Here is a 60080-nt window from a genome sequence, read left to right as displayed (position 1 = left end):
CTGGGCGACGGCAGCTCATCGCCTTTTTTAAAAAAACTTTGGACTAGAATTGAGACAGTCAACTGTCATTTGTGCTGAGTCACTTGGAAACAATTCTAGATAAGCTGTCGACGTTAAGCAGCTGTTTACACATATAAAAACTCAGTGTTAGTTCTATCATGTAACTCTTTGATATTATTATGAACTAAATAATAAATGACAGTATTATTACCTCCCCTGCTGTATATTTGGAAGAAACATTATCAACAGATATTTTCATAACCATTGCCTCTGAAAACGGATTTCCAAAAGAACATGTTAATGTAACTTACTTCTTCAACAACCCCTCGGGATCCGGTATTCAGGCTCACTGACCTACTATCCCACTGTCACAAGGCAGCTGAGACGCCAAACTACATGAAAATAGAACCCTGCTTCAGAACAAGTGTAATGTGTGTATTCCATTCCTTCATCGCTATGATTCAACATTTGATGGTTGCCTATAAAAGGATGGACGTTGACCACACAAACCAATGATTGATATTATGAACAACAGTCAACACCAACGCGGTACACAGGCACACATCCTGACCATTAGTCGCCACGTATGCAGTATAATGTTGCTTTGGTTCAGAATTCTCATATGCATGCTAATATTTGCAATTATTTGCATGGAAAACTACCAGAACTAAATTGCCCGTACTTAATATCCCTTATCGGTTTGGTCAGCATGGTTAAGTGAAAACACAATCGCATATTACATTGAGTCATATAGATCGATGCTCATGCTACGTATCACTGAATTGTCTGGTCCAGATTTGATTGTTTACAGACCGCCGCCATGAAACTGGAATATTGTTTAAACAAACAAACTAACGCAGCAAACAAGTTCATGACTTATCACCAGTCAGACGAATACCTATAATGGTCCAGGACTCCTTTCCACAAATTGGTCTTTGTGCTGAGGTGTCCGTAGTGTCCTTATTAAAACAACACATGGCAGTCGTAGCTCTGATATCTGATTGTATTGGCCGGCAGCTTTTTGTTTGTGATCAGGAATATTTGACAAGGTTACCAAGAACAAAGACGCCTTCATTAGTATTTGCCGACCAGTTTATTAACATGTATCGCAATGTGCAGTGAATCTAATGTGACACATGATGAGAATGCTTCACTTATTGCGAGCAAGGGACACTCATTCAGTGAAAAGTTTACTATATGTGATCCAATCTATGGCCAGTTTTGACATGGCCACTACGGCAGCCATATTGAAAATGTTATTTTAGATAGGTACACAGTCATTTCTTTATGCATCGTTATGAATTAGTGATATCCAGTAATACGGTAATGGATAATAATAATGGTTTACTTTTTCCGTGGAGTCACATTTTGATAATATGTGACTTTCATGTTCTATATAAGATACCTTTCATTCCATTTCTTCCTGAGTTGTTGCATTTAGAGTAAATTTAGGCTTGCCACGTTTTTAATCGTAAAATATGTGTGCTTTTAACTTATAGCTAGATTTCTCTTCTGTTGCCAATGGCTGAAGGGATGGTGTAAATCCAACTAGGGTCCATGCAGGTAGCAAAAGTAAAGTAAGTCCCCATGGTCCCTGGTATGGTGATATACCTTCAGTTATTGGCGATTTATAGCCCATTTTTATACTGTATTGTTTTTCCCCTATAGTTAAAACGTTTTAGATTTAATTACTAGTTTTACATACATATCTGTGATATTCTAGTTGTTTTACTGTCCTTTGTCGGCAGGTGTTTTATAATATACATATATTTCATTTCAATATCAAATGTTCTCGTCACGATATGGCTGAAATATTGCCGATGTGACGTTAAATATTAACTCACTCACTCACTCCTGAGTTGTTGCTAAGTGTGACAGACCTCAAAGCGCTGGAAACATTCCATGTAGTGGTCTAACCATCACAGGCCCTCGTGTCTTTGCGAGGATTAGAGATTAAAACAAATATATAGAAACAATTGAGATGACCCCCGACTCGAAATGCTTCCCAGGGGCTCCTTTCACGAAGCAACATTTACTAAGGTTAACCTTAACCCCCATCCTGTAACGTTGCACTGAGGTTACCTTAGTGACTTACGATCACCTTAGTGCTTTGTGAAATGAGGCCCAGTACAATAAATCATGATTTCTTGAACTGGCAAGTATTTTAAGTCGGGGGTCATCTCAAAGCTTTTTCATATTTAAAGGAAAATAATTAATAATCGCAAAGGCATTAGGGCCTGTGCTCACCATCTGGACACTTACAACTGACGACATGGAAGCCTTAAAAATTATGCTTTCTCTAGATTACAACTACACAGTAGTTGTTAAAACTATGACAATAACAGGCGTAAAAATTGATTATAACTTTGACAGAAAAAGGACTTTACCCCTTCACGCCGCAGGTTTAAGTGCATCGTGTCAAGGTCTTGTACGTGGCTATTCAACAGACTGCGAGAGAGGTTGTTTATCAGTTTGGTAGTGCATGCTGTCAAGGCTGTACGTGTGACCTTGTAGTTTGGGTCAATACGTTCCCCCAGAGCAGAGAGTGAGGTCACTCTTGCTATTAATAGTTTACATTAGACAAGGCCAGTGTTGTGGCAAAGGCCAAGGTTAAAGTAATCGTTTTGGAGAGATTTTAGATATTGAAGTCATTCTATTTGTGGCTATTAACCTGTTCTTATGTCTTTCTGTGGGGTAAATGGGAAAGAGGCATAGTAAGGTAACTGAATATGGTGGCTAAATATATAAATAAGATTGCTATTTTTAGGAGATATTCGTCCGATTTAATGGAAAATATAAGTGGTATGTCATTGTAAATGTCCGTGAAATATCATGTCTGGTCTGACTAGACCAGACATGATAATGGACATTTACAATGACGGTGACCGATATAATGAGCGTCATCTCACAATCTTCATGCATTTATTTAGCTTTGTATTTATAGCTTGCTTCCTGCCTTCAGCAGCTGCAACAACTGTTATAAATTAATATCGAGATTTTATACGGTTCTCACGGGTAAAGATCCCGAAGACCTCCTGTCCCGTGCTTACCATCTGATGCTGCAAGGTCACGGACATCGATCTACGCAATTGGGATACGAATTGGTTTTCAGCAACCAATTTCAACAACCAGATCGATGCCTATGCTATTGATTATTGGATTGTCCTTTCCGCCATATTGCTGGAATATTGCTGAGTGCGGGGTACCTGGTGTAGCCACCTCTTGCATGAATAACATCTGAAAGTTTCCTCCTCATACTGGCAATCAAGCATGGAATTCTTAGCATCGGTCTCTTCTGCCATTCCTCGTGGAGCGCCTGCGCCAATTCAAGCAGATTTTTGAAGAACAGGATCTCTAGCTCAAACTTGGCGTTAAACATAGTCCCAACATAGTCCCAAAGATGGGGTTCACATCGGCTCTCCTTGACGGCCATAGTAATATTTCGATGGATTCGTTCTGAAAATGCGAGATGACAGCAGGAGATCTAGCGTTGTCATCCATAAACATCGGACGACTTGCAAGAGGATGGTTATCAAACTGTGGCACGACGGCGGTATCCAGTACTTCCGGTTGATAACGTTGAATACGAAGCGGGTACTGTAATGGGATCAACTTGAAGCCATACAAAACGCACCATCACTGAACCATCACCAAAGGGGTCCTGGGTCGTAGAGAATAGCGACTATCACCAGACCAATGTAGCCTACGCTATGTCCTAAAGTTGCGGTCCTCAAGTTGCACGACGTCAGTTGTTCCGACGAATCTGGACGATCGATCCTTTCCTTCACCGGTGGCCACGTGCCTCCTCACAAGTCGACTAATAGTGAGTGAGTAATTGAGTTTGATTTTACGCCGCTTTTAGCAATATTCCAGCAATATCACGGCGGGGGACACTAGAAATGGGCTTCACACATTGTACCCATGTGGGAAGTCGACTAATAATCGTGTGGTTAAAGATCAACACCTATGCAGTGTACGAAATAGTTTCCAAATTTTGCTAGCCAGTCAGGCTACCTATGCCCAAAAGTTGCTATCCCACAAAATGATTCCCTAGATGAGAATAAGATATTGTCGGCGATACTGGCTTCATCATTAAGCTGCTAATGTGATGAACATTTTCCTAACGACCATAATGTTGTATGATTTAAAATTTTCGGAGAGGGTTATGTATTAACAAAATGAAAATTCAGTAGCAAGTCGGGCCAGTGATTGTGTTGATTTACTGGTCAGACTGGATCTTTACTAGCCACGGGCAAGAGGGGCAGTGGCAATTTCGCACACTGTACCTATGTAACGCAATCCCTGCCTCGCGCACTTTTCGTGAAAGTCTACGTCTTACCATGTGAAGAAACAACTGCCTGCATATCCAGGGGTTGCTTATTTAAAGCTCATGAGTATAGCATGCACATTGTTATCAATGACATGCAGCGTATGACATGGGCCGACCTCATTTCATTTCTATTCAGTCACGTAACACTTCTGTCTTTCCCAGGCAGGAAGTATGGCGTTGAAAGATATTCTAGTCAGATGGATCTCCTTCGGACTGGGTTGTTTGTATTCAGCATGGGTTTTGTTCGTTTTAACTGTGTGGATTGTGAAACACCCTATCGCATTTTTCTCCGCAAGAAACGAGACGTGATGCCATCGGTTCTAAACGACCCGGACTTGGGAACACATGGCTACGTGCACTTGGAGGTGAGTGAACAAACTGTATAAACGGGGCTGATAAATTCTTTGCTAATTATTTATGCTTAAAGATGCAGACATTTCAGATATGTATTTTATGGTCAGTTTAGAGACCATGGCATAGAGCTGGAGAAACACCGGTCATAATCGCACAACCTATTATGGAAAACCTGAAGCTGCCGCGCCAAGCGATACCGGTATTTGTTGGACTTTGTACACACTCACTTTTGCTGAATCATTTAGAAATCATGCCTGCATACTCCGTATAGTTTAGCATGAAATGCATGTGGACCCGTTTTTTTGTAAATATCTCTTCATCCAATGACCCAATCGATCTCAAACTGTGCAAGTGGATGTTTTGTCAGACAACCTAATCACATTGTAAATCACCGATTTTATGCATTTGTATTAAAGAATCTGTCTATGTAACTGTCAACAAAATAAACAGCAGAACGCAGACGGCTTGCAGAGGGAGGGAGCCAATGACCTGTAACAGCAGCATTTGTATCCGCACCCCGCGCAGGTTCAAATTCTGTCCTGTAATGTTTGCTAATGTACTGCACATAAATAATATGTACACCAGTGATGATGAAGAATTAAGAAGGAGTTAACTATACTACCACTGTTTATACCATCAGTCACCAAGTCAATTCTTTAAATAGTAATAAATACACTTATTATCTTTGATGGATGTCTTTACTCCCGTTGTTTATAAAATATAAATGCGTGGTGGAAATTAAAATCTCGCCTGAATAAGAGATACAGCTGGTCTGGGCTAGCTATCTAACGCTATTTTCCGTCACCGCTACTATCAAAGCTGCACCACGTTTTTCTTATTTCAGGATGTCAGGATCCACTATGTTGCCCAGGGAGACGAGAACAAACCGTTGATGCTGTTTGTGCATGGATTTCCAGAGTTCTGGTACTCATGGCGATACCAGCTGCGTGAGTTCAAGAAGGATTACAGGTGACCGGAGTTGTATTTCTTTGGCTTTGCCATTAATGTATGATAGGGTGTTCAAATCCCTGGCCTACTCTGATTATGTTAAGATTTGCCGGCACTGTACCCTTGCTCGTGGATTTCACCTCATTGGTAGGTCCCCCCACATTAAGTTCAAAGACCATTTTCAATACGTATCAGAATATTACTGGCTGCAACCTTGAAGGTAAACAGTCGAAATGCCCTAGATATAAATTGCCCACCCAATCAGATATCCTCAGATTTTACAACAGTAGACTATTAAAGAAAGATTGCCTGTATTATCAGATAGTAAAGGACTATCTAAACGTAACTACCCAGGCCTTTAGAAAGCGACCCGTGAGGATCCGGGGTAGAATAGGTCTTCATCAACCCATGCTTGCCACAAAAGGCGACTATGCTTGTCGTAAGAGGCGACTGACGAGATCGGGTGGTCAGGCTCGCTGACTTGGTTGACACACGTCATCGGTTCCCAATTGCGCAGATCGATGCTCATCCTGTTGATCACTGGATTGTCTGGTCCAGACTCGATTATTTACAGACCGCCGCCATATAGCTGGAATATTGCTGAGTGCGGCGTAAAACTACACTCACTCACTCCTTTAGAAATCTACCCATCGCGGAATGTTATCCACTCATTAAAACTTACCAACACCTATCACAAAGTAACAAACTACATGGATCAAACATAAAACTTTCACAAAGTTATCTACTCAACATGATCAGACAGAGCGGGTTTGTTATATTTACCACTCTTACCAGACACTCGCACTATAACAAAGTTCTCATTTCTGTTGGTGTACCTATGATCTTTGTTTTTCCTGGGTTTTAATAATTATGAGACTTGCGCTTTTCCCCTCCAGGGTTGTGGCCATTGATCTGAGAGGCTATGGCGACTCTGACAAGCCTTCCGGTGTTGACAATTACCAGATGTCCAAGATGGTGGGCGATCTGAAACAAGTCATACCAGCTCTAGGTAACAGGAACATTTCGAAGTGTTGTGAACAAATCTATCAAGTAGAAGAATGAAAGATATATTTTACAAGTGTTTTAAGTGGTAGAAGATCTTGGTTAGATGTTAGAGTGAGTGAATGAGTGAGTGAGTTTAATTTTACGCCGCACCCAGCGGTTGACAGCCAGCCGCTTACGTCTATAATAGCGGAAAACCCCCCCAGATAATAATAATAATAATGAGAATATTTATAACGCGCCTTTTCAAGGCTAGATATCCTGCTCAAAGCGCACAACCTGATCATTATTACCCCGGATAACCCAAGCTGCCTGTTAGGCTCTAGAAGGTTAATAGTCTAACGACTTATTTCACCGGGTACCCATTTCCTACTGGGTGAACAGAGACAATTGTGAAACAAACTCACTTGCCTTAGGTGAGACCACATGTATCACATGTGCTTCGTTGTGGGGCAGGACTGAAGTCCTAGAAACTTTGTGACCTGAGCGCTATGCACAGGACCACGTGCCACCACCAGATATGGTTCTACTGAATTCCAAGATCTGAAGGATATTCATTCGCTGGGAATAAAAACGATACACATGCACTACAAAACAGTGAGTGAGTGAGTGAGTGAGTGAGTGTAGTTAGTGTTTCGCCGCACTCAGCAATATTCCAGCTAAATGACGGCAGTCTGTAAATAATCGAGTCTGGACCAGACAATTTAGTGATCAACAGCATGAGCATCGATCTACGCAATTAGGATACGAGGACATGTGTCAACCAGGTCAGCGAGCCTGACCACCCAATTCCGTTAGTCGCCTTTTACGACAATCATGGGATACTGAAGATCAATTCTAACCCGGATCTTCACGGTCGGTAGATTTTAGAACAGATGCTTGTTGTAAGAGTCAACTAACATCATCAGGCGGTCAGTTTCGATGACTAGGTTGATGCATGTCGCTGTATCTCAATTTCGAAAATCAATGCATATGATTTGACTCACTTAATAATAAGGTCCAGCATCGATTATTGACAGAACTTCAGTTATTTACAGGGGGCGGTGGGGTAGCCTAGTGGTTAAAGCGTTGGCTCGTCACGCCGAAGACCCGGGTTCGAATCTCCACATGGGTACTATTTGTGAAGCCCATTTCTGGTGTCCCCCGCCCTGATGTTGCTGGAATATTGCTAAAAGCGGCGTAAAACCAAACTCAGTCAGTCAGTCAGTTATTTACAGATCATCATCCTTCTACCATTTTAACAAATAGAGGATCTATGTTTGTCTGCTAAGTAATCTAACAGCTTACAGAAAAATGCGCTTTATCATGTAATATGTCAAACGGAATTACAATAACTGGGAAACCTGATAAATATTCGGATACACAGATGTGTGTTTTGCTTTTCGTGTGCTGTGTGGAGTAAAGACGTGACTCTACAGGACACTCCACCTGCTTCTGTTTCCCAGGCTACAAGTCCTGCGTGCTGGTAGCTCATGACTGGGGAGGCGCCGTTGCTTGGTCATTGACTGCCTACCACCCAGAACTGGTCGACAAGCTGATCATAATGAACTGTCCATCTCTTGACGCCTTTCGCAGCTACTTAGAGACGCATCTGTCGCAGTTCAAGAAATCTTGGTAATCAAATTATATTTAGTCTATTATGCAATGACTAACAAATTAATATAACAATGCTCAGGATACATGATCAACAAGTAGTTATGTAGAATGGTAACCATGGTAATTATTGATGCCTGAGACCTTTTATTGTGCTTCCACGAGCAGTAGAAAGGGAGGAAGGGTTTCCATGTTGGATAATGATTCTACCCTGAGATAAGGAATGTATTTGAGGATAACGTTACGTTTGACATCAGTTTCGACTCTTTGGAAACGTTTGAGTTGTTTTTATTGAACGTATGTGTACAGAACTTCATGGCATTAATGCATCAACAAATTAATGTGAGTACGTTGCCGACCATGAATCATGAACATTTTTTCAACTTCAAATATATTTGACATTCAATAATACTGTTTGTTGAAACATCCATGATGTGTTATGATGTGGTAGCAGTTTCATGAAATACTGTTTTCTTCGCAAGTTTCTTTTTGGCATATTTTAGTGTTTGCATTGGCAGTGGCGTATGCGTTTCCACCCACCCTATTCTCCGAGCCAAAACATGAATGCCATTCTTTAACCGCATTGCTTAACAGGTTACTCGGTACCTTTTCAGCCTTGATACTTTAATAAAATCTGATTTTTATGTTTCCATAAAACAACAACAATTTGGAATTAGTCTCAAACAAAGATAGGGTTTGCAACTGGCTTTCAATAAGTTTCGACATTTTGGACATTTGTGCTCATGTAATGCTTATCAGCTTAACTGTTGCCTTTTGGAGTTTTGCAATTTTGCTGCCATATAACTTGTCATGTTTTCTTGGGACATATTTTGGCCTAAATAACTTTAGCATGTTTTGGTTTCGTTTCAGGACCTAGATTTTCGAAGCTCTCCTTATGTTAAGATGGCCGTAAGTGCCTTACATTAACATGAACTTACGAGACTTTCTAAGCTTCAAGAGAGCCTCGAAAATCTAGGCCCAGAACTATAACTGTTAAACTGATCCATATTTTTGAAATGAAAGTAACTAGTGGCATTTGTTTCTTGCCATCGTCATTTATCATCATCTGAACTGTTGCCTTTTCAAATTAATATTTTCTCACATGGGTAGAACATATATCGAAATATCTAATTGTGGCTGTTTATTTAACGTCAAGTTTGTGATTTCGTGAATATTTGTCTTCATGATCTGTTCCAGGTACATGTTCTTCTTCCAAGTTCCATTTCTCCCAGAGTTGGCACTGCAAGTGAGGGACATGAAAGCTCTGGAAAGACTCTATACGAGCGTCAGTGTGGTCTCACGTCAGGGAAATTAAGTGCTGATGATGTAGAGGCCTACAAATATGCTTTCTCTATGCCAGGTAATTAATGTGTAGAGTTTAAGAACTCTCTGAAACTGTAGTTATTGGTGGACGAGTAATGGAATTGTGTTTTTACATTGAGAAGAGGACTTGATTTGAAGGTTGTACATACTGCCACGTTCAATAGACAGACTGAACGCGACGTGCTTTGCAGAGTACACAGCGGTATGGCGTGGCCCAGCCAACACACAACGTTTTCGCAACGTTGTGGGAAGGTTAATAGATTGGTAACGTCATGACACAACGTTGTGGGTAGGTTGTAGATTGGTAACGTCATGACACAGCATTGTGGGAAGGTTCTAGATCGGTAACGTCATGACACAACGTTGTGGGTAGGTTCTAGATTGGTAAAGTCATGACACGGCGTGTGGGTAGGTTGTAGATTGGTAACGTCATGACACAACGTTGTGGGTAGGTTGTAGATTGGTAAAGTCATGACACAACGTTGTGGGTAGGTTGTAGATTGGTAAAGTCATGACACAGCGTGTGGGTAGGTTGTAAATTGGTAACGTCATGACACAGCGTGTGGGTAGGTTGTAGATTGGTAACGTCATGACACAGCGTGTGGGTAGGTTGTAGATTGGTAAAGTCATGACACAACGTTGTGGGGAGGTTGTAGATTGGTCAAGTCATGACACAGCGTGTGGGTAGGTTGTAGATTGGTAAAGTCATGACACAGCGTGTGGGTAGGTTGTAGATTGGTAACGTCATGGCACAGCGTGTGGGTAGGTTGTAGATTGGTAACGTCATGACACAACGTTGCCACAACGTTAGTATTACGTCATTTTATAACGTTATATGACAACGTGATAACAACCTTTCTTATAACTTGGTGTCCCGATAGCTTTTTCTGTGAAACGTTTCACTTTGAGATTCCTTCTTCACCACAAGACCAAAACAACATGCAAATTGACGAATAAACATTGAAGTGAATTTCAGCTTTGTTTCATAGGCACTGTTCACTACTGGGAAAATTATTCAACTATTAACTTTAAATAGAACCTTAGGACAACGTAACATACGGTAGCATCAAATAACTTTAACCTTGGGGCGACGTAAAATGACGTATTGCAACTACAGGCCACAACGTTGTGACGAGTCCACAGAATAACGTTGTAACAAAGAAATCATAACATCGTGACAGCGTGAAATTGTCAGCAGGAGGGACAGGCTACGTGAGCACATGCAAACGATGCAGTTTCGAAACGCTTGAATTAAGGTCTGACTGGGCGTAAAGAAAATGCTCATTTGATAGCGAGATATGTAAATACTAGCGTATGTAAATACTACAACAAAACTCCATATATCTTCACATAGAACACTACATAGCTAGCTATAATAGAGAGCTGGTTTGTTCAGATAAAAGTCTTTCCGGTGTCATGTTTCAGTTCCCCCATATCACGTCAAGGAAAATTCACATTTCGTACAATCAGTTCATATTCTGCTGTTCAACAGCTTCTATTCTGTCCGTGAAACCATGCAGGGGAATTAAGATTGTAGTATTGTCTACAGAATGGATGTGTTGTTTCAGATCAGCCAGAATGTGGGAACCTTGTTTGTTGCGCTAATACTCTTGCAGATTGTTTATTATATGAATTTAACACAATATTCTTTATTTACTCCTTGCTTCCTGCCTGCAGGTGCTGCAACAGCTACCATCAATTACTACCGAGCCATGTTTCGGTTTCCTGCAACAAAAAGGATGCCAAGGATCTCCTGCCCGGTGCTGACCATCTGGGGCTGCAAGGATGCGGCCCTGGATAAGGGGCCTGGCTGCAACCGGTGATGCTGTTGTGAACAATTACACAGTTAAATACATAGAGGAGGCTAGTCACTGGGTCATGATGGACACACCTGCCAAAGTTAACGAACACATGAAAGATTTCCTTGAGTAAATATGCAACGTCCACATATAAGGTAGAAATCATATTAGAGATAAAAATGTGATTTACAATAAAATATCTACAGGTATAGATATTCAGATATCTCGGTGTGTATGTATGCCTCGTTTGTGTTATTTGGTGTCCAGACATGGCTACACCGCACCTTCCACCTGTTTCTGCTCCCCAGGCTACAGAGCCTGTGTGCTGGTTTCTAGCTACTTGCCCTTGCTTGTAAGACGTGTGTGCTGACATTCTCTGAAGAAATTGTCTCTGTTGATAATCAATAGCTATGATTCCACCGATGATATAGAAAGAGTAAAATCTTTTTAACCGCGTCCGTTCATCGTAAACTGTGCCTTGTAAGGACAGGATCAACGTTCTGAAGTCACAAGCAGCACTCAAACGTAATGGCTGTGGTATGTCCAGTGATTTGACCATCAGACAACATGAACAACGTAAGGACGTGAATTAGAGGGACTGATCGGCTACTTTAAGAATAGTAAGCTGCTGACTGAACCACGTAGTGATTGACATCCCTGTGACAAAGGGGCACCTGAGAGAACGACAAACGAAGAGTAGTAGACAGTAGGCAGTTGCAATAGGAAATAGCAATGTGGACCAAGGATTGTTTTACATTGGACGGAAATAAATCACACACCAGTAACAATAGACTGTCTATATTGTTAAGTGATATCAATGGCTTGTGTAAAAGTTGGACTTGGACTTTATTACCTATCTCAAGTCATTTGACACTGTGATTTCAGTCAGTTAATCTCGGTGTTTATCTTCAAACTGGATACCTATCAAAATCTCACCATCTCTCTATCTATCTATCTATCTATATGCAAAAAACTGTCGTAGGAAGCATTTTGTATTAGACCGATTTATTGCATTAGTTTGAGTGGTGCACTTGCAGCATAGCTTTAGAACTTGCATTACTATACAGAGAAATTAATCCGGATAATCAGGTTCTTATATGTTTTAAGACAAGCTTCCAATTATTTTGTATGGTGACTAAAGCTTTAAAACTCGTCAACAATGTTTTGTCCTCATTTATTGATTATGAATGAATAGATACAAATATAGTTTTAACGTCTGTGTCTGAGTTTTATATTAATAATTAGTGAGTTCAGCTGGGTTCAGTGGTTGATAGTTGATGGAGGAATGTCAGTCCATGGCTTTCAGTAGAGTGACTCAATCTGTTGCGTTGTATTGCGTTAATTTTAGATTGAGATGAGAGATTTAGAACCCGCGGAAAATCCTGCCCTGCGTCCATTAGATCAATAGCCTGGTTGGGCGGAAGCAAATCATCGCTCTGGAACTTTTGGATTAGCAGGTATGCTATTTTTAGACAGGTGCTATATTTCGACACAGTTTCGGAAGATACTACACGGTAGTGCTGTAACGATGCATCGAACTATCGATGGATTGCATTTATTGAGTCTCTGATATCAATTAATCGATGGCAGAAACGAAAAACTATCGATGCATCGATAGTATGTGCGACTATCGGTAGTTTAGTACTTGACTTCCGTTGATAAATGCGCAGCGCAAAATACAGGAAGTACCAGATTCGTTCACTTTATTTAGACTTATCCACCCCTGATGCCTCTTAAACAAACATGGCGGCAAACACGGCATGCGACTCAGAGTTTGAAATTGTGAATAACAAGACGTTTAAGTTTTAATTGTTTACTTGGTCTGGGTTTCAAGTTTCTTGTTAGTTATTCAAAGAGACTGAAACTACTTCAACATGTTTCTATTTCGTATAAACTATACATTCATTTAGGAAATGACTTCAAATGAGACAATTCAAGGCCGACTATAGTTGGTCGCAGTGACTATCGCTATCGCAGTAGTATGTTGCAGTAGACTATCGCTATCATCAGTTAAGGAGTATGTTGCAGTAGACTATCGCTATCGCAATAGTTGTTTCCCCCTCAATAGTCACCCTTACTACACGGTACTAGAACCCTATGTTCCTCTCCACTATATTCTGACCCAGGGACTTTGAGAATCTTTTGGAGTTCGAGTATTTACTTGGGGAATCGTGGAAGAGCTAGAATACTGCTGATTGAACCGTTTAACAGTATTCAGGCTCATGCTGAGGGACCTTCATCCACCCAGCGGATCTTGAGAAGAAATCGAAGCAATAGAACCAAACCGATCCCACAAATGAAGTCATTCGCGAAAGACGTTTGACAGTATACCTTTAAGAGCAACTAGATGAATGGTTATTTTAAGCGATTTTCGGGCAATGTTTCGTTATTTTGGATAGCTTACTGACATTGAATAATGGAACAAGAAATGTGTTTTGGACAATAACAGCTATCGTTTCTGTTGTGTTAAGGGGAGTTCTTAACACACTGCACAATCAGTCAGGCTGTAAGTGGTGTCGCTTCTAACCAATTTCCACAGGAGCTACTGCCATTAATTTTGTTGGATGAAGATCAATTTCGTAAGGGGATTCGACAATGAATGATTGTCCGACAAAGTTTCTTGTTTATTGGTGATTCAGTCAACCTTTATGACGTCATACTGCTTGTAATACTGCGCTACAAATGCGCCAGTACGTACGATAATGTATTTCTTCGCAAATCCTGCTGTAGATCCTAGATGGGCACCTTGGAGACATATTCAAGTGCGATATGCACCACGCTGCCAGGTCTGTGTTGTGTGCATGTCATTTCTACTTGCATCAGTGTCTACTTTGTCCGTCTTGGGGCAGAGTTAATGTTATATACAGTTGTCCCGCCGATGCCTCAGTTCGAACGATCATCCCATGACCAAAGAAGGACCGCCCTGATGTTATCTCACAACGTTTAATACTTCTTCATGTTATTTATATGAAACCTAATGGTGCCACTTTTGTAGGATAAATCATTTAAAAAAAGAATGTCTCGTTATTTCAAATACTTTTTTGTTAAACTCGTTATTAGAGTTTTTGGAACAGACATGAAATAATGAGACAAAATTAACTAAATTCCGAAAATGTAATTGAAGTAACGTAAAACACAGGAAACTAAAATTTTAAGTAACGAGAAAGTGTGATTAAAAGGAAAATATATGCCACATAAAAGTAACACCATTAGTCTTTCGTAACTTGACAGTCATATCTCTGGGTGTGCGGTACACATCGACACTAAGTACATGTGTTATAAATAAGTAAGTAAGTAAGTATGTAAGTATGTAATTATGTATGTATGTATGTATGTATGTATGTATGTATGTATGTATGTATGTATGTATGTATGTATGTTACTGGGAATATGTACAATCAGTAAATATGTATAATTACTGAAAATATCAGTAATTATGTATAATGTCTGATTCAGTAAGGAATTATGTATATTTACTGAAATTTTCAGTAATTATACATAATTCCTGAAATTTAGAAACAAAATTATCCATATTTACTAAAATCATTTGAATTGCTGAAATATTGATATAACTCTTAAAGTCAGTCTGGTTTTCATTGATATGTCTTCTTGTGGTATATAAAATACAGCAGGATCAAAGGTTGAGTGTAGTTCAGTCACAACATAATTATACTTATTTATCGAAAAGCATGGTGTTCACAGTATTCAAACAATAAAGGGTTTCAAGCATTTATTGTAAGAAATACACTTTAAATTATTGAAAAAACGGTCTGTGAATACAATACAACAGGGTCAAAATGCAATACAGTCACGACATAATTATAGTTAATTATTGAAAGCAAATTAACATAATTAGCACCAGACCAGTATAAATGTTGGTAAATTTGGATCTGCTTCACTTTCCAAACATGGATCACGAGAAGATTTCCGAGAAGGACTTTTCAAGATTTATATATATCATACACATTATAGCATTGTTTTGATTCTGCGGACATCCTGTGTGATGTCAGACAACATAATTGTTCAAGTGGAGTGTAACCAAAACGCTATTCTTAACATCGTATTGACTCTGCTTACGCATGGATATGCGCTTAAATAGTACAAACACTTCACAAACATGGGTCGCTGTGACCAGACGAGCGTTTAGAAGTGACTGGGTCATTGTGATAAAAGTTTTGACTGGACCTTTCTGACTGGCATGTTATCGAAGATCCACTGTTGAATGACAAATCCGTGCTTTGTCCATGATGCGTTGGAAATGAACGAACTATAATCCAAATGTGCATGAACAATCCATCAAAGTCTATTACATAATATCTTTTCTTCAGCATGTGCTACAGTATCACTTGGTGCTTATGAATATAGCAAGTATATATACTGAAAGCCATTAAAAACGCAATTGGTATTTGTTGTCCTGAAACTTACAAAAGTTCTATTGAAGATTTTTCCTGCGATACAGAGGATGTAGGGATAAAAGGCTGTTATTCTGGCCCATTTCGAGTTCGAGTCCCGGAGCATTCCTCTCACATGAACTTTGATACTTAAAACTGAACCTTTGACATTTCTCGTAAACACAACCACATTCATGAAACACGTTGTGCACATGCATTACCTGCACCCAGGCCCTGTAAAAGCACAAAGGAATTGTGGAACTCAATCACTTTGAGAAAATGCCACACTTGACACAAGACGAAAGGAATTAGGTTATCGGTATGGTCAGCCAAGGTGCTTCAGATGTGATGATTGCCAGTCACTTTAATGTGCATCCATCCACTGAAAGTCGACTCAGACAACGTTTTCGGGCTACCGGAAGTGTTGCTGATCGTCCGCGACCTGGTGCACCACCTGTGATAACAGCTCGACAAAACCGCAATATCCGAGTTTCACACTTGCGAAATCGGTTCCAAACAGCTGATGATTAGGCAAGGAGGACAATTGGGACAAGTCAACGTCATTTCAGCGCCCAAAGGTGCAAGGACGCCTTGCTGCCTTCAACATCCGGTGTCGTCACCCGTACCGTGGTTATTGCATCGCCACAGACTTGCCAGACAGCGATGGGCAGCAAATGGGGCCAATCTTGGCAACAGGACATGGCCAGATGTCATTTTTCAGATGAATCCAGGTTTAACTTATCCTTTGCAGATAGACGTCAACAGATTTATCGACGTAAAGGAGAAAGACCTGCGCCAAACTGTGTCCTTGAACATGATCGTTTTGGAAGGGGGTGGTGTCATGATTAGACCACAGACCATCAGAGGCTGCAGACCATCCAACAGCTGTTCCTGAGAATGTGTGTCTTTCAATGCCCCAAAGACTGCGAGCATGTCTTGCAGCGCACGGTGGACACACTCGATATTGACTGCAAGTGACCCCTCCTTTGTTTGATGTCGTTATTGCATCACTGATGTTGTTGTTGACTGGACATTTTCAGATGAAATTATTCACAGATGTTCACTTAAAACATATCTGCCAGTTAGGTTTATATATGTTGAAATTTGTGTGAGTAAAGAAAGTATGAATGTCAAATTGCATTTTTAATGGCTTTAAGTATATTAACTAGTTGGTTTTAATGCAAAGGCCCCTAATGAGATACAAAATGTGCATCTGATGCATACACTGATCCAAGGCATTTACCAACCACCTGCACATTAGGGAGTATAGGCCGTAACCTCTTATAGCTGACAAGTGGATGGATATGTTGTATTATTATTGTTCTTATGAATATTACACAGTTAAAGACACGGATCAAAGTTTGGGCATTACCACATAAAGGGTGAAACTCTTATGAATATTACACAGTTAAAGACAAGGATCACAGTTTGGGCATTACCACATATAGGGTGAAACTTATTTCGTTTCTATTCATTCCCATTATCATTGGATTTTCACTACCAGTAACTATGGCAACTGAAACTCAAATGCATTTTCCTTCTGTTCAACATTCGTGTTGTTCTATATATTGCGGCTTTTGTGAATGCAGTTTCTAGTCAAAGTAACGAGATTGTTGACATAACAAAACAAAATAAATCAAACAGAAAACATTTTTGTCAATAAAAAGTAGCTTGATGTCCGTGAGAGCGCATCGACATACAATCTACCCCTACGTACAATAGTCTCAGTGCTTGTTAGCTTCTGCACGTCGCTATCTATGAGCAAATATCTTGAAAGTGACCCTGAAACAAATTGTACTTCGCTTATACAGGCTATGACGCAAGTATTACCACATACATAGGCGTGAAACGTATTTCGTTTCTACTGATTCCCGTCAACAGTTTTGACGTTCCCAACTAGGAAGAATGGCGATCAGAGATACCTTGCGCTGGTTGATCTCCTTCGGACTGGGCTGTTTTGTTCAATATTCGTTTTGCTTGGTTTGTTTGTGTATTTCGTGAGACATCCATCGCATTTTTCTCCCGCAAGAAACGAGATGTGATGCCATCAGTTCTAAACGACCCGGACTTGGGAACACATGGCTATGTTCACTTGGCTGTGAGTAAAATAAATAGCTTTTGTCAAAGCGGACCTTTGATTAATTTCCTAGCGAATAATTCATGCTCATATTCCTAATCACGCAGACCTTACGAACTGTTTCGCGGATTTAACGTCAGTTTAGAATGAGTGACATTAAATGTACAAGCAAGCTGAGTCTCGCCAGCTAATCGTCGCTACTGATATTAGTTTTAGACTTTAGACTAAAGGTTAGCGGAGTTACTGTCGCTTACACAAAAGTGCCGAGTCATTCGGGAATCAGGTCTACATGTGCTGTCGACGTTATACGTGTTAAATACATTCGTTGTTGTATAATGTCAATCTAAGTTATTGTTATGAACATAATTGTTATCACATAACACTTTATTATTAACTTCCCTGGTGTATGTATATTTGGAAGAAACATTATATAGAGGATATTATTTGAGTGCCCATGTCATACTATGTTTACGACACGAGTGCCTAAATGTTGGTATTTCCCGAGCAAGAGCGAGGGATATACCGATATTTAGGCACGAGTATCGTTAACATAGTATGATATGAGCACGAATACCTAACCTATCTGCTTATTACCGAAGTCGTCAAATTGAGGAAAATAAACCAAAATCTGCTTTCAAATATAGGCTGGCTACCAGCCGTCGCCGCATGTAGAACGCAACGTCACAGAAGAATCGTGACGTCACCATGACAAAGTGATATTTTGCCCTAGGGCATCGTATGAAAAATATGAACCCGATATGTTCGCCCACGTAGGTAATAACAACAGAAATCAACATATGAAGATGATGGTCTGAGCATGGTTAATATCAAAACTTTTACTGATTCACTAAAAATTGCATGTTTAAAGAGATACGTTTCAAATTTTATAGTTTAGCTGGTTTTCCTCTAAAAGGCATACTTCTATTAGGCTCAAATGTTAATAAACAATACAAACTCGAAAACCCGTTTCGGAAAGACGCACTCGATGCATGGAATAAATATATTAAGGGCTATGAATGGTGAGTGAGTGAGTGAGTTTAGTTTTACGCAGCAGTGAGCAATATCCCAGCTATATGGCAGCGGTCTGTAAATAATCGAGGCAATCCAGTGGTCAACAGCACGAGCATCGATCTGCTCAATTGGGAACCGATGACATGTGTCAACCAAGTCAGCGAGCCTGACCACCCGTTAGTCGGCTATGAATGATATAAATGACGTTCACATGCAACCCATTTATCTAAATCACCTGTGTAACCACACTAATTTGATTAACTGGTTTCAAAAATGAATAGTACACATTAAGGATATTTGTAATGACCATGATTTCCTTTACATTTTCAGAACTTAAAGCAAAATTTGATGTTAGGGATACGGTACTTGATCTAAATCGTGTTTTTCACAATATTCCCCAAAAATGGAAAGATGTTATGCCAGCAGCAAACCATCCAAATAAATCAAACTGTCCCCTTGGAATGATTTGAACAAACGTAGTAAAGTTTCAAAATTATTTTATGATAATTTCATTTCTGAAAATAACTTTCACAAAGTCTGTGATAAATGGGACATCGAATATATATATATATATATATATAAAGCCATTTACACAAAAAGGGAGTTATAAAGCCATTTACACAAAAAGGGAGTTGCTTAAAATGAAACTGGTTGATAATGATTTAATTTCATTATGTGGTTCAGTAACATCTATCAGGTATATATTGAATGTCCAACTATCAAACTGTTTTGGAAAGAATCTATCAATCTCGTTAACAGACTATTGATGAACTTCCTACCATAGATATTTTATTAAGTGGTTCAGTAACATCTATCAGGTATATATTGAATGTCCAACTATCAAACTGTTTTGGAAATAATCTATCAATCTCGTTAATAGACTATTGAACATAATACATGAACTTGTGTCCTCCTACTATAGATATATTATTTTGCTGCAATAGCAACCACCTACTCTATCACCTGATTTTATTGGCCAAACGCCATATATCAGAAATGATCATAAAGCGTCTGAAACCCTGTTTTAGTATCTATAAAGCAGTATTTCAAATTGAAAGGTATATTTGTTCGAAAAATATCAATACGGATGAATTTAATAGAAAATGGAATATAATATCACCAGCGCTGTGACTGTTATGACTGTATCTGACGATGATGTAGAACTTCCATTGTGATTCCACGGTCTTGCACTTAGTATACTATTCCCAACACATAATGTAACTGACCGCCTCCGTGGTGTAGTGGTTAGAGCGTCCGCCCAGAGAGCGGAAGGTCGCGGGTTCGATCCCCGACTGCGTCATACCAAAAGACGTTAAAATATGGTACTTGTTGGTCCCTGTCTGGCACTCGGCGTTGAAGGGTACAACAAGGACTGGTCGGCTCGGAGTCAGTATAATGTGTCTGAGTGGGGTATTCATGCTTCACAGCGGCATGGTATCTCAGTGGGCTAGCACTGTAAAACCAGCTTAAGTCTGGGCTAGTACAAGCAGCCGCACATACACATACACACGCATGCACGTCGTCATATAAGCGAAATATTCTCAAGCACGACGTTAAACCCAATTTCACCTCACCTCACATAATGTGACTGAATATGTGTGTGTTCCATTCCATGTATGGTGTCCGCCACTTGAGCGTTTCGGCAAATTGATGCTTGTATCCAACTGAAATGAATACAAAAAAATACAACATCACCAAGCAGGTGTTCACGTACATTGCTGTAATACCACCATGAATATGAAAACAATACAACCAAATCTTGGTGCTGAAAGAGGTCATTATGCTTACTTATAAAGAGAAAAAAAATCAAATAAGCTTGGAAAACATTCGATTGGCCGATCAAAGGTTTAACATTTACAATAATTACTCGTCAGTCGCTGATATTCCACAGAATATAATGTTTAAGAGTAAATATTTTTTTCTCAAACGTGTCAAGTCATTATTCGTATAATTTAATATTTATCAACAGAAATTGTTAGCGGATTTAGAGGTATGGTTCTGTCCCTAGCCAAAGTATTTCTAACATACGTGTGGATGAGAAACCCATGTGAAATACTTCATATCACACGTGTGTGTGAGAATGGGTTGGCTACCTTGCAGGAGAAGAGAAATCGCCAGTGTTGATCCACTGGAAACCCCGTCATGCATGTGAGTTAAGTACTAGTATATGGATTTTGAAACAATTCGTAAAGAGGAACGTACTTTGTTTCCGACATTTTTCAGTGTTTCCTGGATTCTAACCAATGCAAAACTTTGAGCAAATGCTGACAATGAGACTTCATTTTGTCTACACTGATGAAAAAAACAGTTTGCGTTCAATATTTCCTTGTCAGAACGAAGATAATGAATAGAATGGAATTACTAGGTTCTGTATTTTTAATCGGGCGTGTTACCTGATTTGATTGCCCCTAATCTGTCCTTACTTGTTACATATTACTCAATTTCCGTGCAGTACCAATATACTTAAACCAATTTTTGTTTGGAATCAAACAGTCTATGCTGCTAAGACCATCTTATAAATGGTATTTTCTCATTTCAGGATGTAAAGATCCACTATGTTGCCCAGGGAGACGAGACCAAACCGTTGATGCTGTTTGTGCATGGGTTCCCAGAGTTTTGGTACTCATGGCGATTCCAGTTGCGTGAGTTCAAGAACGATTACAGGTGATCAAGAGATTCCATTAGACTGGTTTACTGTTCGTGCTGCGTCTTCCCTATTAGGTTGCCCTAAACATAGAAATTAAATTACTAGAACTTTTCACGTCTCCAAAACGGTTCGGATTTTCTTGTTCTTTGAAACTTCTTTGAAAGACTATCCCCAACATATTTAACAACACATATCTTCTGTAGTGTTCCATAAGCATTGTATCAAAGTAATACTAAATATGGCACCAGTGAGATTATGGAAATTGTAACTGCTTATTGGTCAGGTAAAATGACAATTTGAACCAAACAAACTAAATGAGTGCACTTTGATGTCGTGCAACAATAGGTAAGGTTTCAATGTCGGCGGTAGACAAGTAAACCACGTACACAAATACATTACGAGTTTAAATTAATGTGTCCAGACAGAATGTATGTCAATCATTAATTAACAATAACTTCACTCGTGACAGATTTCACCACCACCTTATAGGTTATTTAATAAATCACCCCCCCTCGTCACATATTCTTCCCTAATGGTTAGGCATTACCAGAAATCTATGAAAGTGTGTCCAAATCCCAGACGAACTCAAATTGAGCCTCTATGTAAGCTGTTGTCATTGGGTTTTTGAAAAATGATATATAATTTGTTGCATGGTCTTGTGTGCACTTTTGTATTTATTACACATTTCAACAATACAAGTGAATATCAAACGGACAGGGTGATTCAATAAGCAATAGATGAAAGGAAAAACAGAATTTGTGGGAATTTCTGAACTTTTTCTCAATATTGATGCACATTTTGTAATGAAATGGTAATGATATCATTCCCTCTGTAGGACGTGGAAAGTTGGAATTATTTTAAAGGGTCTTCCTTTCGTTTGGGGAATTCAAGCAAATAGCTTTGTTTGGCAAGTTGAATTATAACATCTTTATCTGTGAAGTCTAGTTCTCTTGATCCTGTCCGATTGTGGTTACCCTGCTAAATGTATCAGACAACATATGCAAACCATCAATATTATTTGTTATTCCCATTTGTACAAGTCTAGGTTTGGTAGGTAACAAGTGATGCAGGACTGACACCATTGTCAGGCAGTAAGCTGTGTACATCAGGGTCCCGATCCACAAAACGTTTTCAGCGCTACGACATTCGTAAGTCAATTATAAACTATGGAGTTACGACAGGTCGTAACGTTACGAAACATTGTGGATCGGGACCCTGAGCCTTCTATGGTCACAGAGAAACCAGATTTACAAACATATATGATTTTAATATTATGACTTCCCAATTTCTACGATGTCTATTACTTCTTATGCTATTCGAACTGAATGTTCTGTCTGTCAGCTCAGTGACCTTGCTGATCGAATTTACCACTTTTTCATTTTCCTCACATTTTAACTTTGTAATTATAAAACGGCGTTATTTTTCCCCCAGGGTTGTGGCCATTGATATGAGGGGTTATGGTGACTCTGACAAGCCTTCCGGTGTTGCCAATTACCAGATGTCCAAGTTGGTGACGGATCTTAAACAGATCATCCCTGCTCTTGGTAAGATTGTATTTACTCCCGTGCAGATTCCGGGTTAAACTTGATATCTGTGATGGTTGTCAGGGACACCTGATTGGATTCAATTATCAGGATCTGTGACTTGGTGTCCTACGCCGTGATATTGCTGTAATATTGCTAAAAACGGCGTAAAACCATACTCACTCACTGTGACTTGGTTGTCGGTGTGTTATCGCACCCTTGCGTTCGGTAGTGATGCCTGTAAACATCATGGATTATCTGGTCCTGTTTCAGTTATTTACAGGCCACCTTCAACAAACATACAGAAAAACAAATTAAATATGTCCTTTTTCTTGAAGTTGTACTCAACGTAATCCAGTTGTTTCAGGGTGGTAGCACCGAACTGAAGTAAAGGAAGTTAGATTTGAGGTTCATGTGTGTACCGTTGAACAGAAATGCAATTAATTGCTGTCTTGTGCTTTTTAATTTAGAATTGCTGTATGTCCTGGTTGTGAACGTTCGTTCTTTGAGGAGAATGAAATGTGAAGTGGTTTGCTTATATCATAGAATTACCAAGTCTAGTGTCTCGGATAAGGTATGGAATATTGTACGTGAAACGAAAGTAAACATCTAAACATACTGAGCATATATGTTTTCCTGCTGAATCAACTATCTGCATAGACAATAAGAGTGAGTGAGTGAGTGAGTTGGGTTTTACGCCGCTTTTAGCAATATTCCTGTAATATCACGGCGGGGGACACCAGAAATGGGGTCACACATTGTAGGCACCCATGTGAGGAATCGAACCCGGGTCTTCGGCGTGACGAGCGAACGCTTTAACCACTAGGCTACCCACCGCCCTAGACAATAAGAAAAATACTCAATATGAAATATAAACATGCGTGAACATGATAGTGGTTTGATATACAGGTGTAATGTTATACCTGTCGTGTGTTGTGTGGAGTCGGAGAACACAGTAACTCCTGCTTCTATTTTCAGGCTACAGATCCTGTGTGCTAGTAGGTCTGGACTGGGGAGCAGTAATTGCCAGAATATTCGCCTCTAAACACCCACACATGGTCGACAAACTCATTACAATGAACTGTCCCCGTCCAGACATTATTCACAACTATCTGGAGACGCATATGTTCGAGTTGAAGAAAGTATGGTAATAACAGTATATAGTCTGCATTGGCTAATCATGACAATGGTACATGTACCACGAATATACATTGTTTATCTGTTAGTGGTAACCGTGTAACAAGTACATTTAGGCTGTCTGGAGCTTGTTGAGAAAAGTCAAATGTTGGGGCGGTATGATCCCTTCATGAACAGTGTTGGCCGGCATCGTCGATAATCTCCACTATAGTGGAGAGTGATCGTAACGTATACCCTGGAGATTATCGAGGATGTGTTGGCCGGCAGGGTGTTGCTTGTAATCAAGAACATTAGGCAAGATTACCAAGTGAAATGATGCCATCTGACTATATACGTGATCAAAATATATTTTAAGAAACTAAACATCCTTAACACAATATGCAGTCTACACCAATATCTCCAGATAAGAATACTTCACTATATCAATGCGAGCAAGGAAGAAGCATTAAGTTACTCTCTGAATTTACTCTGTGACGTTTCATTCCTGAAGTCTTGTCCGGTTTCAATATGGCCATCGTGGCAGCCATATTGAATATGTCATTTCGGCTTATTATCCATGCGTTTATTATATATCCTTCTGAACTTATGACATTTGCTAATCCGTTAATGAATAACAATAAATGTTTACTTTTTCTGACGAGTATCATTTTGTTAATATGTACCTATCATTGTCTGTTTTAGGTACATTTTATTCTTCCAAGTCCCGTTTCTTCCTGAGTTGATGCTGCTAGTGAATGACATGAAACTTATGGAAACAACCATGGCGGGGCCTAATGGTAATCTCACGGTAGGAACACTTAGCACTGAGGACATGGAGGCCTACAAATACGCTTTATCTAGACCAGGTAATTACATTGTAGCAGTTAATTACTGTAATATCTAAAGTGAGTGAGTGAGTTATAGTTTAGCAACATTCCTGTAATATCACGGCGGGGGACACCAGAAATAGGGTCACACATTGTACCCATGTGAGGAATCGAACCCGGGACTTCGGCGTGACGAGCGAACGCTTTAGCCACTAGGCTACCCCACCGCCATAATATCTAAAGGGGTATCAATTAATATCATTTGGGAGAGTTGAGGCAGAACAGGGCCCCAACCTCATGCTGTAGGTTTCATTATATTATTTTAAATGATGTTCAGGCCATACATGTGGCTATGACCAGGTTTAGTAGGTTGCTAGGGAGCTTCTTAGAGAGCGATGTCACTCTAGTTATCAATGTGTTACATTAGTCTGTAAATGTGGAGATGTTCTTGGTGCAATGGATCAGTAGGTATATTGTTAGATATGGTTCTGGGTTGTCCTGAGACCCTTGGATCTCTTCATTGTGTAAAAGGGATAGAGACGCATTTATGGTTTAACGCCGCTTGTAGCAATATTCCAGCAATATCACGACGGGGGACACCAGAAAAGGGCTTCACACATTGTACCAATGTGGGGAATCGAACTTGGGTCTTAGGCGTGACGAGCCAACGCATTAAAGACTAGGCTACTACACCGCCCCTGAAAAAATAGTATAGGGACGGTGCCTCATGTAACCCTTAGGTTTGTGAATGCCAAAATATTAAGTCTGATATATTGGCGGCTTGTACGTTATCACGTCGGGACCAGCCAAGCTGCGATTGATATAATGAGCCTTATCTCACACCGAGTCATGGTGACAAGCAACTGACCAAATCATCGAACATGACCACCGGGCGCATTCCTTTGTGACGTGCAGCAAGCACATTTACCATAAATCCCCAAAGGCATTTCAGATTTTAATTTTGCCGAGAACAGGGATTAGATGTTTGAGATCAGTCTTCAGGCACAAGGACACCGATGGAGTCTAAGCTTCTGGCATAGTGATTTCATATATGTAACTAACATTGTATTATAATACATTTACTGGTTATTTCCAGGTGCTGCAACCGCTGTTATCGATTATTATCGAGCTTTTATCCGGTTCCCTCCAAGAAAGATCTCGAAGATCTCCTGTCCGCTGCTGGTTATTTGGGGCTGCAAGGACATGATCCTGGACAGAGACATGTCCGCTGCTGCTGCTGCTGTTGTAGACAACCAAACAGTCAAATACATAGAGGAGGCAGGTCACTGGGTCATGATGGACACTCCGGACATAGTTAACAAACATATGAGAGATTTTCTAAAGTAAATCTTTATTTTGCCGTTAAATGATAACAATTGTTTTGAGAAGAAATGATTAATTCATTCTGGTGATTGCTCAAAACGGCATCGGTGCTTTGCTTGCAATCTATTATGCCAACGAAACATGCATCATATTATCATATTAATTTTTCCATCAAAAGGGATAAATATTTCGATGTCAAAACAGTTAAGGATCTTTTTTATAACATTAATTATCATTTAATAACTGAATTTTTAAAGGAAATTACTTGATAAATTTTGGATAATATGTTTTGTAAAAAGATAACTGGTATTTTAAACATGGTAGTATAAATTAGCAACAGCGATTGTTAGTGGTTGAGGATTTTAGATCCTCGGAGGGGTTAAAGTATCGTAAAATTATTGTCCTCCTGAGAGGATACGTAAGTCCGCAAACTTTCAAAACTGAACTTAAACTGACCAGATTTTTAAAACGTAGTATTTTTGTCCTTTTAAAGTTTGGCTAAATATATCCTACAATCGCCAGCGGCTGAAGGGGTGGTGTAAATCCAACAAGGGTCAATGCAGGTAACAAAGGTACCATGGTCCCTAGTATGGTGATCTACCTTCAGTTGTTGGCGATCTATAGCCTGTTTTTATATTGTATCGTTCTCTACATTTTAGATTTAATTACCAGTTTTAGATACATATCTGTGATGGTCTGGTTGGTTTTACTGTCCTTTGTCGACAGACATTTTAAATTGATTACCTTATTGTCCCCCGCCATATTCAGCAGCGTCCGTCCGTCCTGATTCTTGTTAACGCGTCGCGATATCTCATGAACTGTTGTACCCAGTGTCTTCAAATTTGGTGACAGCCTACATAGCAGTCGATTTGGGTGACCTTGACCTTATCTTCAAGGCCACCCCGACACTTTAGCCATTTTTCAAACTTATGTAAACGAGATATCTCACCCAATGTCTTCAATTATGCCGACATTGGGTGATTATGCAGACACCAGTCATTTGACGCACGCACGCACACACACTGAGAATGTCAGAAATTCCGCTTCAGGCAGATATGATAACTTGCATATTTGACTAATGTACTTGCTAACTATCTTTAATTCTTAACTTTGATTACTATATAGACCAGCCAACTTTTTTCTATTTTATCCTTTTATTTAACCGAGTGCTTTAACGTCATAATAGTTCAGGGCGAAAGTGTGTTTTATTACACTATACATGGTGGTAGAGCAAACTGTATTTCTTTTCTAAGATGCCAAATTTAATACTTTCTAAGGATAATTACGATTAATTTAAGGCAGAAAACAAACGACGGTGTCGGTGACCTAAATTAACAATCCTCGCACAGGGCTAAATGGCGCGCTGTTCTATTGATGTGTCTGCCCCCCAACGTTAAGACGAACGTTACCAGAAAAACAAATGATAAACAGTTTGATGACGGTTTACGTTCGGATTAAATATCTTCTCTAAATTATTTTAATTACATCTGTGATTAACGTAAACCATGTGAACGTCGCATTTCTATTACCAACGTATGTTTAGATCAGTACATCCAGACGAAGCTGAGTAGTCAAGCGACATTCCACGATTGCATTGTGGGAATGTAAACATTGCGAACGTTACCGTGACCGCTGAAAACTTGTGAGTCGAACTGAGACATTTTACGTCAGAAAACATAAACGTAATGTTTCCACCAGTGATGTTAGGTGAGTGAAGCAACTGCAAACCAAGAAACGGGATGCAACGCAGTAGTTTACTGTAGGAGGCCGTACGAGGCGACAACTGACATGCATCGTGACGTCGCTTACATTGTGACGTAATGTAAAATGGTTCGATTACGAGGAGGCACACTAGAATGGCGCAGTGACGGGATAACGTCATTCAATTGTTACGTCATCAAAAAACTATACCTTTATTGTCTTTCAGTGGCATTTAGAAGTTGTACATTGATGTCCAAGATATTTTTATGGATTAAACTTCTTTTTTAATTTCTCTCACAACGTTTCGAGACCATTCCAGGTCCCTTCATCAGGTGAACTGGCAGTTAGGACTATGACGTCGTCACTATGACGTCATAACTGAGTCATGACGTCACAATGCAAGTGACATCACGGTACACTAGGGGAGATTACTGTATAAAGTGAGTTTGTAGTAGTTTGTAGTATTAACTCTTCAAACTCCCATGATATATTACGACGATCATAACTCGAATATGACGTCATAGTGTTGTATCGTTCTGAAAGAGACCTGAAATCCTTCAATGAAATAAAAGTTTAATAAAATATCTTGAATCTGCCTTTATTGTCTGATAATGTAATTATTTTTCGATTGTTCTAACCGCTAGGCATCTTAGAAGCGTGGCTAATAAACCCATATATACATCATTATCGTTCTGTTTGAGCCTTCAAACCAAAATGAATAACAATCGTGTGCCCTCATTCATTTCATGTTGTGAAAACGAGGTTGAAAGATATTTGGTCATACTATGTAATGATGTTACTGTGTGTATAGATTTGTATCTTGATCATTGTATGAAGATGGTTAATGCACACAAGTGCTTTATAGACAAATGTGCTTCCTGCTGTTATTTTGTGTGAAGAATATGTATACAACAACATTTTGAAAAGATAAATACAGTATTTGACCTTTATGTTTGCGTTTTTTGTCAGTAAGTGAGAGGGGCGATTTCATATTTGCTTTAATTTTATGTTGCCAACTCAATCTCATACGTTTTGCTGCCAACTACTACTACTACTACTACTACTACTAATACTTCTACTACTACTACTATTACTTCTTCTACTACTACTGCTACTTCTACTACTACTTCTACTACTACTACTACTTATACTCCTACTACTACTACTGCTACCACTACCACTACTACTACTACTACTACTACTACTACTACTACTACTACTTCTACTACTATTACTACTACAACTAAGGCTGTGTTTTTTAAAGGAAACTGACAAAAGACTGGAGTTAACGTGCAGTATGCTTGGATGAAGTGTATCAGAAGGCCCTCTCTGTGCTGCCCTGAACCAGTCACATCTCACAAGAAACCCTATATGTGTGGTTTTGTTTCAAAATCTAAAAACATGTACTGTAGTTCGTGCAATGTATTTCGTGAAAATAGGTGAAAAACAGTGAAAAAACAGTAGATGTCTAAAGGTGGCACAAACACAGCACCTTAGGTGACATGATGGTTTGGTTCAATTCTCTTATCATTTCCCCATACTTGTAGTTTTGTCTCACAGATCCATATGGTACGACCCAGAATATGTAGAGGGCGACATGGAAAATGATAATTCTCTGGAACTGGTCCGTATGCAGTCTCATACGGATGCTGGCCAATAACCTGACGTTGTCGTGTGTTATAAACCCAATGAAATCATTTTAATCACTGCATTTTCTTTATGACTCCAAACTTTCGACGTTTCTCACTATGGTCGTCCAGAGTCAGGAGAAAGATGGCAAAAAAGAGACCAAAGTACCAAGGCCCAGCTCTACAAAGAGACCGTAGCGTTAAAGTATGAGAGTTACTGTCAGCGCTACGTAGTACGATCTCTTTGTTCAGCGGGCCGACTGTTCTTTGTGCCTTAGGTTTTGCACCTCCCAATCAGTTGACCGACTTTGGGAGAGTATCCGGGTTTGCTGCCAGGTATAAACCATTTTGTCACTCTGGCCCAAAATGTTCTTGGTAGATTGAAGAAGGCAGCGCTTCCTGGGAAAATGACTGAGCAAAATTGACTGGGCCTCTGTCAGAGAGAGGTTTACAGGGCATTGGACATACTCATGGCCTCTGACCAAAGAAGCTGGGTAATCTTTGGAACCTATTTTCTTGTGTACATACGGGGAGCTCACTCTTGCTCTCATCTATGTGACAATGACTGAGCAAAATTGACTGAGTCGGTTGTCAGAGAGAGACGGATGTCTTTCCAGGGGTCGAGAGAGAGAGAGAGGTTCTGGGACATGTCACATGGCCTTGGTATCTCTGACCAAAGGAGGCTGGGTAATCTTTTGGAACCCTATTCGAACATTGTGTACATATGATATGCTCACTCTTGCTCTCATGTATCCCATTACATCTCAAGTTGTGCACATTGCATCAGCAACTGTGTGGAGGTTAACATATACATGTATACATTTTGGTGAAAGGGTATCATTTGCCCTGTACGTGTTTATGTCTGTTGATATGAATGATGTCAACACCTAGAGATATAGCTTCCGTTGATACCATATGCAAAGTTTGGTTGACGTTGAGAGATGAGTGTGAGTGCTGTGGGTCTGTTATGAAGTTGAATTCTATGTATTGCTTGTATGTGAGCGTTACTCAGATCATATATACGTGTATCTTAAACAGGTCATCAAGTCTCAAACTGTGACATCTTTGATCGAAATTGTTACATTTGAAAACTTTGATGTTGTATATAACATTACTCTATATTTAAGCAAAGACTAACAGCAAAGAGAATTAAACTGTTTCTCCAATTACATGGATAATTCATGCCACCAAACATTGCGTGTGCTGTGGGTCTATAGCAATATTATTGAGTACACTGTCAGTCATCTTGATAACAGAAATAAATAAATATAATCTTATTGGTCTGACTATAAATATGAGCCATTTATATGACAGTGGCTTTTCCGTTTTGACATTAATCTTATCAAGCTCAATTCTTTGGGTGAATCCATAATCCGAGTTTTCGCCGTTACGCGTTTCGAATGAAAACATATATAAACTAGAATGTATATGTGAGTCAGGAACCCAATTGCAATCATCGGTAAAATGAATGATCCAGTTGTATCGTTGCTTCATTTACTTTAAGGGGAATGCAGTAGCTTGTCACAGATCTGATGAAAACAGAATATATTCTATGTATATTTTAAGATGCATATGATAATTATTAATGAAGTTGTTAAACACATCCACAATTAATAAGCACAATAATAAGATTAGAATCGAGTTCTATACTTTGGGAAGAGCCTGTGTAACTCTAGGTCTATAAAACCCCAGGTTCTATCTGATAAAGGACAATATCGCCGCAAAACAGCTGTTTCTGAAGGGGACTATAAACAATAACACTGCGATGAGTGTCAGTGGACTGGCTCTTTTGAGTGGCATATATGTGCCGTTCATGGTATGAGTCTTTACTAGAAACAACTGAAATGTATTGCACCAAAACATATTAACAGCCACCTTATCTTTGCATTGTTTCAAAGAGACATTGTTCGCTTAACAGTATAACTATCTATCTATGAAATTACCACATCAATATACTATGTACAACGTTATCACTGACATACATAGAGATTATTACCCACGTCTTACATGCATTGAATTGACAAAATAGCGTATTTTTGTTATTGTTATGGTTTCAAACCGCAACCGGTTTCATAAAGAGGTTGCGGAAGAATTTTGTTCTGTAGTACACTTTTGCATGACGTCACACTGTAATGACGTCACTACGCCATTCTCGTCTGTCCCTTTGGTAACCGACGTCACGATGCATGTCAGTTGTCATCGCCTCTCGTACAGCCTCCTACAGTAAACTACTCCGTAGAACACCGTTTCTTGGTTTGCAACTGCTTCACTCGGCTAATATCACTGGTGGAAACATTGCGTTTATGTTTTGCCACGGATATAATGTCTCAGTTCGGTTCACAATTAAACAGCGACACGGCAACGTTCGCAATGTTTACATTCCCACAATGCATAAGTTGTAGAATGAATGAATTCACGTGTTTGTTATGAATGAACAAGTAGTAACGTGACCTAACTGAGAGGTCATCGGTTATCCAATCAAATCGTTAGAATCTCAGGTCAACGTGATACGACACTCGTCGTGACGTACGAGATTAGTATGCAACCACCCATACGTTGACCCACGTGGGTCAAAGTCCGCGCAGTACTGAACAGAAGTCGTGCTGCATTTCGTTTCTATTCATTACCGTCACACTTTTGACTCTCCCAACCAGGAAGTATGGCGATCGAAGGTATTCTCGTCAGGTGGATCTCTTTCGGTCTCGGCTGTTTCTATTCAACATTCGTTTTGTTCACTTTAACTCTGGGTTTTGTGAAACACCCTATCGCATTTTTCTCCCGCAAGAAACGAGATGTGATGCCATCAGTTCTAAACGACCCGGACTTGGGAACACATGGCTATGTTCACTTGGAGGTGAGTGTACAAACCGTATTTCAACGCTGGACTTTTGATTAATTAATTGTGCTTAATGATGCAGAGGTTTCAGATTTATTTTACACATTTACGGTCAGTTTAGATAGGATGACAGTAAGTTGCACAAAGTGGGGTAAGTGGTAACAATCGTACAACCTATTCTTGACACCTTGTGCTGTCGCGACAGGTGAGACAGGTCGTCCTATATTTTTGACTTTGGACTAAAAGCTAGGACAGAGGCCCAGTCACTTTTGCTGAGTCATTTGGAAATCATTTCTACAATCTAACCTGCTATTATGACAATAATCATTATCAGCATTGATAAGCGAAAAAAACAACAACCAAAACAGATAATTTAAGCAACACGAATTTCCACTAGCATTTCCATATTAAACTATTCTGCCAAGATGACCAAGTTACGTTACCATAGTTACCAGGCTACATGAACACACAATGACGCATGAATAATTTCTGGAAAAGTTGTTTTTTTCACTCTCAGGCAGTGTATTTTCAACTCATTGCCTTTCTGACACCAAAGAGTTAGTGGAAATTTGTTGTAGACTGGAAATAGACATTCAAAGTTCTGTATTTTCAATGGAGAGATATATAAGGTGTGTTACCTGAAGATCTATAGATGTGTTAGGGACCGTTCATAATTTATGGCTGGGGGGTCACCCATTTTGTTTTGGGGAAGTAGGGGGTCTGGCTGGTCAGCAATTTTGTACACATGTACTGATGGTGGTGGTGGGGTGTCAGCAATTTTGTACATAAAATGTTAAAAATAATGCTTAAAATTATGGGAAGGTCAAAGGGGGTCATTGATTTTGTACATGATATGCAGGGTGTGTGTGTGTGTGTGTGTGTGTGTTTGTCACATTGTACATGCTTCTGCATAAAAATCATCATCATCCCCTTGCCATGAATTATGAACGGTCCCTTACCTAAGTATAAAAAAACCCCAATCTTTGTAGGCTCGTCCGGCACAGTTTCAAAGTTAGTTCTGTTCCCTAATGATGCTTATACTTAGGGCTGCACGGTATTACCGGTATACGTGTAAACTGCAATACGACATTGTAACAATTACGTATTGCGATATGTTCATGATGTACCGGTATACCGACAAAGATTTATTTGTTCAATTTTAATCCATTCAACACAGCAGGAAAGACTTCCGCCCGTATACCCTCTGTATAATGGTGAGGAAACAGATATGTATACATGTATATTCAGGTAATATGGGTGGTGGGGATTGGGCGGAAGTCTTTCCAAATGATTGGCAACGAATCCACATAAATATTGTCAAAGAGCAAAGAATCGATGTCATTAGGAACCAATTTTTATCCAATAAAATAGCTTCTTACAACTACGAAAATACTCCTGGTAAGGTTATTGTGATATTATTGATGATAAGAGCATTTGAACGATACCCGCCATCAAATTAATCTTTTCGAGTGTCTTTCATACGGAGCTTCGAAAACGTAGGCATTTCCCAATGTTGTGTCATGTTACCGGGCGAAAAACTGACTGACTGAGTTTAGTTTTACGCCGCTTTTAGCAATATTCCAGCAATATCACGGCGGGGGACACCAGAAATGGGCTTAACACATTGTGCCCATGTGGGGAATCGAACCCGGGTCTTCGGCGTGACGAGCGAACGCTTTAACCACTAGGCTACCCCACCGCCCCTACCGGGCGAAAAGCAACGGTTATCGGGAAATAGGCCACCGCACATATTATTTCATTAATCTTTAGATAATAATATTCTGATTACTTAAAAAATGAAAATGTGAAAGAAACAGGTAAGAGGATATTATGACATCTTTCAAATGGATTAAAATGGCGGGAGTACACCTGTTATCAAAATTCTCTTTCCTTTACACAATGGTGGTTTGTCGTTTTGTAATATCAGTGATTTTGACTTAGTATTGTTTCTTTTGTCCGTTAGTTTAGTATGGGTGGGTTGATGGAGGACATGATGTATAAGCTAGTTTTAGTTGAATTTGTCATATATATTAAATGAGAAATCATACACTTATCTGTGTTAACTTTCCTTTGGACAGCAGTTACCATTAAAAGAAAGACTTGTTGAAAGTTTTTTATAGTAAAGTGTAGGGCTAGTTATATTTGGATAGGACTAGTGACATACAAAATCCACTAGCCCGGAGGACTAGTTAAAATATTTAGTGAGTGTCAATCCCTGCTGTTTTAAAATTAAAATATACACAGAAGAATGTTCTGGTTTTGGTTTTGGTTCGGCTTATGTATACAAGATTGCTGTTGTTTGCATCTCATGGGACCAAATTTCCTTCTCGAGTCATCGTGTGTATTTATGAGACGAATTCGTGTAACCGGTATTCAAATGATGACAACTATAACAGGGAATGGTCAGGACCAACAGGTACTTCGAGTTATGCATAATATTCGAGACACCGGCATTCGAATCATCGGGATTTGACTGTATATCGCAGTACGTATCGCAATACAGAAGAGTGTTTTGCAATATATCGCAATACGAAATTTGGGGCAATACACAGCCCTACTTATACTACTAAAAAATGTAGGGGATATTCCGGGTTTGGATGATATTATTTGGGAACCAAGTTATGTGATTGTATTTGGATTTCGAAAATAATTATTCCATCCTTTAATTTAGTGCAAACATGCCAATTGTGGCATGTGTCACACCAGGAATGGCTACATGCAGTTGGCATGTTGGAAGCTGAAAGAACACAGAGTACTTTGGCATGAGCTGTTAATGTTTCACAGTCAGTAATTACAATCACTGTCGATAGACAAAAGCGTTTATGAAATATCAAGTGTGACAACTGGTCCACAAGACCGTTTTGTAACTGTGTTACAAAACCGTGGTCAAAGTACATCTCTCAAATTGGAGATGTGAGCTTCACAAGTATCAGAGTGAGTGGACAGATGATTCATAATCAGCTACACAGATGGAACCTGCATGCCCGATGATCACATGTTATCCCACGATTGACGGCTTGTCAGATTACTACAAGAACGGCAGTGCTGGGCCTGTTATTTTTTGATGAATGAACGTTTACTTCAGACTCCTTGGCAGGTGCAGCAGGGTGTGGCGTAGATGGAATAAATGTACATGTATTCATGCCATTACAGCTAGACAGAAATGGTGTGGGAGGGGATCACTATTAGTGGTATTCCGATGATCGAAAATAATCGAAAATCGATCGAAAGAAGGATTAAAAATGATTATCGATTGTGAAAAAACATATTTTCAATTAATTGGAATTTTGTTGTTTTAGTTTAACACACTTGAATGAAGTTAACTAGCGATTAAATTTGACGAATATTCACGAACAAACATGCGCTCAACATAAAGCTGTGCGCATTGAAACATTTATTGGTGTCATGATTCGATTTCATTGCATCGTTATGAACATTTATTAGAAAAAATCTGGGAAAACCGTTCAAATTGGTGATTTCAGTCCGATAATCGTTCACCACAAGTACTCATTCTCAAGACTAATGTTATCCACTGTGAGCATATCTGGGATATCTTATGTGGACTTGTGTTGGAACATTCGTCACCAACAACAGCTCGACCGATTTTCTCTCAAGAATTTCTCAGAGTCGGCATTGTTCTGCAGGAAGAATGAAACAAGCAGACACTTTTGGATATTTGATTAGGAGTATAGGCCAAATATTGAATCTGTGAAAATCGAAACTGTCAGATTTTGCCTTGACATATTGTTATCCAGTGATTCATGCAATATTCAAGAAATTGTTCTGCAGGAAGAATGAAACAAGCAGACACTGGATATTTGATTAGAGTATTGACTTTTCATGGATTCATGTGAGACATGGTGTGACATGATGGTTTGGCCAATCATATAAAAAATCTATGTTCTTCTGATGTTCATCGACTGATGCAAGTCTCAGTCAGGTGTCCCTGTTCCACTGTTAAACTATTCTTTTTTCTTATTTCAGGATGTTAGGATCCACTATGTTGCCCAGGGAGACGAGACCAAACCGTTGATGCTGTTTGTGCATGGGTTTCCAGAGTTCTGGTACTCATGGCGATACCAGCTGCGTGAGTTCAAGAAGGATTACAGGTGACCGGAGTTGTATTTCTTTGGCTTTGCCATAAATGTATGATTGGGTGTGCTAATCCCAGTCTTGCTCTCATTCTGTTACTGTGTTTGCCAGGTAGGTCCTCCCACATTAAGTTCAAAGACCAGTTTCAAAATGTATCAGAATGTTACCTGCTTCAACCTTGCTGTAATCAGTCAAAAGATTACCTGCCCAGGAAATAAATTACCCATCCAATCAGATACACCTGGCTACCAACAGGCAAGTACATTTCAGAAAGTCGTCCAACCCATAAGAAAGTTCCTCACCCCAACATAACATCACTCACCTGATCATAAAGTTACCAACCCCATCTGAAAGTCATTATGTTGACCACTGGATTGTCTGGTCCAGACTTGATTATTTACAGACTGCTGCCATGTAGCTGGAATATTGCTGAGTGTGGCGTAAAACTAAACTCACTCACTCGCCAATCTCCATGCATCAGAGAGTAACAAACAAATAGTATCGCTTGTCTTACCAGAAAGGTACACAAATATGTCAAAGTTCTTATTTTGCAAACATGAATGAATCCCGTTCTGATACAATACCTATGACCTTTGTTTTTCCTCTTTGATTAATTTTAATTCCTGTGTTGTTTTAACCCAGGGTTGTGGCCATTGATCTGAGAGGCTATGGTGACTCTGACAAGCCGTCCGGTGTTGACAATTACCAGATATCCAAGATGGTGGCCGATCTGAAACAACTCATCCCAGCTCTAGGTAACATCAAACTTTGGAGGTGATAGTCCTAAGTGGTGACTAACAGGACTGGGAGGTCAGGCTCGCTGACCTAGTTCACGCATGTCATTATATTTTTGTAGATCAATGCACGTGAGGTCACTCACTGGATTGTCTGGTCCAAAATCAGTTATTTGCAAACCACTGTCATATTTCTGAGTTCCATCGTTACACAACAAGCAAACAAACAATTTGATGTCATAGAAATCGGGCTCTAGTTGGAATGATGTTTATGAGAAGTTAGTGAACATCCATCATGAGTTTTTCCAACTTTTTACACAAATTGAGGGTCTTTATTTCCCTGATAAGTCAACGATCAGTTTATACAGAGAAAATACACTCTCTTGGTATACTGTACCATGAAATATGAATAAGCGTGATCAAAAGGAAAATATTTACATAGAAGTAGTTTTGTGCTTCTTGTGTGTTTTATGGAGTCTAAACAAGATTCTCCAGGACACTCCAGCTGCTTCTGTTTCCTCAGGCTACAGGTCCTGTGTGCTGGTTTCTCATGACTGGGGCGGCATCATTGCCTGGTCATTCACTGCCTACCACCCAGAACTGGTCGACAAGCTGATCGTGATGAACTGCCCCCATCCAGGCATCATCCGAAGCTTCATGCATAAGAGTTGGACGCAGTTCAGGAAATCTTGGTACCAAAAATATCTTTAGTTTCTTCTATAACATCTGTACCCTGAGCATCTGTTCATCGTGCTCTTGGGACATGATACACAACTAAGTATTTTGTATCTGCTAATGGTAACCATGGTAACTGTAGACAGGTGTGACCACAGAGGGTTCTCCCATAAGCATGATTAGACTTCCAACTTCACGACCATAGGAAGACTGCAGGGGCGGATACAGCTTTTAACCACTAGGGCTACTCCCAAGACCATAGGTGTGTGTGTGTGTGTGTGTGTGTGTGTGTGTGTGTGTGTGTGTGTGTGTGTGTGTGTGTGTGCGCGCAGACTATTGAGAAAAGGGAGGGTGCACACTTCATTTTCACCAGAGTTTCAATGGTCATTTAATAAACTTTCAGGACAAAAGGGGGGGTGCGCACCCCTGCGCATCCCTGCACCCCCCTTCTGGATCTGCCTATGGACTGTAAGGTCTTTCATTGTTGATACTGGTTGAACTTGGGAACATTTGGATGAGTTTAGGAATATATTTTAGATATATGCCATGAAATAAGGTGAAACTAGACATAATTTTAACAACTCCTTTGAACCTCTTTGCTGTTTGTGTTCAGAAATTCCTCAAATTACTGTATCACATCACCAAATAAATGGGAACGCGTAAACCCTTGCCTAAAATGTATCATGAAATTAACGCAAGTAACCCTATTTTCGAACTTTGTCAAATATATGACCTGATTACATTCAGAAAGAAGACATAAAATTCCACGATGTATTATGAGGTGGTAGCTAGTGTTGGAGCAAAATCATTTATAGTAACAACTTGAACTAATAAATAAATAAAGCATGAGGGAAACATGTTTTCATGAGTGAAACATATTAACACTTTTTGTGATTTCAAATGTCATTACCTTCCTATTTCAGCCAGACAGCATGCCACAGACTCAAAATCTGAACATGCATATGTTTTTGTTATTAGTGTTTGTGAGATTTGCAAAGTCATTTGCTGAAACAACTCGAAGTTTAATTTATCAACCAAAGGAGGGTGGGATGGGAGGGGGAACATATCTTGTTATGAGTGAAATTATATTCTCGTTTTTGATATTTAGTACAATATATTATGTGAAGCCCATTTCTGGTGTTCCCGCCGTGGTATTGCTAGAATATTGCTAAAAGCGGCGTAAAACCATCTCACTCACTGATCATCTTGACCACATGGAGATGGCACTTAGAGTCTCGTCTTGTGGTACTGTGATTCAAGCAGATTGTTTGTATGTATTTCACTCTGTTTGTTCGATGCTTCCCCTTTTCCTACCAACAGGTGCTGCAACATATTGCCATCAATTACTATCGAGCGCTGCCAACACGGTACTCCTGCAAAAAGATCCTGAGGATTCTCCCCTGCCCGAAGTACTGACCATCTAGAGCTCTGCAAGGACGTGGCCCTTGGAGTCCTCCCCTACCAGCTACTGCTAATGCTTTGTAGACAAACATACAGTCAAATGCATAGAGAGGCTAGCCACTGGGTCATGATAGACACCCCGGAAGAGGTTAATAAACACACTTAACAGATTTTCTGAAATAAATAATGATAATGATATTATAGTTTATTATAGTGTCATGTTTTACAAGGTATACCACAACAAAATGTACTTCATCCTTCATTACATAGTTGACGAGTCTATATTCCAGGGGGGTAGCAGACTTGGTATACCTGCCACTTTCTATACCCAGGGGAAGGTTTCCACAGTGCAAAGAGGCTTGTAAACTTCTTTGTTGTCTGTGGGGAGACATCGTCAGATAGTGAAAAGTTTGGATACCTTGCTTAAATGTCCTATATGTTCGTACTTTGTTTCCATTTAAGTTACCTTTGTCGTTGAACATATCAGAGTACCAGTATTGCTTGTATCCAACTCTTCAAGGCATGCATTGATAATGTAGCACTGTTAGTCTGCACACAATAACTTAAAACGCCCTTGTTTCCATGAATGAATAAGCTTTTCACAAATTCACAAACCTTTAAATCCCATGAGGATTTGCTTTTATCTGACGACTTATACTCCTCACCAAAAATTAAGCAACAAGTATTTTTCAGTGTAATATCTTTATCAATCTCGATAGCGATTTTGCTGACATGTTATTGAAAGGAAAATAAAGAATACATAACCTTTAGTGACTGTCAAATTGATTTATCTGATAACATTGACAAACCCTCAGAAACAACATGCAAAATGTGTGGCATGAATGTCCTCCACTCTTCACACATGCACCCTTATCGGTGTAAACCTACCTGTAATCATTCCTCTGGTACAGCAAGCGGGTCCCTAACTTCATTTTTATGGATAATAATGCCCGTCCATGGATGATAATGCCCGAGAAAGAGTTGTTAACGATGTTGTTTAGATCAACAACATCACATATGCATATGGACTGGCCTGCAAGGCCACTTGATCTTAATCCCATTGAACATTGAAGTCGTGTTTACGATCTCCATGTTCACCCCTAGACTCTGGATGACCTTGGACCTTGGCAGAACATTCCACAACAGCAACTTTAAAGGTTCATTTGGTCAATGCAAAGACGTGTAGAAGCTTGCATTTGTGCTCATAAGTGGTCACACGCGTTACTGAACACTGCTTCACTGTCCAAAAACTGACTTGAACCTTAATGTTAACATTTTGCTCCATCAATGCAGCACATTTTGCACGACTGTTTCACGGGTACATGCTTTTGATGATTTGTAAGTCTATTATTGCTCAATACCATTTCATTTCATTTTGTTAATCGTGTGTACATATGTTTCACCTTTCTATTGCATCAGATGTCTCACTAAAGGTAATGATTTTTATGGAAACTTCGAGGAACTTCAGTTTTAATCTTGGTGTCCCGTCTTCCATCCATTTCTCCCTCTAGCAGCCAACATTGAGGCTTTTTTTCTCACCCAAAGAAAAATCTGGACGCTTTATTCTGGATGCCAACTTATTTCTTTATACATATTGCAATATAATCTAAATAAAATGTAGTAAAAGTATTAAAAAAACATCATGTAAACCTGTCAATCATAAGTGTCACCTATTTTCGTTATATCACGATCTATCTGCAAATGTCCATCCATATTTTTTAACATTAAAGCAAATAATTACCTAACAACATCAAAGACAGTTTACCTGGTTCTGAAGTTCACAGATCTGAGTCATCTTTAATAAGTATATTCACCGTTGGTAGCCATGTTTTATCAAACACCGAACGCTCGCGGTAGCAGGCACTCTGTCAGACATGACCTACTCACTAATTGTGTGTCACTACGCTATTTTACACCCATGAAGGATCTCTACTACTGATGTCATTGTGTACTCATTATTGTACAGACTTATGTACTTCCTATGTCTCCAAATGATATATTTATTCACTGTCTTGAATCATTGTGTATTTTGAGAGTGATAACACCGATGTTTGTCAAGGACTACTTCTGTGCGTACAATTCCAGCTTCGTGGCCATTTATAGAAAGTAAGTGTGACTTTGGACCCAGAAAACAATGACTTATTACACTCTATTAATGACGATTTTTCTGATAACTTTCGTTCAGAAATGTTTTAAAGTGCATTCCATGAAGTAAAACTAATGAAAATTAGCACTTGATTACAATGTATAACGAATTTGATCTGTTTGAAATTTCTCAGGTTACGGTGACCTGTCAACAACATTTACGTTAGGGCTGTGACTAATTATAAATTGGATGTCCGTTTTTTATATCACTACAACATATTCATTATCTGGTATTTCCTGCATCTCTATGGTAGAAATTCATTTGTTTTAAAGACATAGAGGACAATATATAACCTGCTGTATTTCCTACATTTGTACCTGCAATATGACAGTAATTCCGTGTTTTGACATTTGTTGCCGACAATCATTCCCAGGCACTAATTGACAGTCTGCTGTCCGTTTTCTGTTTGCATTTACCAAATATTTTATCAATCTTATTAGTGTCCGAATTATTAAAGGACACATAGGACAACATCAATTCCAGGATACAGGGCATATTGGTGCTGGGCACTGGAGCCAAAGTTGTTAATGGTCATAGCATACATTTGACGTCTGTCAAAAATGTCGTCCGTCCCTTGGCCTGAATATAACGTTGTCCGTATTCTTATTATATCACATGTTAGCACCAATCTCATTTGTCCATCATGTTCGATCTTTTCGGACACTTTATATCACATAAGTACATAATAATAATAATAATAAATGTGAACTTATAATGCGCCTTTTCCATGCACAAGGCCCATGCTCAAAGCGCTAACAAAGTGAGTGGATAATAATACATATATACAATAAGGGACTAGTTGCTAGTCATAATGCAGTGAAAACAGATGAGTCTTGAGAAGTCGTTTGAAGGAATAAAAGTCAACTGCTGATTTAATGGTGATAGGGAGAGAGTTCCAGAGTAGAGGGCAGAGCAGACAAAGGATTTCCTTCCAAAAGTTTGCAGTTTGAACCGAGGCACAGAGAGTAGGTTCAGATTCTGAGAACGGAGCTGTCTTTCTGGAGTGTACGGGGTAAGGAGTTCCTTCAGGTATTCTGGGCCTATGCCATTGAGGCATTTGTAGACAAAACACAATATTTTAAAGTCAATTCTTGATTTAACAGGCAGCCAGTGGAGGTTTTTCATGACAGGTGTTATGTGTGAGCGCTTTGAAGTTCTGCTTATGATTCGGGAGGCTGTATTTTGGACATTTTGCAATTTTGATAGCAGCTTCTGAGAAATACCAAAAGGAGGCTATTGCAGTAATCAATTCTTGATATAACAAGTCCCTGGACCAGACCGTGTGCTGCATCACGACTGATGAGATGGCGTATTCTGCCAATGGCTCGTAGATGAAAGAAGCATATTCTGCAGAGTTGATTTACATGAGTGTCCATCGCCAGGTGTGAGTCAAGTGTAACTCCAAGGTCTTTAACAGAGTCGACAGCTTGTATCTCTGCATCTGCTACCAGAACAGTTTTGGTGGTAATTTGTTTTGCATTTGCCTGGATCCAATAACCATCACCTCAGTTTTGTCATCATTTAACTTTAGCAAGTTGTTTGTCATCCATGACTTAACATCTTTAGTACAGTCTGTTATTTTATGAAGACCAGTGTGAAAGTCCTTGGGAGTTGAGTTTTTCTGAAGTTGAGTGTCATCTGCAAACGAATGATGGGAAATGCCATGTTTGTCAATTACGTCTGCAACATCGGTCGTGTATGCTATGAAAAGAAGCGGACCGAGTACCGATCCCTGGGGTACACCACAGTGGACCAAGGAGGTTTTGTGATTTGATATTGTCTAACAGGACAGTCTGACTTCTGCTTTCGAGATAAGATTGTAACCAGATGAGGGGTACCCCATGATTCCAACAATCCTTGAGTCTTCCAGAAGGAGTTGGTGGTCGATTGTATCGAAGGCAGCAGAGAGGTCAAGCAAGATAAGAGTAGCTAGTTTGCCTTCATCAACAGCTGTAAGTAAGTCGTTGGAGACTCTGAGGAGGGCTGACTCGGTGCTATGATTTGATCTGTAAGCGGACTGGAATTTATCCAAAAGTGAAAAGGCAGAGAAATGATCCCCTGAGTCGAATATTGATATATATATATATAGGCCGAGTAGTGTTTGATATTTATTGGCATCATTCATTCTGTTGCATCGCTAACAGAGTCCCATGTACATTCTTGTCATTAAACAAAATTAAACATAAACTTTGCTTTCTCTCTACTTCATCATCTTCTTGTGTCGTTTGTTTTCCTACGTGCACCCCAAGGGTGTTACAATATTATTACGGTTTAGAAATTGCCGTGATAAAAGGTTTGTGAGTCCCCTTTAAACAAATAAGACAGAGCCCAGTCTATAACATTCAATTGCATATTGAAACAACAAGGTTGCAATGAATGACAGATCACAGATCTAATATATTGGGTTAAAGATCTTGAAACGTCGATGTTAGTTCATATACACTTCAACAACCACCCCTTATATCCCTATTATACAGTTCTGGATTTTTCTAGCAAAACACATGCCACACAAGGACCATCTAGAAACTACTTACAGCTTACAGCATCGTATCGAAAGCAGAAGCAAAACAAAGGGATGGTAACTCCTGAGCCCACTCTAAAGAGATGAAAATACACAGCCTAAGTTCAATGTGTAAGTTCAAATCCTCAGGACTTAAACTTATTGTGATCCATAATACCTAAAAGTTAATTAATGTGACATAATTAACAAAACACATCCTCATAACAACATTAATACCCCACACTCTTGCACTATAGGAACTGGCTGCACATAACTATCAAACATCTTTGTACACACTGTATAGCTTAAAACTCCCAGAGTTCTCTGTTTACTGCCTTACATATTTCTTTAACTGTTTTCTTGTAGTCACAATGTTCATTAATCTACATTCCACGACATTTATAACAGTCAATATCAACATTTCCACATTTGACTTGAATATCACATCTAGGTGTTGATGCTGTTCTGTAGTGCATAATGTCGGTTTTGTTTCTGTACAATGTTAACTTCCTCTTGTTAGACCATTTATATAGAAAAATCCCAAGAAAATGAATCAAAAGCCAAATGTGCCAGTGTGGTCATACGTTTTAAGCTCACCAATTGCCTCTGAAAATGCATTACTGCAGAAGTATTTAGCAGAATATTTTTCCCTCAGACATAAATGGCAGAATAAATATGTACCCGATGCATATACCTATTCAGGGCGTGCAATAACTGATCACCTGCGCGTTGGGGAGTAAAGACTATGTATGTTATCAGTAATGCACTTTCAATGACAAGGAATAAAGGTTGCGCACGTATACATGTACATCCAGGGCTAATCTAATTTTGTCTCTGTTCTGTTCCGTCAGCACTTTGATTTCCCCTACGAGAAGGTATGGGAATTAAAGCAATTTGCTCATGTGTGTTTCCATATGCCAGGCCTCTTTCCGTTCAACATTTTCTTCAGTCTCGCTGTGTGGTTTGTGTCGAAAGTAACGATATTGTTGTATAAAATTAAAACCCCAGAAAAATGAAAATCTGACGACATACATTCAAATGTCATATAAGGAAATATTGACATTCAATCATGATGAGCAGTCATCATCTCATTTTGTCTGACTGGACATTGTCAGCTATACAAAGTATCTGAGTGTCCGTGACCTCACTACGGCAACATACATACGCCTAGAATGTACAGTGGTTTCAATAATTTCTTAGCCTGTGGACGTTGGTGAATAAGTGTTATTTAACGCGACCCCAAACCTAACTTCACTTCACTTATACGGGTGACGGGGGCAACCGGTGGGCAGGATAAGCTCCCCTTTTCGTGAACACCTGTTATCATCACCAAATGGCGACAATGCTACAACGCGACAATTTTCAAGGTCGCATTGTCGCCCTTTGCAGGAATAGAAAAATATTATTCAAAACGCGACATCCGACATCGCGACAATGCGACAAATGGCCGAAATGTCGCGTTGTCGCATTGTTGCGCTTTGGTTAATTTTGCCTCATTTTGCCTGTTTTTGAGAGGGCGACAACGCGACAATATTTAATGCGACAACGCGACAATGTGCCTTCCAGGATTCCATAGTTTTACACCTTTAACGCTGGTTCAGACACAATGAGATTGAACTGTACAGACTAGCTGGGCGACGGCAGCTCATCGCCTTTTTTAATAAAAAAACTTTGGACTAGAATTGAGACAGTCAACTGTCATTTGTGCTGAGTCACTTGGAAACAATTCTAGATAAGCTGTCGACGTTAAGCAGCTGTTTACACATATAAAAACTCAGTGTTAGTTCTATCATGTAACTCTTTGATATTATTATGAACTAAATAATAAATGACAGTATTATTACCTCCCCTGCTGTATATTTGGAAGAAACATTATCAACAGATATTTTCATAACCATTGCCTCTGAAAACGGATTTCCAAAAAGAACATGTTAATGTAACTTACTTCTTCAACAACCCCTCGGGATCCGGTATTCAGGCTCACTGACCTACTATCCCACTGTCACAAGGCAGCTGAGACGCCAAACTACATGAAAATAGAACCCTGCTTCAGAACAAGTGTAATGTGTGTATTCCATTCCTTCATCGCTATGATTCAACATTTGATGGTTGCCTATAAAAGGATGGACGTTGACCACACAAACCAATGATTGATATTATGAACAACAGTCAACACCAACGCGGTACACAGGCACACATCCTGACCATTAGTCGCCACGTATGCAGTATAATGTTGCTTTGGTTCAGAATTCTCATATGCATGCTAATATTTGCAATTATTTGCATGGAAAACTACCAGAACTAAATTGCCCGTACTTAATATCCCTTATCGGTTTGGTCAGCATGGTTAAGTGAAAACACAATCGCATATTACATTGAGTCATATAGATCGATGCTCATGCTACGTATCACTGAATTGTCTGGTCCAGATTTGATTGTTTACAGACCGCCGCCATGAAACTGGAATATTGTTTAAACAAACAAACTAACGCAGCAAACAAGTTCATGACTTATCACCAGTCAGACGAATACCTATAATGGTCCAGGACTCCTTTCCACAAATTGGTCTTTGTGCTGAGGTGTCCGTAGTGTCCTTATTAAAACAACACATGGCAGTCGTAGCTCTGATATCTGATTGTATTGGCCGGCAGCTTTTTGTTTGTGATCAGGAATATTTGACAAGGTTACCAAGAACAAAGACGCCTTCATTAGTATTTGCCGACCAGTTTATTAACATGTATCGCAATGTGCAGTGAATCTAATGTGACACATGATGAGAATGCTTCACTTATTGCGAGCAAGGGACACTCATTCAGTGAAAAGTTTACTATATGTGATCCAATCTATGGCCAGTTTTGACATGGCCACTACGGCAGCCATATTGAAAATGTTATTTTAGATAGGTACACAGTCATTTCTTTATGCATCGTTATGAATTAGTGATATCCAGTAATACGGTAATGGATAATAATAATGGTTTACTTTTTCCGTGGAGTCACATTTTGATAATATGTGACTTTCATGTTCTATATAAGATACCTTTCATTCCATTTCTTCCTGAGTTGTTGCATTTAGAGTAAATTTAGGCTTGCCACGTTTTTAATCGTAAAATATGTGTGCTTTTAACTTATAGCTAGATTTCTCTTCTGTTGCCAATGGCTGAAGGGATGGTGTAAATCCAACTAGGGTCCATGCAGGTAGCAAAAGTAAAGTAAGTCCCCATGGTCCCTGGTATGGTGATATACCTTCAGTTATTGGCGATTTATAGCCCATTTTTATACTGTATTGTTTTTCCCCTATAGTTAAAACGTTTTAGATTTAATTACTAGTTTTACATACATATCTGTGATATTCTAGTTGTTTTACTGTCCTTTGTCGGCAGGTGTTTTATAATATACATATATTTCATTTCAATATCAAATGTTCTCGTCACGATATGGCTGAAATATTGCCGATGTGACGTTAAATATTAACTCACTCACTCACTCCTGAGTTGTTGCTAAGTGTGACAGACCTCAAAGCGCTGGAAACATTCCATGTAGTGGTCTAACCATCACAGGCCCTCGTGTCTTTGCGAGGATTAGAGATTAAAACAAATATATAGAAACAATTGAGATGACCCCCGACTCGAAATGCTTCCCAGGGGCTCCTTTCACGAAGCAACATTTACTAAGGTTAACCTTAACCCCCATCCTGTAACGTTGCACTGAGGTTACCTTAGTGACTTACGATCACCTTAGTGCTTTGTGAAATGAGGCCCAGTACAATAAATCATGATTTCTTGAACTGGCAAGTATTTTAAGTCGGGGGTCATCTCAAAGCTTTTTCATATTTAAAGGAAAATAATTAATAATCGCAAAGGCATTAGGGCCTGTGCTCACCATCTGGACACTTACAACTGACGACATGGAAGCCTTAAAAATTATGCTTTCTCTAGATTACAACTACACAGTAGTTGTTAAAACTATGACAATAACAGGCGTAAAAATTGATTATAACTTTGACAGAAAAAGGACTTTACCCCTTCACGCCGCAGGTTTAAGTGCATCGTGTCAAGGTCTTGTACGTGGCTATTCAACAGACTGCGAGAGAGGTTGTTTATCAGTTTGGTAGTGCATGCTGTCAAGGCTGTACGTGTGACCTTGTAGTTTGGGTCAATACGTTCCCCCAGAGCAGAGAGTGAGGTCACTCTTGCTATTAATAGTTTACATTAGACAAGGCCAGTGTTGTGGCAAAGGCCAAGGTTAAAGTAATCGTTTTGGAGAGATTTTAGATATTGAAGTCATTCTATTTGTGGCTATTAACCTGTTCTTATGTCTTTCTGTGGGGTAAATGGGAAAGAGGCATAGTAAGGTAACTGAATATGGTGGCTAAATATATAAATAAGATTGCTATTTTTAGGAGATATTCGTCCGATTTAATGGAAAATATAAGTGGTATGTCATTGTAAATGTCCGTGAAATATCATGTCTGGTCTGACTAGACCAGACATGATATTGAAAGGACATTTACAATGACGGTGACCGATATAATGAGCGTCATCTCACAATCTTCATGCATTTATTTAGCTTTGTATTTATAGCTTGCTTCCTGCCTTCAGCAGCTGCAACAACTGTTATAAATTAATATCGAGATTTTATACGGTTCCCACGGGTAAAGATCCCGAAGACCTCCTGTCCCGTGCTTACCATCTGATGCTGCAAGGTCACGGACATCGATCTACGCAATTGGGATACCAATTGGTTTTCAGCAACCAATTTCAACAACCAGATCGATGCCTATGCTATTGATTATTGGATTGTCCTTTCCGCCATATTGCTGGAATATTGCTGAGTGCGGGGTACCTGGTGTAGCCACCTCTTGCATGAATAACATCTGAAAGTTTCCTCCTCATACTGGCAATCAAGCATGGAATTCTTAGCATCGGTCTCTTCTGCCATTCCTCGTGGAGCGCCTGCGCCAATTCAAGCAGATTTTGAAGAACAGGATCTCTAGCTCAAACTTGGCGTTAAACATAGTCCCAACATAGTCCCAAAGATGGGGTTCACATCGGCTCTCCTTGACGGCCATAGTAATATTTCGATGGATTCGTTCTGAAAATGCGAGATGACAGCAGGAGATCTAGCGTTGTCATCCATAAACATCGGACGACTTGCAAGAGGATGGTTATCAAACTGTGGCACGACGGCGGTATCCAGTACTTCCGGTTGATAACGTTGAATACGAAGCGGGTACTGTAATGGGATCCAACTTGAAGCCATACAAAACGCACCATCACTGAACCATCACCAAAGGGGTCCTGGGTCGTAGAGAATAGCGACTATCACCAGACCAATGTAGCCTACGCTATGTCCTAAAGTTGCGGTCCTCAAGTTGCACGACGTCAGTTGTTCCGACGAATCTGGACGATCGATCCTTTCCTTCACCGGTGGCCACGTGCCTCCTCACAAGTCGACTAATAGTGAGTGAGTAATTGAGTTTGATTTTACGCCGCTTTTAGCAATATTCCAGCAATATCACGGCGGGGGACACTAGAAATGGGCTTCACACATTGTACCCATGTGGGAAGTCGACTAATAATCGTGTGGTTAAAGATCAACACCTATGCAGTGTACGAAATAGTTTCCAAATTTTGCTAGCCAGTCAGGCTACCTATGCCCAAAAGTTGCTATCCCACAAAATGATTCCCTAGATGAGAATAAGATATTGTCGGCGATACTGGCTTCATCATTAAGCTGCTAATGTGATGAACATTTTCCTAACGACCATAATGTTGTATGATTTAAAAGTATCGGAGAGGGTTATGTATTAACAAAATGAAAATTCAGTAGCAAGTCGGGCCAGTGATTGTGTTGATTTACTGGTCAGACTGGATCTTTACTAGCCACGGGCAAGAGGGGCAGTGGCAATTTCGCACACTGTACCTATGTAACGCAATCCCTGCCTCGCGCACTTTTCGTGAAAGTCTACGTCTTACCATGTGAAGAAACAACTGCCTGCATATCCAGGGGTTGCTTATTTAAAGCTCATGAGTATAGCATGCACATTGTTATCAATGACATGCAGCGTATGACATGGGCCGACCTCATTTCATTTCTATTCAGTCACGTAACACTTCTGTCTTTCCCAGGCAGGAAGTATGGCGTTGAAAGATATTCTAGTCAGATGGATCTCCTTCGGACTGGGTTGTTTGTATTCAGCATGGGTTTTGTTCGTTTTAACTGTGTGGATTGTGAAACACCCTATCGCATTTTTCTCCCGCAAGAAACGAGACGTGATGCCATCGGTTCTAAACGACCCGGACTTGGGAACACATGGCTACGTGCACTTGGAGGTGAGTGAACAAACTGTATAAACGGGGCTGATAAATTCTTTGCTAATTATTTATGCTTAAAGATGCAGACATTTCAGATATGTATTTTATGGTCAGTTTAGAGACCATGGCATAGAGCTGGAGAAACACCGGTCATAATCGCACAACCTATTATGGAAAACCTGAAGCTGCCGCGCCAAGCGATACCGGTATTTGTTGGACTTTGTACACACTCACTTTGCTGAATCATTTGAAATCCTGCATACTCCGTATAGTTTAGCATGAAATGCATGTGGACCCGTTTTTTTGTAAATATCTCTTCATCCAATGACCCAATCGATCTCAAACTGTGCAAGTGGATGTTTTGTCAGACAACCTAATCACATTGTAAATCACCGATTTTATGCATTTGTATTAAAGAATCTGTCTATGTAACTGTCAACAAAATAAACAGCAGAACGCAGACGGCTTGCAGAGGGAGGGAGCCAATGACCTGTAACAGCAGCATTTGTATCCGCACCCCGCGCAGGTTCAAATTCTGTCCTGTAATGTTTGCTAATGTACTGCACATAAATAATATGTACACCAGTGATGATGAAGAATTAAGAAGGAGTTAACTATACTACCACTGTTTATACCATCAGTCACCAAGTCAATTCTTTAAATAGTAATAAATACACTTATTATCTTTGATGGATGTCTTTACTCCCGTTGTTTATAAAATATAAATGCGTGGTGGAAATTAAAATCTCGCCTGAATAAGAGATACAGCTGGTCTGGGCTAGCTATCTAAGGCTACCTTCCGTCACCGCTACTATCAAAGCTGCACCACGTTTTTCTTATTTCAGGATGTCAGGATCCACTATGTTGCCCAGGGAGACGAGAACAAACCGTTGATGCTGTTTGTGCATGGATTTCCAGAGTTCTGGTACTCATGGCGATACCAGCTGCGTGAGTTCAAGAAGGATTACAGGTGACCGGAGTTGTATTTCTTTGGCTTTGCCATTAATGTATGATAGGGTGTTCAAATCCCTGGCCTACTCTGATTATGTTAAGATTTGCCGGCACTGTACCCTTGCTCGTGGATTTCACCTCATTGGTAGGTCCCCCCACATTAAGTTCAAAGACCATTTTCAATACGTATCAGAATATTACTGGCTGCAACCTTGAAGGTAAACAGTCGAAATGCCCTAGATATAAATTGCCCACCCAATCAGATATCCTCAGATTTTACAACAGTAGACTATTAAAGAAAGATTGCCTGTATTATCAGATAGTAAAGGACTATCTAAACGTAACTACCCAGGCCTTTAGAAAGCGACCCGTGAGGATCCGGGGTAGAATAGGTCTTCATCAACCCATGCTTGCCACAAAAGGCGACTATGCTTGTCGTAAGAGGCGACTGACGGGATCGGTGGTCAGGCTCGCTGACTTGGTTGACACACGTCATCGGTTCCCAATTGCGCAGATCGATGCTCATCCTGTTGATCACTGGATTGTCTGGTCCAGACTCGATTATTTACAGACCGCCGCCATATAGCTGGAATATTGCTGAGTGCGGCGTAAAACTACACTCACTCACTCCTTTAGAAATCTACCCATCGCGGAATGTTATCCACTCATTAAAACTTACCAACACCTATCACAAAGTAACAAACTACATGGATCAAACATAAAACTTTCACAAAGTTATCTACTCAACATGATCAGACAGAGCGGGTTTGTTATATTTACCACTCTTACCAGACACTCGCACTATAACAAAGTTCTCATTTCTGTTGGTGTACCTATGATCTTTGTTTTTCCTGGGTTTTAATAATTATGAGACTTGCGCTTTTCCCCTCCAGGGTTGTGGCCATTGATCTGAGAGGCTATGGCGACTCTGACAAGCCTTCCGGTGTTGACAATTACCAGATGTCCAAGATGGTGGGCGATCTGAAACAAGTCATACCAGCTCTAGGTAACAGGAACATTTCGAAGTGTTGTGAACAAATCTATCAAGTAGAAGAATGAAAGATATATTTTACAAGTGTTTTTAAGTGGTAGAAGATCTTGGTTAGATGTTAGAGTGAGTGAATGAGTGAGTGAGTTTAATTTTACGCCGCACCCAGCGGTTGACAGCCAGCCGCTTACGTCTATAATAGCGGAAAACCCCCAGATAATAATAATAATAATGAGAATATTTATAACGCGCCTTTTCAAGGCTAGATATCCTGCTCAAAGCGCACAACCTGATCATTATTACCCCGGATAACCCAAGCTGCCTGTTAGGCTCTAGAAGGTTAATAGTCTAACGACTTATTTCACCGGGTACCCATTTCCTACTGGGTGAACAGAGACAATTGTGAAACAAACTCACTTGCCTTAGGTGAGACCACATGTATCACATGTGCTTCGTTGTGGGGCAGGACTGAAGTCCTAGAAACTTTGTGACCTGAGCGCTATGCACAGGACCACGTGCCACCACCAGATATGGTTCTACTGAATTCCAAGATCTGAAGGATATTCATTCGCTGGGAATAAAAACGATACACATGCACTACAAAACAGTGAGTGAGTGAGTGAGTGAGTGAGTGTAGTTAGTGTTTCGCCGCACTCAGCAATATTCCAGCTAAATGACGGCAGTCTGTAAATAATCGAGTCTGGACCAGACAATTTAGTGATCAACAGCATGAGCATCGATCTACGCAATTAGGATACGAGGACATGTGTCAACCAGGTCAGCGAGCCTGACCACCCAATTCCGTTAGTCGCCTTTTACGACAATCATGGGATACTGAAGATCAATTCTAACCCGGATCTTCACGGTCGGTAGATTTTAGAACAGATGCTTGTTGTAAGAGTCAACTAACATCATCAGGCGGTCAGTTTCGATGACTAGGTTGATGCATGTCGCTGTATCTCAATTTCGAAAATCAATGCATATGATTTGACTCACTTAATAATAAGGTCCAGCATCGATTATTGACAGAACTTCAGTTATTTACAGGGGGCGGTGGGGTAGCCTAGTGGTTAAAGCGTTGGCTCGTCACGCCGAAGACCCGGGTTCGAATCTCCACATGGGTACTATTTGTGAAGCCCATTTCTGGTGTCCCCCGCCCTGATGTTGCTGGAATATTGCTAAAAGCGGCGTAAAACCAAACTCAGTCAGTCAGTCAGTTATTTACAGATCATCATCCTTCTACCATTTTAACAAATAGAGGATCTATGTTTGTCTGCTAAGTAATCTAACAGCTTACAGAAAAATGCGCTTTATCATGTAATATGTCAAACGGAATTACAATAACTGGGAAACCTGATAAATATTCGGATACACAGATGTGTGTTTGCTTTTCGTGTGCTGTGTGGAGTAAAGACGTGACTCTACAGGACACTCCACCTGCTTCTGTTTCCCCAGGCTACAAGTCCTGCGTGCTGGTAGCTCATGACTGGGGAGGCGCCGTTGCTTGGTCATTGACTGCCTACCACCCAGAACTGGTCGACAAGCTGATCATAATGAACTGTCCATCTCTTGACGCCTTTCGCAGCTACTTAGAGACGCATCTGTCGCAGTTCAAGAAATCTTGGTAATCAAATTATATTTAGTCTATTATGCAATGACTAACAAATTAATATAACAATGCTCAGGATACATGATCAACAAGTAGTTATGTAGAATGGTAACCATGGTAATTATTGATGCCTGAGACCTTTTGTTGTGCTTCCACGAGCAGTAGAAAGGGAGGAAGGGTTTCCATGTTGGATAATGATTCTACCCTGAGATAAGGAATGTATTTGAGGATAACGTTACGTTTGACATCAGTTTCGACTCTTTGGAAACGTTTGAGTTGTTTTTATTGAACGTATGTGTACAGAACTTCATGGCATTAATGCATCAACAAATTAATGTGAGTACGTTGCCGACCATGAATCATGAACATTTTTTCAACTTCAAATATATTTGACATTCAATAATACTGTTTGTTGAAACATCCATGATGTGTTATGATGTGGTAGCAGTTTCATGAAATACTGTTTTCTTCGCAAGTTTCTTTTTGGCATATTTTAGTGTTTGCATTGGCAGTGGCGTATGCGTTTCCACCCACCCTATTCCGAGCCAAAACATGAATGCCATTCTTTAACCGCATTGCTTAACAGGTTACTCGCCTCAGCCTTGATACTTTAATAAAATCTGATTTTTATGTTTCCATAAAACAACAACAATTTGGAATTAGTCTCAAACAAAGATAGGGTTTGCAACTGGCTTTCAATAAGTTTCGACATTTTGGACATTTGTGCTCATGTAATGCTTATCAGCTTAACTGTTGCCTTTTGGAGTTTTGCAATTTTGCTGCCATATAACTTGTCATGTTTTCTTGGGACATATTTTGGCCCAAATAACTTTAGCATGTTTTGGTTTCGTTTCAGGACCTAGATTTTCGAAGCTCTCCTTATGTTAAGATGGCCGTAAGTGCCTTACATTAACATGAACTTACGAGACTTTCTAAGCTTCAAGAGATCCTCGAAAATCTAGGCCCAGAACTATAACTGTTAAACTGATCCATATCTTTTAAATGAAAGTAACTAGTGGCATTTGTTTCTTGCCATCGTCATTTATCATCATCTGAACTGTTGCCTTTTCAAATTAATATTTTCTCACATGGGTAGAACATATATCGAAATATCTAATTATGGCTGTTTATTTAACGTCAAGTTTGTGATTTCGTGAATATTTGTCTTCATGATCTGTTCCAGGTACATGTTCTTCTTCCAAGTTCCATTTCTCCCAGAGTTGGCACTGCAAGTGAGGGACATGGAAGCTCTGGAAAGACTCTTCACGGGACGCCAGTGTGGTCTCACTTCAGGGAAATTAAGTGCTGATGATGTAGAGGCCTACAAATATGCTTTCTCTATGCCAGGTAATTAATGTGTAGAGTTTAAGAACTCTCTGAAACTGTAGTTATTGGTGGACGAGTAATGGAATTGTGTTTTTACATTGAGAAGAGGACTTGATTTGAAGGTTGTACATACTGCCACGTTCAATAGACAGACTGAACGCGACGTGCTTTGCAGAGTACACAGCGGTATGGCGTGGCCCAGCCAACACACAACGTTTTCGCAACGTTGTGGGAAGGTTGTAGATTGGTAACGTCATGACACAACGTTGTGGGTAGGTTGTAGATTGGTAACGTCATGACACAGCATTGTGGGAAGGTTCTAGATCGGTAACGTCATGACACAACGTTGTGGGTAGGTTCTAGATTGGTAAAGTCATGACACGGCGTGTGGGTAGGTTGTAGATTGGTAACGTCATGACACAACGTTGTGGGTAGGTTGTAGATTGGTAAAGTCATGACACAACGTTGTCGGTAGGTTGTAGATTGGTAAAGTCATGACACAGCGTGTGGGTAGGTTGTAAATTGGTAACGTCATGACACAGCGTGTGGGTAGGTTGTAGATTGGTAACGTCATGACACAGCGTGTGGGTAGGTTGTAGATTGGTAAAGTCATGACACAACGTTGTGGGGAGGTTGTAGATTGGTCAAGTCATGACACAGCGTGTGGGTAGGTTGTAGATTGGTAAAGTCATGACACAGCGTGTGGGTAGGTTGTAGATTGGTAACGTCATGACACAGCGTGTGGGTAGGTTGTAGATTGGTAACGTCATGACACAACGTTGCCACAACGTTAGTATTACGTCATTTTATAACGTTATATGACAACGTGATAACAACCTTTCTTATAACTTGGTGTCCCGATAGCGTTTTCTGTGAAACGTTTCACTTTGAGATTCCTTCTTCACCACAAGACCAAAACAACATGCAAATTGACGAATAAACATTGAAGTGAATTTCAGCTTTGTTTCATAGGCACTGTTCACTACTGGGAAAATTATTCAACTATTAACTTTAAATAGAACCTTAGGACAACGTAACATACGGTAGCATCAAATAACTTTAACCTTGGGGCGACGTAAAAATGACGTATTGCAACTACAGGCCACAACGTTGTGACGAGTCCACAGAATAACGTTGTAACAAAGAAATCATAACATCGTGACAGCGTGAAATTGTCAGCAGGAGGGACAGGCTACGTGAGCACATGCAAACGATGCAGTTTCGAAACGCTTGAATTAAGGTCTGACTGGGCGTAAAGAAAATGCTCATTTGATAGCGAGATATGTAAATACTAGCGTATGTAAATACTACAACAAAACTCCATATATCTTCACATAGAACACTACATAGCTAGCTATAATAGAGCTGGTTTGTTCAGATAAAAGTCTTTCCGGTGTCATGTTTCAGTTCCCCCATATCACGTCAAGGAAAATTCACATTTCGTACAATCAGTTCATATTCTGCTGTTCAACAGCTTCTATTCTGTCCGTGAAACCATGCAGGGGAATTAAGATTGTAGTATTGTCTACAGAATGGATGTGTTGTTTCAGATCAGCCAGAATGTGGGAACCTTGTTTGTTGCGCTAATACTCTTGCAGATTGTTTATTATATGAATTTAACACAATATTCTTTATTTACTCCTTGCTTCCTGCCTGCAGGTGCTGCAACAGCTACCATCAATTACTACCGAGCCATGTTTCGGTTTCCTGCAACAAAAAGGATGCCAAGGATCTCCTGCCCGGTGCTGACCATCTGGGGCTGCAAGGATGCGGCCCTGGATAAGGGCCTGGCTGCAACCGGTGATGCTGTTGTAGACAATTACACAGTTAAATACATAGAGGAGGCTAGTCACTGGGTCATGATGGACACACCTGCCAAAGTTAACGAACACATGAAAGATTTCCTTGAGTAAATATGCAACGTCCACATATAAGGTAGAAATCATATTAGAGATAAAAATGTGATTTACAATAAAATATCTACAGGTATAGATATTCAGATATCTCGGTGTGTATGTATGCCTCGTTTGTGTTATTTGGTGTCCAGACATGGCTACACCGCACCTTCCACCTGTTTCTGCTCCCCAGGCTACAGAGCCTGTGTGCTGGTTTCTAGCTACTTGCCCTTGCTTGTAACACGTGTGTGCTGACATTCTCTGAAGAAATTGTCTCTGTTGATAATCAATAGCTATGATTCCACCGATGATATAGAAAGAGTAAAATCTTTTTAACCGCGTCCGTTCATCGTAAACTGTGCCTTGTAAGGACAGGATCAACGTTCTGAAGTCACAAGCAGCACTCAAACGTAATGGCTGTGGTATGTCCAGTGATTTGACCATCAGACAACATGAACAACGTAAGGACGTGAATTAGAGGGGACTGATCGGCTACTTTAAGAATAGTAAGCTGCTGACTGAACCACGTAGTGATTGACATCCCTGTGACAAAGGGGCACCTGAGAGAACGACAAACGAAGAGTAGTAGACAGTAGGCAGTTGCAATAGGAAATAGCAATGTGGACCAAGGATTGTTTTACATTGGACGGAAATAAATCACACACCAGTAACAATAGACTGTCTATATTGTTAAGTGATATCAATGGCTTGTGTAAAAAGTTGGACTTGGACTTTATTACCTATCTCAAGTCATTTGACACTGTGATTTCAGTCAGTTAATCTCGGTGTTTATCTTCAAACTGGATACCTATCAAAATCTCACCATCTCTCTATCTATCTATCTATCTATATGCAAAAAACTGTCGTAGGAAGCATTTTGTATTAGACCGATTTATTGCATTAGTTTGAGTGGTGCACTTGCAGCATAGCTTTAGAACTTGCATTACTATACAGAGAAATTAATCCGGATAATCAGGTTCTTATATGTTTTAAGACAAGCTTCCAATTATTTTGTATGGTGACTAAAGCTTTAAAACTCGTCAACAATGTTTTGTCCTCATTTATTGATTATGAATGAATAGATACAAATATAGTTTTAACGTCTGTGTCTGAGTTTTATATTAATAATTAGTGAGTTCAGCTGGGTTCAGTGGTTGATAGTTGATGGAGGAATGTCAGTCCATGGCTTTCAGTAGAGTGACTCAATCTGTTGCGTTGTATTGCGTTAATTTTAGATTGAGATGAGAGATTTAGAACCCGCGGAAAATCCTGCCCTGCGTCCATTAGATCAATAGCCTGGTTGGGCGGAAGCAAATCATCGCTCTGGAACTTTTGGATTAGCAGGTATGCTATTTTTAGACAGGTGCTATATTTAGACACAGTTTCGGAAGATACTACACGGTAGTGCTGTAACGATGCATCGAACTATCGATGGATTGCATTTATTGAGTCTCTGATATCAATTAATCGATGGCAGAAACGAAAAACTATCGATGCATCGATAGTATGTGCGACTATCGGTAGTTTAGTACTTGACTTCCGTTGATAAATGCGCAGCGCAAAATACAGGAAGTACCAGATTCGTTCACTTTATTTAGACTTATCCACCCCTGATGCCTCTTAAACAAACATGGCGGCAAACACGGCATGCGACTCAGAGTTTGAAATTGTGAATAACAAGACGTTTAAGTTTTAATTGTTTACTTGGTCTGGGTTTCAAGTTTCTTGTTAGTTATTCAAAGAGACTGAAACTACTTCAACATGTTTCTATTTCGTATAAACTATACATTCATTTAGGAAATGACTTCAAATGAGACAATTCAAGGCCGACTATAGTTGGTCGCAGTAGACTATCGCTATCGCAGTAGTATGTTGCAGTAGACTATCGCTATCATCAGTTAAGGAGTATGTTGCAGTAGACTATCGCTATCGCAATAGTTGTTTCCCCTCAATAGTCACCCTTACTACACGGTACTAGAACCCTATGTTCCTCTCCACTATATTCTGACCCAGGGACTTTGAGAATCTTTTGGAGTTCGAGTATTTACTTGGGGAATCGTGGACGAGCTAGAATACTGCTGATTGAACCGTTTAACAGTATTCAGGCTCATGCTGAGGGACCTTCATCCACCCAGCGGATCTTGAGAAGAAATCGAAGCAATAGAACCAAACCGATCCCACAAATGTAGTCATTCGCGAAAGACGTTTGACAGTATACCTTTAGAGCAACTAGATGAATGGTTATTTTAAGCGATTTTCGGGCAATGTTTCGTTATTTTGGATAGCTTACTGACATTGAATAATGGAACAAGAAATGTGTTTTGGACAATAACAGCTATCGTTTCTGTTGTGTTAAGGGAGTTCTTAACACACTGCACAATCCAGTCAGGCTGTAAGTGGTGTCGCTTCTAACCAATTTCCACAGGAGCTACTGCCATTAATTTTGTTGGATGAAGATCAATTTCGTAAGGGGATTCGACAATGAATGATTGTCCGACAAAGTTTCTTGTTTATTGGTGATTCAGTCAACCTTTATGACGTCATACTGCTTGTAATACTGCGCTACAAATGCGCCAGTACGTACGATAATGTATTTCTTCGCAAATCCTGCTGTAGATCCTAGATGGGCACCTTGGAGACATATTCAAGTGCGATATGCACCACGCTGCCAGGTCTGTGTTGTGTGCATGTCATTTCTACTTGCATCAGTGTCTACTTTGTCCGTCTTGGGGCAGAGTTAATGTTATATACAGTTGTCCCGCCGATGCCTCAGTTCGAACGATCATCCCATGACCAAAAGAAGGACCGCCCTGATGTTATCTCACAACGTTTAATACTTCTTCATGTTATTTATATGAAACCTAATGGTGCCACTTTTGTAGGATAAATCATTTAAAAAAAGAATGTCTCGTTATTTCAAATACTTTTTTGTTAAACTCGTTATTAGAGTTTTTGGAACAGACATGAAATAATGAGACAAAATTAACTAAATTCCGAAAATGTAATTGAAGTAACGTA

General features: G+C 39.8%; 2 protein-coding genes and 1 pseudogene across 3 annotated transcripts; all 3 read left to right on the top strand.

Annotated features, from left to right (window-relative positions):
- The first annotated feature begins 4435 nt into the window (after positions 1–4435).
- On the top strand, positions 4436–11394 carry LOC124289485 (annotated as a pseudogene).
- A 6358-nt stretch (positions 11395–17752) lies between these two features.
- On the top strand, positions 17753–27546 carry LOC124289478 (epoxide hydrolase 4-like). The gene is made up of 6 exons (XM_046726106.1): positions 17753–17838; positions 21368–21492; positions 22907–23019; positions 23977–24145; positions 24817–24980; positions 26038–27546. Exons 1-6 carry the CDS (start codon positions 17782–17784, stop codon positions 26286–26288), a joined length of 879 nt encoding a protein of 292 aa, XP_046582062.1. The 5' UTR covers positions 17753–17781; the 3' UTR covers positions 26289–27546.
- A 4551-nt stretch (positions 27547–32097) lies between these two features.
- On the top strand, positions 32098–58168 carry LOC124289465 (epoxide hydrolase 1-like). 2 transcript variants are annotated; one of them, XM_046726093.1, is made up of 6 exons: positions 32098–32447; positions 36414–36538; positions 37164–37276; positions 37779–37947; positions 55025–55188; positions 56827–58168. In XM_046726093.1, exons 1-6 carry the CDS (start codon positions 32253–32255, stop codon positions 57078–57080), a joined length of 1020 nt encoding a protein of 339 aa, XP_046582049.1. In that variant the 5' UTR covers positions 32098–32252; the 3' UTR covers positions 57081–58168. The 2 variants fall into 2 exon arrangements, with proteins under 2 accessions (XP_046582049.1, XP_046582040.1); XM_046726084.1 differs by lacking the exons at positions 32098–32447; positions 36414–36538; positions 37164–37276; positions 37779–37947 and adding exons at positions 50060–50311; positions 51139–51263; positions 52138–52250; positions 53688–53856.
- The last annotated feature ends 1912 nt before the right edge of the window (positions 58169–60080 follow it).

This window comes from Haliotis rubra, unplaced genomic scaffold, assembly GCF_003918875.1.
Source record: "Haliotis rubra isolate DU_JTF1 unplaced genomic scaffold, ASM391887v1 Scf112, whole genome shotgun sequence".
Taxonomy (NCBI): domain Eukaryota; kingdom Metazoa; phylum Mollusca; class Gastropoda; order Lepetellida; family Haliotidae; genus Haliotis; species Haliotis rubra.
This window is presented reverse-complemented; position numbering and strand designations above follow the sequence as displayed.

Bases quoted from the DNA above. Each gene is read 5' to 3' on its own strand.
- LOC124289465 (XM_046726093.1), top strand. From the start codon at position 32,253: ATGGCGATCGAAGGTATTCTCGTCAGGTGGATCTCTTTCGGTCTCGGC. The intron at 37,948-55,024 runs GTACCAAAAATA...GATCTGTTCCAG, and splicing joins ACGCAGTTCAGGAAATCTTG to GTACATGTTCTTCTTCCAAG. The intron at 55,189-56,826 runs GTAATTAATGTG...TCCTGCCTGCAG, and splicing joins ATATGCTTTCTCTATGCCAG to GTGCTGCAACAGCTACCATC.
- LOC124289478 (XM_046726106.1), top strand. From the start codon at position 17,782: ATGCCATCAGTTCTAAACGACCCGGACTTGGGAACACATGGCTATGTT. The intron at 21,493-22,906 runs GTGATCAAGAGA...TTTTTCCCCCAG, and splicing joins GAGTTCAAGAACGATTACAG to GGTTGTGGCCATTGATATGA. The intron at 23,020-23,976 runs GTAAGATTGTAT...TTCTATTTTCAG, and splicing joins ACAGATCATCCCTGCTCTTG to GCTACAGATCCTGTGTGCTA.